The 72,089-nt window shown below is 40.2% G+C and overlaps 1 protein-coding gene and 1 long non-coding RNA gene across 2 annotated transcripts; one reads left to right on the forward strand and one right to left on the reverse strand.

The window, feature by feature from the left end:
- Positions 1–36,158: 36,158 nt before the first annotated feature.
- Positions 36,159–56,577, reverse strand: LOC309828769. Its single transcript, XR_014297354.1, has 3 exons — positions 56,480–56,577; positions 38,558–38,612; positions 36,159–36,217 (listed from the first exon to the last, which is right to left on the reverse strand). It is a non-coding gene; the product is annotated as an uncharacterized lncRNA (long non-coding RNA).
- Positions 55,303–58,624, forward strand: ID4 (inhibitor of DNA binding 4). The gene is made up of 3 exons (XM_082664314.1): positions 55,303–56,118; positions 56,509–56,567; positions 57,134–58,624. The coding sequence occupies exons 1-2, from the start codon at positions 55,678–55,680 to the stop codon at positions 56,551–56,553; spliced, it is 486 nt and encodes a 161-aa protein (XP_082520440.1). The 5' UTR covers positions 55,303–55,677; the 3' UTR covers positions 56,554–56,567; positions 57,134–58,624.
- The last annotated feature ends 13,465 nt before the right edge of the window (positions 58,625–72,089 follow it).

The raw sequence follows: 72,089 nt of genomic DNA on the forward strand, positions 1-72,089 counted from the left end.
TGCTCAGGTATGGAACCTTTCTCATTGTAATTGGCTTCTTCAAATGCTACATTCAGTTTGACACAAAGATAGTTCCCTGTGACAACCAGCTTATTAGCGCAGTTTTTTTTTTTTTTTTTTCTTTTCTTGCGGTTCCCGGGCCTCTCACTGTTGTGGCCTCTCCCGTTGCGGAGCACAGGCTCCGGACGCGCAGGCTCAGTGGCCGTGGCTTACGGGCCCAGCCGCTCCGCGGTATGTGGGATCTTCCCGGACCGGGGCACAAACCCGTGTCCCCTGCATCGGCAGGCGGACTCTCAACCACTGCGCCACCAGGAAAGCCCTAGCATAGTTTTAATATGAGTTAAAGCTACAAAACTATACAAGTCATTTTCTTGAAAGTAATTGCAGAATAAGACATTATCTGTTATCAAAGCATAAGAAATGTGTTGAAAAACTAAGAGGGCTTCCCTGGTGGCGCAGTGGTTGAGAGTCCGCCTGCCGATGCAGGGGACACGGGTTTGTGCCCCGGTCCGGGAAGATCCCACATACCGCGGAGCGGCTGGGCCCGTAAGCCACGGCCACTGAGCCTGCGCGTCCGGAGCCTGTGCTCCGCAACGGGAGAGGCCACAACAGTGAGAGGCCCGCGTTACTGCAAAAAAAAAAAAAAAAAAAAAAAAAAAATACTTACAAAGAAAACTGATGCTGTGGGAAATTTTAAGAACATTTCATATTTACAACTCAAAATATGAGAAAAATGCCTGGTGCATGTTTTGGGGAATGTTCATGCAAGATAACAGACTTTGAATATAAACAAGTACCTAGAAAACATTTTTGAATTACGTAAAAGGATATCTGTCTTTTGAAAATGTACGGATTTGTGAAGTAACTACCAGTAAATACCTGAGGGGGTATAGTTATTGAGCCGAGCTACAAAGCTATGCATTTCTCCCAAAATACTCTACTTTTGCTGACAAAAATACAAAATGGAAAAGGTAAAAATTTTTTGCAATTAAAAACAGCCTGTGTGAAATCAAACTCAATCACCAAACATTATACATTATATAACATTCATTTGAACCACTAACTAAAACACAAGCCATTGCTTCATCAAAGAGATAATAGCAATAATATCGAACATTTGGTGAATTCCTAGTACATACCAATAACTATCCTAAGAATTAATGTTTTGTATTCATTTAAGTACTTAGACTCAGAAACAATACTTTATATCTGACTTTACTCAGAAACATTAAATTGTATGATTGGCTTTTCTTGACCACCTCTTCCTAAATCCATTATCGAAAATATTTAAATTAAGTGACAATGTGAACACTATTTTAATGTGCCTCTTGTGGAACAAATGATCTCTTTCAGACAAAGTTACCATTAATATCAGAGGAAATACACTTACCAAATATTCCTTGGTACTATTCTAATCCTATCTGATATTTTTCGACTGATCGTTGCTCTACATTATACAGTACATTTTGTCCCATTTTTACAATTCTCTTTTATTTGCATTACTTATTCTATTTATTGTCACATATTAGTGTCTATCTAGGATGTCTATTTGCTTCATTTGAAGGTGATGGTCCCTCCAAATCTAAAAGCTCCTGGAGAATAAGGGACAGTTCTAATTTATCTTTATTTTCCTGGGGCCCAGAACAGAACACTGTAAGTGGTTCAGTTGCTTTGAGCTGAAGACCGTTAAGCACTAATGCTCAGAAAGAATTTTCCTCACCTTAGGATGCAGTCTAATAACCTTGGGAGAGTCTCAGGTGTGAGGCAATATTAAAGTGCAAGGCTGTCTGCACAGGTAATTAATAGAAGGCAAGCAGGACCGGGCTTGTTCCCTGAGAAAGTTCAATCGCGGCGTCTTTAGTGGGGCAAAACCAGTTTCCAAGTACCGTATTAAATGACCTTCCTTCCTGCCCTGGCTCAAAGCAGGTGGAATTAAGAAGCATCAGACTTCTACGTGGCATGCCCAGGCCCTGCTCTGGCTCATTACTAAGTAGATAACTTCAGGCACCTCCATTTACCTTGCCTAGTCTCATTTTCCCCTTCTGTAATTTTGCAATAACCTCAAAGGTCTTAATGAAGCAATATAAGTAAATCACTTCCTAGCCTAGGAAGCACTCAATCAATGACAACTATTATTATTACCTCTCTGTAGTCCATTGGTAGAGGAAAGCAAAGCGGATGTTTCATTTAACCGCAGACTGGTCAGCAGATGGTTCTGTTAAGGAAGAAAACAGAGGACCTCTCAAAGGCAAGTACGGCTGGATTACTTTCACCTGGTGAACCTGTAGGACACCGTAAGCCTATCAAGGGCTTCCTGTTACTGAACGCAAGTTCATGTGCCCCATGACGCACAGTGAGGCCAAACAGCAGAGAAAGGTTTACCGCAGGACCATGCAAAGGAGAAAAGCGGCTCCTGCCCAAAACACCCCAACTCTCTAAAGGATTTCAGCAAAGCATTTTTAAAGGCAAGGTGAGGGAGGGCGTGGTTAGTTGTTGCAAATTTCTTGGCGTCAGAATCCTTTGATCTTGCAGCTGTCCAAGTAGGTCAGGTCACGATGTTCCTGTAAACCTCCAACAAGACAAATGTTATTCTCTGTTGTGGTGCTTTTTATCTCTGTATGAACGGACTCTTAAAGGTCAGAGCCCTGAGAATAGGCTATCCCATATATTTCAGGCTATAGGCAACATTCTTTTACAAAAGGGGCAGAGCCAACATGCCCAAGCCTGAGCAACAAAGCACAAAGGTTAAAGGAAAAGGAATAGATCCAATATGGAGTCAGATTTGTTCTTACATTACTGTTCACAAAATAGTTTTTTTCCCTGCCCCCTGGAAGGAGAGTCACTTTTTCTGAGTTGGTGGGCGTCCTGCAGGCTCCTCTTCCAGCAGCTCCAGGTGGATGTGAGCCACACAGGCACCAGCCCAGGTTCAGCTCCAGCTGCCGTGACCTTGAGCCTTGAGCCTTCTCCCAAAAGCCCGATGGTTATAGGGTGGAGGATCCCCTCCAGGCTCCTGGTGAAGCCACATCTAGCTCAGGAGTTGGAGTTAAAGGTGGATATTTCAGGGAGAGGGGCTGATAAAGGCAAAGAGGTAAAAGTCCCAGCGTTTAAGTAGTTCTGTGCTGCGTGGGGAGTGGGATGGATGTGGCCCAAGATCTCTGGCTTCCAAGGTTGAAAATTGGTGTCTTCCAACTCTCTGAGCCTTGGTTTCTTCAGCCAGGCACATTTTCCATCACAACCTTTGCCTTGCCTACCTCAAAATACTATTTGATAATCAGAAAAACGAAAAGACGCACAAAACTGTATTTTGGAAATATAAGTGCTCATGATTTCCTCAAGTGCCTACTTGAGAAATAGTCAAGAGATGTTTCTCTCAGGCTACTTGAGGCTCTTAGACAAGTCACTGGACTCAGCTTGTCTGGAAAATGGGAAAGACAACTCCATCTCGCTAGATTTGTGGGAGATATGAAAATACAAATACTCTCACAGCCTTCTGCAAATTCCTAGATCAGCAAAAAATGCACCTTAATTAATTAAATGTTTCTCCCAAGAGAATACCTCAAGTTTATTATATCTGAGGCATACAGAAAGAGCCAGAAATGTTTCTGATGCAATATCGAAAAGCAGAATGGGCACTGCTGTCTCTCTCCCTGGTCCCTCCTGGCTGCATCTTTGGGTTTGTGTTTTCTCTACTCCCATACATTTTTTTCTTTAAATTTGGTTGGAGTGTGGAACCCAGTTTTGCCATTCCTTGCTCCCTCTTTTTTCTTTAGGCTGTTCTTTTCCTAACGGATTCTCCATACTCCATTAAACCCCATACTTTAGGATTAGAAAGACCAAACATTTCTCCAGGGGACCAAGCTTGTCTGGTCCTGATCCCTCCCAGGTCTGCTCTGGATGTGTTTGCTCAGAGGTGGCGGAGACCTCATTCAGTTCCTGGTTCCCTTAGGGATTAGGACTGAAGGTTCGCCAAGGGTGCATTCAGCTCACACATCCCTTCAATCTCCGTAAACATTAAAATGCAGCAGGTATTATGCCTGCAAACCTCTGTGCAAAAATGTTCTGCCCGTGCTGACCAAGGAAATCAAGTCCATTAGAGCCACCAGAGCTCATTCTCACTTCCAAGAAGAGAAGACTCATAAATACCAGGCAGCTGTAAACAACAAGCAAAAATTTTTTTTTAAATGTATTCTCTTTGGCTTTTGAATCTCTTTGGCTTCTGAATATGAGCAAAGTCATACGGTCTTTGACATCAGAAGAATGAAATTGAGCCACTGAGAAATGAGTAGATGAGGATTTGAATAGAACAAAATATTCCAAACCTTATCAGAAAATGCTGGACCATCCCACTCTATTTTTCCTCATATCCAACATCCCCCAAACCGTATATTCTTCCCAACAACACAAAAATGAGGGGAAAGTCATTTAAAAGATGCTTAGACATTTAGCATCACACAGAGTATGAATATTAAAGCTTTAATTTATATCTAATTAAATCCCAGTGTTTTATGGGGAGGCAGCATAGCATAGCTGTTAAGACCTTGGTCTTAGAGCCCCTCTGCTCCCCAGTATCTAGTGACCTTGAGTAAAGTATTTTAATCTTTCTGAGGTAGTGGTATATGATCAGGGACATAAAATGGCAATAATTTGAGTAATTCTTTTGCTATATCATTCCATGGACTGCCTCGTACCAATTCAGAGAACTCATCCTTAAGCTCCCGTTCTTCTGGAACCACTTCTAGTGTCAAAATCTGTATCAGTCAGTGTTCCATTAGAGAAGAAGAACCAGTGGGAGATAGATGATAGATAAGCAGATAGGTAGATTATAGATGATAGATAGATAGATAAGTTATTACAGAAAATTGATTTACATTTGTGAGGGCTAAATCAGCAAGCCAGAAATCCACAGGCCAGGCCATCAGGACAGAAGCATCATGAATGGAATGAAACTCCGTGGGCACAAGCCAACACCGTCATCCAGGAGCAGAATGTCTTCTCTCTGAAAGGGAAACCTCAGTCAGTCCTGACTTTAAGTTCTTTCAACTGATACAGTCGGGCCCAGGAGGGCCAGATTATCCACGTAATCTCCCTCACTCAAGGTCCAGCGATTACAATAACTAATTACATACACAAAATACCTTCACAGCATTGGTGTCTGACTGAATCACTAGTCCAGTGTAGGAAGGACTAGTCTAGTGGACTCTAGTCAAGTTGACACATGAAAACATTATCACAAATGTTTAAAAACTCCAATACCTTGGGCTTCCCTGGTGGCGCAACGGTGGAGAGTCCACCTACCAATGCAGGGGACACGGGTTCGTGCCCCAGTCTGGGAAGATCCCACATGCCGCAGAGTGGCTGGGCCTGTGAGCCATGGCCGCTGAGCCTGCGCGTCCAGAGCCTGTGCTCCACAACGGGAGAGGCCACGGCAGTGAGAGGCCCGCATACCCCCCCTCCAAAAAAAATCCAATACCTAGGTATAAACCTAAAAAAACACAAAATTTACAAGACCTCTGCATTGAAAACTACAGAATTACTAGGAGAACTATGTTAAAAGATGTAAATGAATGGAAAGTTATACCATGTTCGTAAATTGAAAGTCTCAATATTGTAATGCTAACAATACTCCCCAAATTTAGTGATAGGTGAACACAATCCTACTTAAATCCTTAGCAGACCCATATATATATATATATATATATATATATATATATATATATATATAAATTGACAAATGAATTTTGGCAAAGAGGCAAAAATCACGAAAACAATCCTGAACCACAACAAAAAGCTGGATAATTTACATTCTAGATATCAAGACTTATTATAAAGTTATATTAAGACAGTATAGATTGCCATAAATATCAAGAGAACAGAATAGAATTCAGAAACTGAAACATACATATGAGGTCACTTGATTTAGGACAAAGGGGCCACTCACTGCAATGCACTGGGGAAATGATAGAATTTTCTACAAATGGTTCTGGGTCAATTCGATAGCCATGGAAAAAAGTAAATCTTTATTCTTACCTCATATTATACACACACAAAAACCTGTCCCAGAGGGACTGTAGATCGTGTAAACGTGAAAGGTAAAACAATAAACCTTTTAGAAGAAAACACATGAGAATATCTTCATGACCTTGGAGTAGGACACGATAAGCACTAACTGTAAAAGTATGTATATTTTTACATTTGTATAGAGAGATATATATATTAAATTTAAGAATTTCTATTCATCAAAGGGCACCATTAAGAACAGAAGAGAATGTAGAAATAGACCCACACCTATATAGTCAATTGATTTTGGCAAATATGCCAAGAGAATTCAATGGGAAAAGGAAAATATTTTCAACAAATGGTACTGAAATTACTGACTCACCCTATGCAAAGAAAAAAAAAATCAATTCCTACCTCACGCTTTATTTAAAAAAAAAAAAAAAGAAAAAACCCTCAGGATGTATCATACACCAGATGATAATGGCCTAGTTTCTGATCTGAATGCTGATTATAGGGTTGTGTATGCTTTGTGAAAATATTTCAAGCCATACACTACAGTTCTGCGTGTATACTACACTTCTATAAAAAAATATTGTGTGTGTGTGTGTGTGGATAAATAGATGGATTGTATATACTTTACTTAAAGCCCTAACCTGTGTGCTATTATTATAAACTATCTCTAATCCACACCCTGGTTCCACAAGGAAGAAATCTCCCCTACCTTTAACTTTAGTAGTATTTATTTGTGTCGTAGACATTTGGGCTGCTATAACAAAAATGCCACAGACTGCGTGGTTTATAAACAACAGAAATTGATTTCTCACTGTTCTGGAAGCTGGAAGTCCAAGATCAGCGTGCTCGCATGGTCGGGTTCAGGGACCCAATCTTATCCATCTTTGTATGTCCCATACCAATTGCACATCTTTACTTTGGGTGTACACACAGTACTCACAAATTATATATAAACCCAGATTTTTGGTAGATAAATAAATAAACCTAACTGAATACTTTGAAATCAAAAAAGCATCATTTTAAGCCTATCCTTGCTTTGAACTCACACACTGCCAGAAAAAGTGAGAAATTTCTTCTCCTTCTTTCCTCGTTCCCACCCTTTCTACTAACAACAATAACAACAACAATAATATTGCTTAGTAAATTATAGACAATTTCTATGTTTAATCATCTTCATATCAACATACTTTCTCTACTTGTCACACACTAGATTACACATGATCATATTCCATCACAAAAGTGACATCTCTTTTGTGGAAAATTTGTTTCTTTTGACTCTTCTGTGCCCTGGTATGTTTGAACATAAATACTCATGATCATCCAGGGTTAATAGGCCCCAGGTAAGTGTCATGCCCATTATTAACCCTGCCCTTTTGCTTATGAATCTCTCTAAATATTTCAGGATTGCAAATACACTTTCTTTCACATGAACTCCAGTTGATTGATAGGGATATATTGGGGTCCTGTACTGAGAAAGATTCTAAAGTTACCTTCAGTAGCAGCAATAAAATTAGTAAAGGAGATTGGACAAGTGGTACACATACTACATATTTGCCACCCCTTTTCCACGGCCTTTAATTATTTAATCCCTAAGTGAAAATTGAAATAGTCACTCTTTTATTCATTAGTTCTTCCACTCATTCAAGATATACTTTTGAGCACTGACTACACTAGGCTCCTAAGAGCCAGTATGATTAGAGAATTAGCTAAGTGCTCTAGAACATGACCTCATAGGGCCTTATAAACAAGATATTCTTTTTATGGTTTGTACCATCATTTTAACAGTGTCGATTAATGATATTTCATAACATTTCTCTTTGTTTAAAAAAATGTATTGTGTTTTAAACATTATGATATCTCATTCACCTTATATAACATTCCTGTTAATTGCAAAGACATATTCCTATACCCATTTGACAAATAAGAAACTGAGTCATAATAGAGCATAATGTACCAAACCAGAGAGCTGAGTCTGGGTTTCTCTAACCATAGAATGTTAGATAAGAAAAATGTGCTGATGATCATTCTAGTATTTCTACAATAATGTTTTGTTTTTGTGACTTCCCAAGAGAAGTCCCTTTCATGATCTTTTTCTGCTCATTCACTGCATGCTTAGACTTTGCTAAGTATGAAAAGGCCAGCATTCAAACACAGGCAGGGAGTAAATTCAAATAAAATTGAGAAGCTGGCCCCAGAATTGTAATTTTAATTTTCTTCTAGAAATGCAGAGCTTAAATAGTTGTATTTTCTCCTTTCCTTCCCTTCAAGTTGAGTTTGCTTTTTGATATGTGTTCAACAAGCATACACACATGCTGATTACCCTTCGTACCTGCTAAGTTGGAGAAAAGGAGTATGTGAGTGAGTGTGTGTGTGTGTGTGTGTCCAATAGGAAGTAAAGAGAGAAAGAAAACTTATACAAAAATCACACAAGAACATAGCTTGGTGTTGCTGTTCTCATTTGTTTCTCTTTTTTTCTCTTTTCTTTGTGGCATGGCAGCCACAGGACACTAGGAATGGCTAGAGAGAAAAGTTTTTGGTTCCCTGTGACCCTCAGTCAGAAGGCATGTCATGTAGATGGACAAAGCCCTAAGATTTGGGTCATTTATTTTGAAAATCTGGTACATTTTACCAGCTGAGCATTGGTTACTGCTCCCTGAAACCAAATACATTTTCATTTTCTAGCTCTATTTTCCATGCAACTTCCCATGAAAAGAAATATCAGGCTCTCAGGAGTGATTATTTGGATAGGTAAAGGCTAGTCCCACATCCTTAAGACCAAATGACATCTCTACTCTAACCTAAATTAGACCAGTTTTGACTTGTGAATTGCAGGGTTCTGAATATTATTTTAGGTCCTCTCTTTAGATTCACTCCTTTCAATTAAATATCTTTCCTCCACGTTGAGAATTTTAAAATATTGCCCAAGTATTTCCTAGTAAAGCATTATCCCCTAAGTATTTCTTAAAGAATTGGCTAACTCTTAAAATTGTCACTCTACCAAACATTTGTGAATTTAATTAATTCATTTTCTTGACTTCATAGGTGTGATATCACACGTACAAATTATAATATACAGATCTACTTCCTGGCAGGGAGCACCTTGAGTTTAGCACAACAATCTCTTACACCACACACACATCATTCATTAGCATGTGCATGAGACCCCACTCATTAATTGGAAAATTAAACCCCCTTGTGTATAAATAAATCACACCCCTAGCTATAGAAAGGCACTTATTTTTATCTTTACATTTGCATTTCAGTACTGTCTAATAAATGCAATTGGACAGTTCTATAATATCTTTCATTGTAGCAAAGATTTGGCTTTGCTGGGAACAAGTTCCATATGCTGAACTCTGTCCATTTCAAGCCCAACAGAGTAGTGTTAGAACCATCATTATCCTTTACTCAGTCACTAATATTCCACGTCAAAAGACGCATGATCAAAGTGGAGGAATGTTGTGCAGGCACATAGGTCCTACTAGGAGGGAAAACTTTTGGCTGAGTCTCAGGCAAAACGGCCTCTTGAACTCCAAATGTCACCCTTACCTGCTTCTGTCTGTCTGAAATAGTGCATAAGCTATCATCAGTCTCTGTGTTCTGACTTCCTCAGCTGTAAAATGGGATAATAATAAGACTGAGCTCATTAGGCTGTTGGGGGGAGTAAATGAAATAACAGACATGAAGTATTTGTCACAAGACCTGCCAGAGCAGAACAGAAGCTAGAAAAAAAAAGCTGAGATGATCCACCAATTAACTGGAGCCACTTAAATCTTGATAATGAGGCCCTACTGTGTGTCAATCACTTTAAGGGGTGCTTTTCTTACATCATCCCAAGCAATCCCCACAATTCTGTTAGACAGTTACTATTCCCATTGTACACATAAAACAATGTTGCAGTTTATAGGAACCTGGTTCAGAGAGTTTCAGCAGTTCTCTCCAGGTTGCACAGATTCTGATGCAAGGATTCTGGGATTAAGGTCTATGCACTTTCTCTGATAAAAAAAAAAAAAGCTGAAGAACAAATGCAGGAGAACTTTTTGTGCTAGAAAAATACCAAAGCCCCATAAATGTTTTTTCCTCAGAGAATTTTTATAGATAATATTTAGTTTAATAAAACAGGAAAATTTTTTTTTTTTTTTTTTGCGGTACGTGGGCCTCTCACTGCTGTGGCCTCTCCCGTTGCGGAGCACAGGCTCCAGACGCGCAGGCTCAGCGGCCATGGCTCACGGGCCCAGCCCCTCTGCGGCATGTGGGATTCTCCCGGACCGGGGCACTAACCCATGTCCCCTGCATTGGCAGGCGGACTCTCAACCACTGCGCCACCAGGGAAGCCCAGGAAAATGTTTTTAACAATATCATCAAGTATGGAGAGATTCAATGATAGAAACTAGAATATTAGGCATCTTTAGCATTGAATAAATGAGTTTCAGAGTAACTCTGTTACCTTGCCAGCCATCTCAGCTCAAACTTGTCCTGCTTCACACGTGGGGGATAAAGATAACCAGTCAAATTTTCTATTTGTCAAAATTTCCTGGTAAAACTGCCAGAATGCCTAACTTAGTTTAAAAAAAGAGAAAGAAAGAAAAGGGTTGGTTTGGGATACAACCTACAAAAGAACAAGGATGCTTTTATCCGCATTTATACAGAGATTTTTTAAATGTTTACTTGTAATATGATTAGTGTTTGAAAAGATTTATCTAGTATAAAAATAGTTCTAAAGTTGTAAAAAATGTTTTAAATAAATAAGAGGCTCTGAGAACCATCTAGCATTTACAACATTGTTAAGTACTGATTGAAGTGTCATTTTAGTAAAGCTCCTAACATTTCTTGCATAAACTAGTGCCCTTATATGTCGACATAAACACTTTCTCCATTGCAAACAGTATGTAGTCTTGGCTCTTAACAAAGATGGATACCTCGAACAAGGGATTAGTATTAGCATTTCTTCACCAAATGGTGAAAATTCATTATGACCTTTTCCTCTAATATATCCTTGTATAATCTATATTATATTTAGACCCAAGAAACTAGTATAAGAATTTCCATGGGGAGAAAGGTGGCATTTTATTGTAAGTCAGCGAGATTTTTCCATACAGGCACTGCTACCCTTCCTGTATGTATAAATTAATAGAAGATTTTTTTAAAACTTAGTTTAAAATATATATATATATATATATATAAAACATATATAAATATATAAAACACAGAGAGGACATTAATACTATTTTGTATTTTTTCTCAAACTCAGTGCAGTCCTGTTCTTTGATTTGTATGTTTTTGTATCTATCACCACTCCGAGTACCTAAGATGCTAAAATGCTGGATTCTGAGACATAACCATTAGGATAGTTGTTACATATTTAATTTCATGCTCCACTCAGCATAAAGCAGTGGTGGGACTACAGACCAAAGCAAATTAAGTGGCTTCTTAGATAATTTCCTGCTTAATTGAAAGCAGGTAGCTTTTTAAAAGTAATAATTGGCATTGTTTCAAATGATTGTAAAGTTCTTTCTTTTTTTTTTTTCATACATGGTTATAGGGTAACATTCTACTTAGTCCAAGCACAATGGGTTGGGAGTCTCCCACTAAGTCTAAGGGACAAAAATGTGACCTAGTTCTGGTGACAAATGAATGGAACACTCCATGGAGGCGTGTGGATAAGGAGCAAGGTGGAGGAGAAAAAGAAAATACACACATATACACATATATGTACACATAGATATATCTTTTTTTCATTAACATGTACAATAAATTAGATTTCCTTTCTATCACCCTGCTTTACTCTTAGCATTGGTTTAATGTTAGCAAGTGGTCAGTTATGAGATTGGTAGCCCCAGTTCATATCTAACAGACAGGGCTTCCTCATTACAGTATAAAACTAAACTTCAGCTGTGCTATACTCTATATGACTATAGGAGATGCAGTCCTAGAGTGAGTGGGTGTGAGCATACTAATAAGGAAGACATAAAGGAATTAGTTTTGATATAAATGCCTCTATAATAAGTAGACTATGGAGTTCCGTTTTGCCAGGAGTCAGTATTCAGAACTTTTCAAATAAATTAGATCTGCTAAAAACCTTTTAAGTTACAAAAAAGAGGGAATGCTTTCTTGTTGCCTAGATGTAAGAGAAAAACAGAGAGTCAGAGAGAAAGAGAGACAGAATGAGGCAGAGAGAGGAACAGGTGTTCTTCAGAACCAAACATTTTAAAACACTACAAGGGAAATACACACACTGAATTTTTACATTCAATTGCCAAGACGACTCATGCAACTGCTAATGGTGTACATCAGCACCCTAGAGCCATGGGATAAGTGCTAGAGGTGCATTTTTGGTATTTACTAAAATTCTAACTTGTCCGAGTCTCTCTCTCTCTCTCTCTCTTTTTTAAAATTGAAGTTACAGTGGATTTACAATGTTGTGTTAGTTTCAGGTGTGCATCATAGTGATAGTGATTCATTTTTGTTTTGTTTTTTGACAGATTATATTCCATTATAGGTTATTACAAGATATTGGGTCTAATTCCCGGTGTTATACAGTAAATCCTTGCTGTATAAGGATAATAATAAGAGGATATGAAGTTCTAGAAAGAATATGAAACTGAAAATTCAAATACTGGCAATAACTGCTCTAGACACTAAGGATGGTGCTAAGAGAACTCCATCAGGTACCTCATAAGTTATAAAGATAGTCTTAGGGAATATTAGTTTTGAAACTGGTTAGGTTCTCAGTTTCTTCTCATATTTTGGCATATTTGACATATTTTGGCATTCTTCCAACATTACTCTCCTCAGTACTCAATACAATTTTTCAGAGATTCCTAAAGGAAAAATCAATAGTTGGTTGTTGCTTGAAAAGATGATGCCTGAGTTTCTGGCTTGAGTATCTGAATTAATGGAGATGCTGTTTAATGAGACAGAGAACACAGATGAGAGGGAGAATTTAGGCCTGTTGAAATTGAACAGCCAGCGACACATCTAATTGGAGATATCCAGTGATAATTAGAGACCCAATCCATGAATCTGGATTTAAGAGAGAGATCTAAAGACATACATTTGGAATCTTTTAGTTTTTTCATACCGCTTTGAATTGGACAACATTATCCAGGGTCAGTACATAAAGGAAGAAGAGTGCAGAACCTCACATCACACGAACATTTAAGGACTAGGTAGAAAGAAAGAAAGAGAGAAAGAAAGAAAGAGAGAGAAAGAGAGAGAGAGAGAGAGAGGAAGGAAGGAAGGAAGGAAGGAAGGAAGGAAGAAAGAAAAGAAAGAAAGAAAGAGAAAGAAAGAAAGGAAGAGAGAGAGAGAGGAAAAGAAAGAAAGGAAGAAGGGAGGGAGGGGGAGGTGGGAGGAAGAAAAGAAAGAAAGGAAGAAACTCTCAAAAGAAAATGAGAAAGTAAAGAGAAGTAGGAAGAATTTTACTTAATGAAATTTCCAGGCCCTTAACCTCTAACTTTCTTCCAGCCTTTCACTTACTGTTTGTGCTCTACTGCCTTCCCTATTCAATCCCATTACAATCACTTTTACCTCTCCTTTGCACTGTCAATAGTCTTTCTTATTGACTTAAACCACTACCCTACCATACTTTCTGCATTGGATCAATTTTTAAAAATCCACATTTTTATAATATATTTACAACGATATCTTCCCTATAACTACCTTTCTGGCTGTTACTGAGCCTAAGAATAAGAGACTTCCAAGGTACGCCCTCTGGCTCAAACACCCAGCCCAAGTATTTAGCTTGCATAATCACTGTATAAGTGCTATATTGAGTATGACAATGGGAAGAAATACTAATATTTAAACATATATCATTTGTTAGTCTTGCTCTCCGATACATCTTTTACGTATATTTACTCTTAAAAACCATGAATTAATTTTACTGGCTTTTAAAAAGCTAAGAACCTTACCCCAAATCTCATTAAAATACAGATATCCTGCTTCCAGAAGTCTTGTCCATGCCACCAGTGTCAGCTGCCTTCCAAAGAATAAGAAGGTATTATTCCCTCCGTCAAAGTATTTTCTCTGTTGGGAAAGATGAAAATCCACTTATACTAAAATAATTTGAAAATGGTACAAACCTAACATAAATAGATACTGAGACCCCTTCATAATCTACAATGTACCACAAAGAGGTATAGCTCAATGGTTCTCAACTCTGGCTGTACTTTTTTAGAATCACCAATGGTGGTTTTAGAAAACATTGGGTCTTTCCAGAAAGATGCACCAGAAGTACTTTTCCCTAGTCTTTCTCCTAAGTACAACTAAAAACACATTGTGAAAAATAAGCATAAAATGACTGAAGACAAGGTGAAAAGAAGTAGGCAAACCAGTAGGGAAACTACAAAATGCTAAGGAAAGGAATCAAACAAAGTCTAAATAAGTGGAGAGACATACTGTGTTCCTAGATTGGGAGACCCCATATAGTAAAGTTGTCAATTCTTCCCAAATTGATATACAGTTTAACACAATTCCTATCAAATATCCCAGCAAGGTTTATTCCAAAATGTGTATGGAAAGGGAATGGAACTAGAATAGCTTTTAAAAAACGTACAAAGCGAATGATATCGGAGGAATCAGGCTACCCAATTTCAAGGCTTATTACATAGCCACAGTTGTCAAGACAGTGTGGTGTATATGGAAAGATGGATATATAGATCAATAGAACAAAACAGGGAAGCCAGAAATAGACCCCCACGAATACTACCAACTGATTTTTCCAAAGGTACAAAAGCAAGTTAATGGAGAAAAGATAGTCTTTTTCAACAAATTGGACATTCACAGGCAAAATATGCACCTTGATTTAAATGTCACACCTTATATAATAATTAACTTAAAATGGATTATAGACTTGAATGTAAACTGTGAAACTGTAAAACTTTTAAAGGAAAACATAGGAACAAGTCTTCAAGATCTAGGACTTGGTGGAAATTTCTTAGACACGACACCAAAAGCATGACACATTTTTAAAAATCAAAATATTGGACTTCCTCAAAATTAAAAACTTTGCTCTCCAAAAGAGTCTTTTAAGAGTATAAAATGACTGGGACAAACTACTTGCAAACTGCATGTCTGATAAAAGACTCATATCTAGAATTTATGAACAACTCTCAAAACTCAGCAGAAACAAAACAATCTAATGAGAAAATGGGCAAAAAACATGAAGAGAAACTTCACTGAAAAGAATATGTGGATGGCAAATAAAGACATAAAAAGATGTTCAACATCACTAGTATTAGGAAAATGCAAATTAATAACATCATGGTGAGAAATCACTGGACACATATCAGAACAGTTAAAATAAAAAATGCTGGCAAGGATGGGAGAAACTGGCTGTCTCATGCATTACCGTTGGGACAGTAAAATAGTACCGCATTTCTGGAAAATAGTTTGGTAGTTTCTTAAAAAACTAAACATATACTTACCATATGAGCCAGCAATCACACTCCTGGGCATTTATCCCAGAGAAATGAAAACTCATATCCACAGAAAAACCTATACATGAATGTTCATAGCAGCTTTATTTAGAACAGCCCCCAAGAAAGGAAACAACCACAATGTCCTACAATAGGTGAATAATTAAACTGTGATACATTCATATGATGAAAAACATCTCAGTAACAGAAAGGAATAAACTATTGTTACATGCAACAACTTGTAGGGATCTCAAGGGCATTACGCTGAATGAAAAAAGCCAATCTCAGAAGGTCACAAGCTTGTATGAATCAATTTATATAACATTCTCAAAAGGACAAAATAATAGAGATGGAGAATAGACAAACGGTTGCCAAGGGTTAGGGATGGTGTGTGTGTATGGCAGGAGACTAAAAAGGGACTACACCAGGAAGATCTTTGTTGTGTTGGAATAGTTCCATGTCTTGACTGTGCTAGTGGTTATAAGAATCTGCAAGCGATGAGAAGACACAGAATTATAGGAACACTTTATACCAATGTCAATTTCCTGATTTTATAACTGTTCTATAGTTATGTGAAATGTAAACAATGGTGGAAACAAAGTAAAGGATATATGGAACCTCTTTGTACTATCTTTGCAAATTCCTGTTAATCTATAATTCGAAATAAAGTTAAAAAAAAAAAATAGATGTCCAGGCCATACTGCAGGACAAGTAAACAAAAATCTCTAGGTAAGGAACCTAGCCAGCTGTATTTTTTAAAAGTTCATGGGGTAATTCTAAAGTATGGCTAAGGTTTGGAACCACTGGCAGCTCATGCTATTACTGAAACTACAGGGACTGAAACACCTGTGATTAAGTCTAGTTGAAGATAGGAAGGAAGAAAATAAATATGCAAATCTATTTTAGGTCTCTTGAGGGTCTCCCCCCACAATGTTGAAACCTGGCATTTAAGAGAATCCAAATAATGTGGATGGGATAATCAGTCATCTATTATGTTATAGACCATTTTATACAAAAATGCCAACCCCAATAGACTGTTCTTTTGATTCTAAAGCATTTGGTATCGATGTTACAATTTTCAAACGCTAAGGAGCAATTACAATCACATTTAAATATGCAGCAATTTTAGAAAATTAATGTTTCACTAACTCCTCGTTTTTGATGGGTAACAAAATGAGTTCGAGGGTTTAAAAAAAATAATTTAACAAACTGCTGACTGCTACCAGCAGTTTCCTGGGAAACGTGAAAAGTAAATATTCCAATCTTGAACGTGAATTCTAATATATTAGTTATTTTTACTAACGATCATTAACTACCACGTAGTAGTCTCAGAACTGTGCCTAGTGTGGTTAGTAATCATTCCTTAGCACCATCATGAAAAGATACTCACCGTGTATCTATTCAATTGGGTCAGGAGATTGAAAGTTTAGGAAAGAGTCCTTCTCTGCCTTCGAAGGGTTTAAAATCCGTTTGAAGACAGAACCAAATATATAAACAATAAATAAAGCAAAGATGGATATGCTGAAATCTGGACTCATAAAGGGGCCAAAGTGCTTGTTTTTACTGGAGGTATTTTTGCAAGAGCTAGAAAGGGAATTTGTATCCTCTGGGCTCAAGAATCCCGCAGATGAGCAGCTTCGGCAATGCAAATTTATGCTATCCGTGGGAGGGTTTCGCTTAGTTCTCAGCTGTGGACTTACTTCCAAAAATGCAGCTGTTCTGAAGCAAGAGGTTTGTCCAAAAAAAGTGAAATACAGCATAAGGTATTACCTTCCATCCAACCCTGGTCAATAGCTAACTACTTCCCTCCCTTCCGCCCTCCCACACCCACCTCCGCCACCTTCAGGGCTTAAAGATTTTTGTATGGGGGGGGGAGGGTGGAAGTGGGTTGCATACTGAACTATTTGCCTTACTTCGAAAACCACCGGCCTCTTCCATCTCTCCTCCTCTCTCTCTCTCTCTCCCTCCCTCTCTCCTTTTCTCCTAACCTCGCTCCCTCCAAATACGACCCTCACGCACCCTCCATTCTAATTTACAGCACTACAACTTCCCAGATCTGTTTTCTCTTCTGGAAGGATTTATCCTTTTGGAAGCGTTCAGTTCCTAACTGTCGTGAAGTCTGATTTAAAAGCAAAATAAGAAGCACTACGTTTTAAGAGGGGATAGTGCAAATTCTTATTAAAAAGTTGTTTTGTGATTGTGGGAGATAATCAACACCTACCCCGGCATTCTCTAAGACAGCTGAGGTTTACCATTTTCGCTATTCCGGCAATAAATATTTCCTCCTTTTGCTCTACGCCTTTTGGCAGGAGTCTTGACTCTGCAGGTGTTAGCGCTGCAAGGGTTGAACCCAACCGCCAATAGGGCTGCCGAGCCTAGCATGGGATGCTGCCCAGCAAAACAGAGCCCAGGGAGACCGCGACGGAGAAGGGAGGCTGCGAGCACGCTTCAGAAGAGATTGGGACTAGAGCCCTAGAAAACTAGAGAGAGTGCATTTCCCGGCAGGGGGAACCCGCAGGAGCCTGGAAAAAGAGAAAGAGACAGAGAGAGAGAGAGAAAGAATGAAAGAAACCCACCCCCGCCCTCTTGGGCTCAGCGCGAGCGAGAGAGCGCGCGGGCTGCCGGGGCTGCTCCAGCTGGAAGTCATTGCGCCGGGTGGCGTCGGCGTTGTCACGGCGACCGCCCTGCCGGCGCCAGCGGAGGGGGGGAGGCGGGCTCGGTGAATGGGTGACGTCACGCGGCCGGCGCCAGGCAGTCTGGGCGGCCGAGCCAATGAATCAGCTGTCGGGGGAGAGAGCGCGGCGCGCGGGAGGAGGGTGCTGGAATGCGCCGGGAGCCGCGCGGCCCGGGCGCAGGGAGGCGCTCCGCTCCGTCCCGCCCCGCCGGTCCCGGGGCGATTGGCGCGTTCCTGGCGAAGCTGGGCTGGCGCTCCCTTTTCCTCGCGCCGGGGCTGCCGCTGGGACCCCTAACTTTGTGCCAGTTCCCCCACCAGCGCGCGCTCTGCAGGGAGGCCCGGGAGCTGGGCCTGGTACGGTTAGAGAGGACTTGTTTTCCAGCTATTGTGACTATGCCATTTACTCATTAAAAAAGGGAAAACAAAATAAAACTTGTCCTCGTAGATAAAGTGGACTTTGAAAGTGTTGAATTGCTTCACTGTGGCCTTACTGTGTGCTCTGCATTGTGCTGGAATCACACACACACAAAAAAAGAAAAAATCAGGGCTCACAAGAGTTTAAGATTGTACAGGGAAGAACGAAATGTAACAAATTCATGATTCAGGCCTGGAGCCGACTGCGTTTTCTTCCATTATTGCATTGTGCTGTACTATACAGTGTCTTTAAGCGTCTGGAAGGTGAAGGCTCCAATTTTTCAGTGCTTTTGTTTTGTTTTTCCTCTGCCCTGTCTTGCTGTCCATTAGACAGTGACCTCCAGAAAGCCAAGTACTGGGTCATGGCTATTTTAGCAGCCCCAGCGTTTAGCACTCTCTCAGACAGGGTAAGCAATCTAAATTGTGATGGATAATCTACAATGCAAGAGCAAATAATCTTTGAGTAAAGGCTTGCGTCAAATGAATACCCCTGAATTCCTAAACATCTATTTTGGGTGCTTACTTGTTGGCTTTTGGTGGTGTCAAGAGTGGTGATGCATCGTTACTGAAACTGGAAAACTAAAGAGTATGGCCTGAACGTTAGAGAAGATGTCCAATCTGCTGCAGTCATTCCCCTCTCTGGGTTTCTTCATCTGTAAAAGGAGTAGACGTGGTGAGATGTTCTCTTAAGACCCCTAAAGTTCTATAAGCCCATCATTGTATTTATCAACCATTAAAACTAAATTTGAGTTTACTATTCCTATTCCATTGTGGTAAACACAATGATCATTCATTCAAACACAATGATCATTCATTCAACGAACAGTTCAGGGTGCCTGAACTCAGTATGTGAGTACTAGAAGTTTTGGTTGAATTTTTTTTTAAGTTAGAAGGTAGGATCTCTGACCTGAACATCTTTAAAGATATGCAAGTAAGAAATAAACTAGAGGACTTCCCTGGTGGCGCAGTGGTTGAGAGTCCGCCTGCCGATGCAGGGGACGCGGGTTCGTGCCCCGGTCCGGGAAGATCCCACATACCACGGAGTGGCTGGGCCCGTGAGCCATGGCTGCTGAGCCTGCGCGTCCAGAGCCTGTGCTCCGCAACGGGAGAGGCCACAGCAGTGAGAGGCCCGCGTACTGCAAAACAAACAAACAAAAAAAACAAAACAAAACAAAGAAATAAACTAGAAACCAAAAGAAGACGCTAATAAGCTGTTACAGACCAGTGCATCTCAAAGTTTGATGTGCATTCAAGTCACCTGGCATCTGGTTGAAATGCAGACTCAGGTGCAGGTTGCAATTCCAGATGTATTACAGGCGTCCAAGTGTTGCTGGCCCATGCACCACAATTTGAGTAAAGAGCATCTACACTACAAAGTAGTAATCATGTCTTAAGTAAGTATATGATGGGTGTAAGGTGGTGTTATTTCCTGAAAGCCTCTGGAGGAGGTGAGTTTGAGCCAAGTGTCTGAGGATGTGACAGGCTGAGGGGAATGAAAACACTTTCAGGAGAAGAAACAGCATAAATAACGACAGACACTAGAGGGAAAGGAGCAAGAAATTAGTAGGGCAGTGGAGAGGATTTTGTTTGACTTCAATTAAGAAATATTTTGGAGAGCTACAAAAGATGAGATTGGATATTTGCTGCTGGGGGATGGGTAGTATGATAATGAAATAGGGAATTTACAATTTTAGAGCTGAAAAGAACCTTAGACATTATTAGCCCCAACTAATTTGCTACAGATGAGGAAACTGAGTAGCAAAATGATTCCATTAGGTAATGGCAGAGCTCGGTGTGGAAGCCAACCTGAAAATTGTAGATTGCATACATTCTGTAGATAGCAGAGCTCTTGATGGAAGGAAAACCATTTGTTATTGTTGGGCAAAGTGGAAATATGAAGGAAGAATGAAAGCAAGAGAGACAGACCTATAGGAAATAATTTAATAGTCGAAGCATGGAGTTTCAGATAAGGTCTGGGAGATGAGGAAATAAAGGGAAAGATTTAATCTGAAAAATTTTGGTTTTATGTAAGTTATAATGCCTGAAACCAGCTGATTAAGTCATCTTTTTTCCTGTAAGAGAATTCCCTCCATCCTTCTCATATTCCAATCCAATGTTTTTCAAACCTGACTCACATAGGCATCACCCCAGTAACTTAAAAAAAAAAAAAAAAAAGAATGCCTGGGCTCCACCCCACATGAATTTAATCAGACTCTCTGGGAGTAGAGTCCCGGCATCAGAATTTTTAAAAGCTCCCCAGGTGATTATAATGTCCAGCCAGTGTTGAGAATCCCTAATCCTAATATATAGTCAGCAGCTCATTTCAGAGACTTCATTTCTGCTCCTGAACATTTCCCCTAGTGCTAACTATTATACGGTAGCTACAATATCATTTTTAATACTTGGTAGATTTTGTGGTGGATTTTGATGGTTTATAGCACATTCTCTATGCTCAATGTCTTCTATCCCTCATTACTGTCATGGCTTAGTTGTGAACATATCCTGATATCTCTCATTGGCAAGAAAAGGAAAAGTGATTTGGCACATTATTGGATGGAAATGATAAACCCGGTCTATGAAACTATATGGTACCATAGTGTGGCAGTGTGTTGCCTTATAGTTATTTTATCTTAGCTTTAACAATCTACATTAATAGCCTCTTTAGGATTACAGCTGATGAAAGAGGTAAGTACGTAAAATACCTACTTGGGGGGCTTCCCTGGTGGCGCAGTGGTTGAGAGTCCGCCTGCCGATGCGGGGTACACGGGTTCGTGCCCCGGTCCGGGAGGCTCCCACATGCTTCCCGGACCGGGAGCGGTTGGGCCCGTGAGCCATGGACGCTGAGCCTGCGCGTCGGGAGCCTGCGCGTCGGGAGCCTGCGCGTCGGGAGCCTGTGCTCCGCAACGGGAGAGGCCGCAGCAGTGAGAGGCCCGCGTACCGTAAAGGAAAAAAAAAAAAAAAAAAACCTACTGGGACCCGTGGAACTTTTATTTTCAGTCTTCTCTCGAAAAAGTTTTAGTTTTTGCTGAAAAAATAATCCAGAAAGTGAAAAGTCCTTGTGGCTTTTTCTTTGGTGACTAACTTAACTTTTAAACTTGCATGGATTCATTCATTTCCCTAAAAATAATTGAGTACCTACTATGTGCAGGTATTTTTTCAGGTATGAGGATGCCAAGAAAAGAAAAGCAATTTTTCTGTCTTCAAAGAGGAAAGGATAAGCACAATTAATTTAAGGTATTTTATTTATTCAGTCTGGACATTTAAAAGGTACTTGACTTTTCCACACCATCTTACAGCTGCATTCTGTATTTTTAAAAATTCAATTCATTCAGTTAAAAAAAAAATCTAATGCATCTATGTGTTCAAAAACCAGATGAAAGAGAATTTTCCCGTTCATTCTTGTCCTACATCTGCCTAATTTCCCACTCACACCCCACAGAAGTTGCTATTGTTAATTTCTTGTGTACCGTTCCAGAGTATTTCTATGAATATACAAGCAAAGAGAAATAGATTCTTATTTTCCACATTTTTACATTGTTTTGTAACTTTAATTTTAAAATATTACAAGGTTTTTTTTCTATATCGGCCACATTCTTTTTCATTTTGTTATACCTCCATAATATTCTATTGTCTAGAAGTACCATAACTTATTTATCTTACTCCTATTGATGGTGACCTACGTTGTTTACAATCTTTTATTACAAAGCTGCATAAATAACCCTGTATCTGTGACATTTTACACGTGTGAGTTTATTTGTAGGAGAAACTCCTGCAAGTGAAATTACTTGGTCTCTAAAGAGTGTATTTAACATTCCTGACTCTTTCTTTAAGCTAAATTCCTGGGCTCGGGATTGCTGAATTGAAAGGCGTAAATATTTTTAAGGTTTTGATATTTACTGACAAATTGCCATCTGAAAAGTTTGTGTTGATTCATATTCTCACTTGCATAGTAAGTAAGTACCCATTTCTCTGAAACCTTGCCAGCACTGGAAGTGAATTTTTTTCTTTTTTTATAAATCTTTGTTCATTTACTAGGTAAAGAATGGTTATATATATATATTTTTTTTTTTTAACAGGCATTTCTATAACTCTTAGATAGTTAAAATTTGATTCCATTCGCCACTGCATGATCAGGGACTTGTTTGTTCATTTCACTTGTCCAGTTTTGAAGAATTTTTATTTTTCTTACTGATTTTCAATAAATGGCTTATATTTATTAATATAACTAATAATAAGGGCACATATTTATTAAACCTCTACCTTGTTCCAGGTGTTGTGCTGTGCATCTTTAATTGGTCCTGTATATTGTAAATATTTTATCTGAGTTTGGTATGTGTCTTTAATCCTTATTCCAACAGTATTTCCACCTAAAAACTTACAGAGGCTTTAAAAATTATGTGATAAAATAAATTAATATTTTATGTTTTTTGTCACTTTCCTTTAACACATAAAAAGTCTATGCCATTCGAAAATCAGATTAGCCTTCATCTTTATTTTTTCAAATTCCTGAAGAATTTTGAATAATTTTTTTAAACCCAGATCATATATATACACATAAACATGAGTATTTTCAGTTATCTACCTACAATGTAACTATCTTTTCTGTTTTAATAAAACATTTATATCCTTTTTTTAAAAATTATTTAAAAAAATACAGATAACTAAAAAAGGGGGGGGGACTCAGATTATCCACAATCTCACCAACCTGAGACAGTCCTTATTAACATTCAGAGTAAATCCAGATGGTTTTCTATACACAAATATCTATGTATAAATATATGTATATAAATACATATATATACACACATATATATTTTACAAAAATGGCAGTACACTCTGCATATATTTTGTAACTCACTTCCCCCACTCCCCTTAGCTACACACAGGTGAATATCTTCCTATGTCAATAGCTCTACATCCTCATCATTAGTCATCCATTGTATGGAGGAGAGCTCTCTAATGAGATAATTTGGAAGGCAACCTAGGCAGAAGCATTCCAGGAGAAACCTCACAGGCCTGTTCGTTGTTCATCTGATCAGAATTTCCTAAGGCAATTTAATTCTATTGTTTCTCAAAGACTTTCAGTTTCACTGAGGGCCTAACTGCCAGCAAAAATGGCTAACATAGCGGTCAATCATTAACCTACCCCAACAAGAGACAGCTCAGAAAGAAAAGGAAAATCCTTTCTTAGCAAGGCATGGCTCAAAATAGTCCTCTAGACTTGTTTTCTTCAGTTTGCTTTCTCTCCTCTTTCCCACACTTCCTTCTCTTTCCCCTACCCACTTGACATGCATGTCTCCTTTTAGATAATTTTAAACTTATGCCCCTTATTCATTTCGTAACAAAAGTAATGACAGGATTTGCTCTCCCAGAGATCTGACCTTAGGTTTGTTCTAACTGCAGCAGTAGCATAGACCCTTCCATCAATTATGAATGTATTCATGTGTTCAGAGGCTACAGTAGGCCAAAGGTAATGTTACCTTATTCTGGAGACTTACCCTTATAAATAAATAATGAAATGTTTCTGTGAAATGCCTTTAGCAAAGGCAGGAGAAAGCATTACTTCTCAAAAGACTAAACATTTTAAAGATTAAAAACTTTAAAACACCCAGAGTTCCTCAAGAGAATATAAACCATTTATATGAAAAGAAAGAAAGAAAAAGAAAGACATGAACTGGAAACTCTATAATGCTCAACTGAGTAGCCAAAGTTCTCTAGATGGCAAGTGTAGAATCTAAGTGAACAATCAGGAATTCCCTGGCGGTCCAGTGGTTAGGACTCAGTGCTCTCACTGCCAGGCCCCTGGTAGGGGAACTAAGATCCCACAAGCCACTGGCGGGGCCAAAAGAAAAAAAAAAGGGGGGAGTATAAGTGAACAGTCAGAGAACCTAAAATAGATTCTTGGATATGCAAGGACACATCTCTGTACCTCCAAACATTTTCTTACATTGTACATTTAAAAGAATAAAATCTCTACACTTAAAAATCTTCACTCCCTAAAAAGTAATTCAGATAGAAGGCAGAGACTGAAAAAAAAAAAATCTTCACTCCTATCTATTAAGCATAATATTAGAACATGGCAATAAATAATTTCAATGACAGTGATATAACCTAGTGGTATGTATGATAGATTTTTATTATTAAACATCTTTTTTCTCTGTTTCAACTAATTCATGTTAGGCTTGTGTATTAAGCTAGATATTCAAGTCTAGGTAGTAATTCAGAGAGCTTCACGAAGCACAGTTAAGCAGTAGCTTCCAAATGATCTGTTCTGTACTGTGTATTCTAGTCCTCTTTCTAGCAAAGTAGAAAATACTTTGTGGTTGCCACTAGAGGGCAAATAGCCTCCTGGACTCCTCTTTGACCAAAGAGTTTCTCAGTCCAGGCAGTCAAAGTTTTCAGTTTCTCATATAACCTAGTCTTAAATCTTACATTGCCAACTCTTAGCCAACCCACAGGCTCCACAAGCTAAGAAGTTTAAAAGTCGAGATTTAAATGTGCTCTTTTACCATTTTACCAAATGGTCCCCTTTGGGATGATAGATCTCTTCCCTGATCACTTCCCTTCCAACCTTCTTATCCTAACCCTTTCCCATCTAGATCTTAAACCACACTGCTCTGCCAATAAGGTAACCTAACCTCACAGCACTCAACAGCAATCTTAGACCTTAGAGTGGCAAAAAATGCACTCTCCAGTCTGATTGATTTCTGCTTACCTTTCCCATCTCATATCCTACCACTCGCACTGCACCAGTTCAGAATTGCTCACAGTTCCTTAAACATGCCCTTGTTCATGCCCTTGTGTCTTTGCTTGGGCTTCTATCTGAGATGCTGGCACTGCCCACCACACATTATTGAAGACTCAGCTCAGACGTTACCTATGAGAAGCTTTATAGTCTCTGCTGATCCCCTGCTCACCCCTCTTCCTTTTTCTAAGCAGTGGATTTCGTTTCTCCCTCCCGTTAGCTCCTCCGTGTGTACAGAGACATCTTGTACGCACCTCTGTTAACAATGCTAACTCTGCTACTGTGATTATGTCTAGTAGAATATGAATGTTCAATCTACTTTGAAATGTAAACTCACCTGTTTTGTCTTTTCTTCGCTGCATTAGAAGTTGTTAGGAGTTCTGGAAGAAAGATGGAATGCAAACAACCCCCCTCCACTCCAGGAAGCAGACACCAGGCAATTGTGGTTTTTGAAGACTGGGTTCTCTCTGCCCTTGAGTAAGGAGGTACAAGATTTCTGCTGATAAAAATTTGGATTCTGTTGCTAGTTAAAAGAAGCAATTAGGACTTTAAGCATAAAGAAATATTTGGAATCTGGAGAGGCTGAGGTAGACCGGAAAAGGTTCAAAGAGGCCGAACATCATTGCCCAGAGTTAGGAAAATGATCTGAAATACAGCTGCTGCCTGGAGGTGCCCAGTGAGTGAGCTTAGCAAAGAGCCCCATGACAGGCAATGATGAAGTACTCAGGAGTGGTGCTGAATAAACCCTGCACAGCCCTCACCAAAGGACTGTCTAGTTGAGTGGGAGTTCTACTTCAACTAGAAAAATAATCACAAGATGTGATTCTCAGCCTATGATCAAGTATTTTTGTCTTTTTATTTTTCAGACCAAAACAAACTACTCCTAAAAACTATCAAAGATCACTTGTCATGGTGATCATTTTGTAATGTATATCAAGTCACTATGTCGTACACCTGAAACTAGTAATATTGTAAGTCAATTATACTTCAATTAAAAACACAAAAACCTTTTAACAATCATTAAAAACAAAGGAGTGTCTGAGAAATCATCACAGCCAAGAGGAATCTTAAGGAGACATAGCAACTAAATAAAAAGTGGTGTTCTGGATGGGATCGTGGAACAGAAGAAGGACATTAAATGAAAACTAAAGAAATGTGATCAAGTGTAGACTTTAGTTAATCACAATGTATCAGGATTGGTTTGGAAATTACATTTATATATATAATATCAAGGTAAAATGTTAATAATAGGGGAAGCTAGTGTGGGGTATATGGAATCTCTCTGTTCTACCTTTCCAATGACTTTGTAAATCTAAAACTGTTCTAAAGACTAAAGTTTATTTTCAAAAGAAGGAATAGGAGGAAGAGGAAGAGAAGAAAAACACAAACAAACTAACCTGTGAGAATGTCTCCTCCAAAACCTTTGGAAAGCTGGACATGCCCAGGGCACCTGGACCCATGAGTGCCTTGAGTGCAGGGACTGGTCAGGTCATGCTAATTGATATCCCCAGTGCCTGGTTTTAATAAGCGATCAATGCATAACATAATTATTAAATTAATATTTCTTTCCAATAAGAGAGTAGCAAGAGAGAATGTTTTTCTTGTGATGATAAATAAAACTGCAAAATGTATTGTTTGCTTAAGTTGAAAAAAAAATTTTGTAGGACTATCCAGTTCAACAATGTTTGTCCTGACAGTTAGAAAGAGTATTGTAAGACTATCTAGTATCTTAGCACAGAAAATAAAACAAATTCCATTCTTTAAGAATATTGCCATTTTTCTGATGTTAACCTGGAAGAAAACCATACTTTTCATAGTGAGATGTTAAAATTGAGGCAGAAAATACATAAACAGAGATCAGGTACAAAACATCCAAGTAGTTTTAAGTAAAGAACAAAGGTTAAATTTGTTTTTCATATGAAAGGAAGCAAACATGTTACAATTCTCCTAAGTACTAATATTTGAAGTACATAGACTGAAAATAGAATGTGCTCATATATTTTTATATAAAAATTGTTGTCTAATATGTTTTTTTAGTTTAGTGCAGGTCTCTTGGCAAATGATACTTATCAAATAGCATTTTATCCAGAGGGGTATTTCAAAATAATTTGGAATAGAAACTGAAAACAATTTTTTTGCATAGCTCATGATATTTGTCAATATCAATATGGTAAGGTATAGTAGAAATGTACACTCAAAGGAAGAAGGTGTGGAAGAAAAGATGGCCAAAAAATAAAGGTTTCAGATAATGAATTCAAAAGCTTTTCCTCTGCCAGCATTCTGTGCAGTGACTGAAGCAACTGGGGGTCTTGCTGATGACTCAGGACCCTGCTAAGCTGTCTTGCTTATCACAAGGGAGGCTATCAACCACACAAACATAAGGCTGTAACCCTCTCTCCTTGGCAAGGAGGAAAAAAGCCTAATAGATTTTTAGTTTGAACAGGCAACTCCCACTCATATTTTATTCTGGACATATTGTGAGAAAGGTAAAAAGGTCAATTTTTTTTGTACTTTCAGAATATATTTAAATCAGTGATGTTTTAAAATACACTCACTTCCAGATATATATTAAAATATATTCAAGATAATATATTAACTCCAGATGATGATTAATTACATGAAGTAGATTCTATTTCTCTCCCAAAATAAAATAAGAGGAATGAAGAAGAGGAGAGAATGAAGAAATACATGTGATGGGAGGCAACAGGGTGGAAAGGGCTCTAGGTGGTTTAGAGAGGAAAGGAGATTGGGTGGAGATATCTCTGTGCCAATAACTCTATGGTTCTACTGTGCTTGGGAATTTCACATTCATTTTCTAATTTTCTTAACAATTTCAATAGATCAATTCTTATCCATAGTTTAGACATGAGACATTCAGAGAGTTTAGTAACTGGTCCAAGGTCATTCACCCAGTAAGAAGCAGACCCAGGTATCAAACCTAGATCTACTTGATTCTATAGACTATGGAACCTACCATACTATCTCTCAGCATTTTCCTGTCAAAACTTTTCAGGTATGATTTGGGGTTGGAGGTTTTGATAGGTTAATTCCCATGTATCAAAGCTACTGGAGGTCCAAGTCATTGTTGAAGCTAATGGAACTTCATCAGTTCTCTCAACTTTTTTTGATATCTATAATCTTTGCTATGCTTTGTGGTCTACAAAGAAAGATTTCATTACTTCTGCCAAATGCTTTATGCTATACTATAAATCAGGACAATCTTCAATTTATTGCACTGGTACCATTCATGCTACATCTGCACTCACAATGTTTAGAGCAGTGCTCAAAATCTAATATTCTGGTTGTTTTTTATGGCTCAGATAGTGTTTTAATTCTGTACATTTCTTTTGGTTCATTGTTATTGTTTCTAGTTCTCTGAAGACACTTTTCATCTTGTCTTTTAATTTCTTAAAATAGGAATGGTGGTCTGTATCTGAAAAGTCCGTTATCTGGATCCCATGTGGTTCTGTTTGTCTTGTCCATTTTTCTTTTGGATTTTGGTCACATCCTGTCTCCTTGTTTACCTGGTTATTATTGATCATCAGACGCTGTATATGATAATCATCAAGAGATTTTGTATGACGCTATATGCCTCCAGAGAGAAGGTGCATATGCTATAGGCAGACAGCTAGGTTAGCGGCACTAATAACCCCTAAGCTCCTTAATCTAATCAGCAAATGGAGGCCATCTGAAGTTGGGTTTCAGTGAGAATCGGTCTATTTCTAGTTCACTGTTATTCCTGGGTATAGCCCTTCTGGGTCCAAACTGACTGCCTGAGACATTTACCAAGATCTCTACTCCTTGGCTAACACTACATCCAATTCTGGGGCCCCTACCTCCATGTGTCTGTGTCCAAAGCTCTCAGTCCTCACCGTCTCAGCCAGAGCTTTCAGAATCAGCAATCACATTTGAGAGAAAAGTGGACCCAAATACCAGGTTCACCTCTATGGACTTCCAATCCTCTCCCAGATCTTGACTTCACAATTCTTCACAGTCTTGCTGGCTTTGCACTGATTTTATACTTTTTTTTTTTTTTTTTAATATTTAGTCCAGCTTCTCTAGCTGCTCTCAGTGGAAAGGTTGGTCCAAAACAATCTATGCTGTGGTTGCTGGAAGAGAATTCACCCATACAGTATCAATCATTTTAAAATTTATTGTCAGTGTAAAAATACAGTTTCTATGAAAAAGTTGAGATATTTGGCTTCTCAAAAAAAAAAAAAAAAAAGAGAAACCTACAGCAAACTGACCCTAAGTTCCTGCATGTCAGCTATCTGCTGAATCAGAGTAAGGGCTGTCACTTTGAGATGGGTCAGGCATGATTCTAGTCCACAAGTGTTTCCAACATTCTACTTTATTGCACCAGCTGCCTTTGTTCGTTTCTGCTACTTACCTGGCCCCTCTAGGCATTTGCTTTTGTGACCCCCGGTTCAAGTGACTATTTATAAGTTAGGCAACAGAGACCCAAATAGGCTAAATCGAGTTCTTTTCCCAGAAAATTAGCACCCAGCAGCAACAGAGATTTTGCTTACCCCCACTAATAACCCTCAGAACTAAAGATATTTCTGTCCACATAATACAGTTGAGGTAGATCACACAACTTCTTTTTTTTTTTTTTTTTTTTGCGGTACGCGGGCCTCTCACTGTTGTGGCCTCTCCCGTTGCGGAGCACAGGCTCCGGACGCGCAGGCCCAGCGGCCATGGCCCACGGGCCCAGCCGCTCCGCGGCATGTGGGATCCTCCCGGACCGGGGCACGAACCCGTGTCCCCTGCATCGGCAGGCGGACTCTCAACCACTGCGCCACCAGGGAAGCCCACACAACTTCATTTTTATAATATATTCCATAATGAGTTTGCATCCATAAACATTTCTCTTTTTTACTTGCTAACTCACAAATTTTGATTATCTAATCATGACCAAGCAATTCTAATCTATATCAATTGCTTAAAGACTTACAGTTTCTTCTTTGAGTCTCATTTCCTTGTTTCCTCAGTTGGACTAATTAAATGATCGTGCATGGCATTTTGCAAAAATTAATTTGGGTAATAGTGAATATTCAGTTTGGGGGGAAATATCAACTTTCTCATGCATTCTATCCATGATTGGCAAATGTTCATTGTCTCTCACTCATCAAATATTTGAGCAGACACCCTGTGCAAGGCACTGTCCTAAATGCTAAAGATGCCAAGATGAATAAGACAGGGGCCCTGACCTATAAAACTCACTGTAGTAGGGAGATAGACACGACAAGCAATCATACAACACTCAGTGATAAATACTATAATTAAATTATGAGCAAAGAGCTATAGGAGTGAGTGACTATGTATGTCCTGAGGAGTAGGGAAAAAAGGCTTCTCAGAGGAAGTAGCATTTCAACCTATTCCTATATGGATGATTTAGATGTTGGTCAAGCAAAGAAGAGAAAGGAGGGCTTTGTAGTTTCTTGCATAAACCACATGGCCCCATAAGTTCCCTCTGCTTTCCCTGCTTCAAATTCTTTCCTCCAGCAATCCATTCTCTACACTGATCTTTCCAAAGCAAAATTTGATTGTTGGTTCCCCATCCTCTGCACGATTAATTCAGACCCCTCAGTTGGCATCCAAGGTCTTTGTCATCCCAAGCCCCCAACCACACATCCAGTTCCAGTCCCTGCCATGTTTCCCAGGCAAGGCATGAACACTCAAAAGGCCATGCTACCTCATGCTTCCATGTCTTTTGCATGAGTTTCCTCTTCTCCGTGCATGTCTTCTATGCTTCTTTCCCCAGCACTCTGGGAATACCTCTATTAGCACTTATCCACTGTACAATAAAGCCTGGCTATCCTGTCTGGGTTCATGCAAAAGACTAATGGGTCCACAGAGCTCAGCTCAGGGCTTAGCACAAAGTAGTTCTCAATACCTGTTTTGGGTGAATGAACAAACTAAAGAAACATTGTGATGCTTACTGTAGCTACAGGTCAAGGGATAAGGGATAAACTGGAAGGAGATAAGATACATAAGATAGTAACTAGGTATGAAGATAACTATATCTCAGAAGATTATATACACATTTTCATGTAGATGATACTGCTAAATCTCTGATACTGCCCTTTGCTTAAGTCCAGGAGTGTATCACAGTTAATAGAGTTTTCAATGTTTTGACTTAAAAGAGCCCTTGCTAAATTCTGACAATAAAGGGGAATACCAGATGACCTGAGATTTCCATCAGATATATAAATTGCCTGAAGTAAAACATAATGATGGCTAAATCTTTGAAGTTAAGGTTTTTCCAAGGCTTATATCTGTACTATTTCTATTTATTCTTCCTGATTCCAAACCTAAGTCTCTATCCATTAGATCTGAGGTCTTTATAGCTCTAACACTGGTCCTAATTTTCCTCAAAGGTTGGAGCTCTAGATGCAGTTTGGTATCCTGGATTGGCTCCTGGAAAAGAAATAGAACGTTAGTGGAAAAATGGGTTAAATTCAAGTCAAGTCTGTAATTTAGTTAATAGTAATATAACAAGGTTAAGTTCTTAATCATCACAAATGTACCATAGTTATGAAAGATGTTAACATCTGGGGAAACTGAGTAAAAGGTACATGGGAACTCTCTGTTCTATTTTTGCAACTTTTCTGTACATCTAATATTATTCCAAATGAAAGTTTATTTTTTAAAAAAGTTGGAGCGGTAAGAATTATGTTCATATATATCACCTACAGAGAAATCAGATTCACTTAAAGATTGCCTCATGATGTAACACTACAACCTGATATGACTCAGGCACCCCAAAATGCAGGATATTTATGGCTTCCTTCATAAATATATTTCTGTGCTGCTTTTTGCCTTCCAGACCAGTTGGATTTTATATTTGTATTCTAGGGGAAAGGCATATGTATCCTGTTTTTTATGCTTATTGTCTTCACCCAGAACTGATATTCCCAGGATCCCTCATTAAGCTAGAAAAGTCACTAGGAATTAATCCATAATCCTTTAGTAATAACACTAAACAAAGAACAGCAAAAAAAAATTTTACAGTAGAAATTCTTTGGTGGTGTATTTCTTTTTCTTTTTATTCGTTGTTCCAATAATTCATGTCTGTTGTAGAACATTTAGGAAATAAAGACAGAAAATTATTTTGTTTTTATTGGTATAAATAATACTTTATTGTGGTAAATAAGGGGAAAAGGAAACATTCAATGTACTGCCATTACATGGCATTTAAGGTGACTGTGGAAACAATAAAATGCTAAATTATGTGATGATAAGCAGATGCTTCTAGGTAATGTCAAGTAAACAGTGCACAACTTAACATAGCAGGCAGCATGTTTCACTGGGTAACTCCCATGGTGCGTACCTATACAAATACAACCTGAATAATTGAAAACCAAAACCTTTAAACATCCATTGACTTGAAATACCAGATAATTAGGAAAACTAGCGAATCTACACTGTAGAGAATGTAAGTTTAATGGTGATGTTATTGAGTCACTCTTCTCCAAGACCACAGGCCAGGAAAGGGGCCTCTTCTCCCCAAAGCCACTAAGAAGAGCATTCTCTCTGAGCATGTGAGGAAATATTATCCTCATAAATGTGATCATGAAAGCCACAGGCAAAAAGGATCAAATAGAGGAGGGGCTAGTGGGAATGATGTAATCATGAAAAATTGTATTTGATTCCTACAAAGCAACTGGACAAGTGAGGAGATTAGACTCATAACCAGAGTTTCTGGGTAGCTGTCAGAGCTGTTTCCTGCCCACAGTTGAGGAAGTGAAAACATACGGTGCCCTCACAGACCACCTGGAAAACACCTGATCTGGGGTAGTCAGAGCTGAAAGGAGGGTAGCAAATAAGAGGTGTTCTAAATGACAGATCTTAGTGTCAAAGGTGCTGGCTGAAGGGACTGCTCAGAAAGCTATGGGCAAAGCACTGTGAGAAACTGAGCCTAGAATGTGTCCCTTAATCAATAGACATTTTGTTAGAGCTCATTCATTCATTTCATGTATCTTATTTACAAGGAAATCCAGGAATACATTCATATGATGAGTACAAAAAAAGAAGGAAAACATTTTTTTTCACTTAGAGATTTTTGAAAAAATCCTTTGACAGTGCATTCTTCCCATTGGAAAGTAGGCTCTTGGGATAGTTTGCATCATTGAAAACACAGAAAAATAAAATTTCTTCTTGGAAGAAATCACTACATGATGCCCTAGCAGACTGAATTTGGAAACAGGTGATTATACATATATATATATATATATATATATATATACACACACACACATATATATATATATATTTTAAACCCAGATTGATATGTTCCTATCCACATTTTAAATATACCTAATTAAAAAGTCTTCCTTCTTTCCTATGCTTGCTGTGCCAAGGTACAAAGAATTACCTGGAAGATGAGGCCGATAAGGTAGTTTCCATTGCTATTGGATTTTTCCCTTGCAGGCAAGGCTTCTTCCAGCCTGTACCATATTAAGAGCGTTTGACCTGTCTAAGGCACTCCCTGCTCTTTGAAACTATTTCTTCCCTTCACTTCCCCTTTTCACTGGTCTCTCTTCTCACATTCTTTTCTGTTTCTTCCTCATCTCCCCAACCTCTGAACATTGAAGTGACACAGAACTTGATCCTTGGACCTCCTTCTCTAGCTATCCTTTCTCCCTGGAATGCATTATCCAGTCTTGTGGTTTTACATACCATTCACGTGGAGACAATCACTCCCGAACTTATAGTTCGAGTGCAAACATCTCCCCCGAACTCTAGATTCAGATATCCAATTTGGGTCCAATTTGGGTCCAGTTTGTATCCTTAGTAGGCATTTCAATTTAATATGGGCAGAACTAAACTGTCATTCCCCCAGCCCGACCATCAGTAAATGCCAACTCTGTCCTTTCCGTTGTTTAAGACCAAAAACTACAGAAAATTTTGACTCCTCTTTCCTCTAACAACCCACAGGCCATAGTTCCAAAATATATCCATTTACTTCTCACCACGTCTGCTGAGTCAGCCCAGTCAAAGCCTGGATTATTACAGTAACCTCCTGCGTACCTCTGTCCTTGTGTACAGAATGGTGTGAACACAGCAGCCAGCGGCTCTCCCCCTGTCTCTCAGTATCCCATTGACCCTTGCTTAAAATAGCTTGAGGGCATTGCTATTATTCTTGGAGAAGGTAAATCACGGCGGCTTACAACATAACTCTTTTTGAAAACAAGACCCCAAATGAACTAATTAATTATACACAAGCATACACTATTGGAGTTGGGCAGAACCCTGTAGATCAAGCAGTTCTAGCCTCTTATTGCATTGACAGATGGGGGGAAGCTATAGGGGAGAAGATTACCTGAGTCTCACCCAGTCAGTGGTAGAGTTAGGACTGCAGCCAGATTAGGCTGCAAGTCTGAGCACTTCTCCAAGGCTAATTTTTATTTTTTGTTGTAAATATTTAATGTCTACAACTTCATGAGTTTGGTGATAAGTATATGTCCATGAAACTGTCACTACAATCTATGCCATAAACATATTCATCACCTTCAAAAGTTTCCTCCTGCTTTCTTTTTTACTATTATTATTGTTGTTGTTGTTGTTATTCTTGTGTGTGATAAGGACACTTAAGATCTACCCTCCTAGCAAATTCTTAAGTATGTAATACAGTATTGTTAACTACAGGCAACATGCTGTCTTCTCTCTGTAAATCTCTAGAATTTATTCACCTTGCATAACTGAAACTGTACCTTTCGATTTATCTTCAGATAACGTTACAGAAGTTACATAGTTCAGCTTCATAAAAAGATACATTAGGGCTTCCCTTGTGGCGCAGTGGTTGGGAGCCCGCCTGCCGATGCACGGGACACGCGTTCGTGCCCCGGTCCGGGAAGATCCCACATGCCACGGAGCGGCTGGGCCCGTGAGCTATGGCCGCTGAGCCTGCGCGTCCGGAGCCTGTGCTCCGCAATGGAGAGGCCACAACAGTGAGAGGCCTGCGTACCGCAAAAAAAAAAAAAAAAAAAAGAATACATTATATGTAACTTCAGTCTTAAAATAAAGTACTACAGTTAATACTATGTTTTTCATGACTTACAATTCTGTTGAATTTTGAGATCTTTTAAAGAATGAGCTCACGTTGTTCTCACTGAACTCTGGGAAGAGTTTTCATTGTCAGAAAAAGGGCTCCACCCTCCCCTGTGCTGGCTATGATAAACAGCCTTGCCAAAGCTGCCAAAGCTGGTGGTTACACTGTATTGGGAGTTCTCCTCCAAAGTGAAACTTGGCTGGGGAAACTCCACTCCTCCTTTCACTCCTAAGAGTCTATATTTGGAAAACTAGTTTACCCTGCTCTGGTTCTTTTTGTATTTACTTTTTGACAATTTCTTCCCTTAACCATCCCTGGCTTAATTCTAAGCTTTAAATATAGCATGCACATGAATGATTAGTGATTAGACTTCTGAAAGTGAGTATATATGTATATTTATAGATATTTATATAGTTAGAGATAGAGATTATTAATCTCTTTGCCTCTGATTGACTTTTTGCTTTTTTAACTTTCTTATTTTACATTTACTCTGTTGATTGCAACTGCTAAATAATTTCACTCAGTCCTTCATTTTGAGGTGCTACCTCTCAGGATCGTAAGAATTAAATGACATACCTATAAGTGAAGCCATTTCATAGTGCATAGAATATAGTCACAATTCAATAAATGGTAGGTATTATATGCTATCACATCATCATCACCAACATGCATCTCCACTTTATTCCCTCCGCAGTTCATTTCCATTCATAGTGTGTCACCTCCTGTGATGTCTGCACAAATAGCACTCAAAAAATCATGTCTTGAATTATCTACCTTTACCTATAGACTTGATGAAATTTCATATATACAGTGTTTGCTTTTTTAAATTTATTATTATACTTACTATTGAGGACACCAGTATTTTTCAAAATGTGGTCCTTAAATCACTGCATTCGAATCACCTGAAGCAGAAAAACTAGGGGTGGTTCCCAGATATCTGTATTTTAGGCAAGTACACAGAAGATTGTTTTGCACACCAACATTTGGGAACCTGTGTTAGTCTACTTTCAATCCCTAGCATTTTATCAATCCCCTCACTTTGCCAGTGATTTTTAAGATGGTAAAAGAGATTTATCTTATGACATCCTTAAAGTAACCCATATTTGCAGAGTATAATTCTCTAGAACCTATTGATCAGAATAAATATACATACAATAACTATTATACTACTACTATTATTATTATTATAAAAGTTTAAATCTCCAGGGGACATACAGAAGGACCAAGTACAAAGTGATAGATAACGAATGAATGATAATACAATAGCTTCAAGCCTCCTCAGGTTTAGGTACCTTAGGTATTTGAAGAGATAAGAGAGTGAATGCATGCACCTCCCTAAATTGTGAACTCCAAGTCATATAGTCATAGGGGAATGGCTATTGATTTCCCTGCTTTAAGTAGAAGGCTGAGTTTGACAATGCACTGTTGTATATGTTGCAAATCCTTTTTAGAATTACATAGACTCTACTTCCTAGAAAAAAGTCAACAAAAATGTGGAAGATAACCAGAATTCATCTTTGTGATAGGATAGACGAGTTTTCTTGGATGACGTACGGAAATCAGAATTGATAATACAAAGCCATACTGTGTATTTCAAAAACAGCCACTACGTGAATATAAATATCTTCCAAGTTGTAGGTGAGACTATTGTGCTAGATGGTAACGTACAAGGCAGAGGCGCAAAGCAAACGGCATGCTTTAAAACAAGTGCTGAATCTCTTGCAAGATGAAATATTAGTATTATTGATATAGGCCAAGTACCTTTATCACCAAGGTACCTGTTTATCTCTTTGTTGCCTGTAGTAAAGTGGTATTAGGCATTTAGAAGTGAAGACCAGTGAAGCATTTTACTAAAACTATAATTGCAAAGCTAATTGGAGATTGCAAATTAAGTGGGAATAGCACGCACAGTGATGTAAGAATGCCATGGAATCATAGAAATTTACATTTGGAAGGGACCTAGATAATTTCCAGTCCAACCTCCCACCCAGATCATTATATTCTGCTTTCAGTACGTGAATACAGGAGAAATTCTACGTGTTTATCTAGTAAATATTTATATCACGTTCCAGAGACTCTCGTTAAAATAGATAATTGGTTCAAAATACCTTCTCTCATATGTTTTGCCTCCTTGTATTTACTTTCCTAGATGTCAGACCTGGATTCCTGCCCCCAACCTTTGTATTTTCTTTTCTGTGTTGTCACTGAAACATTGGTTCAGAGATATTTATTTGTTCTGTTAATACCCACAGACTTCCCAATCACTAATCCAAATTCTGCTGGCTACAAAATAGCCTTTATTCAGCGTGTATTCCAACCATGGTAGAATTATAAGAATGAAATGGCCTAGAGAAGAAGCCATACTGTCCTAGACACGTGATTTTTACTCATGACAAGGGAACAAGAACTAACAGGGAGATCTTCAGCCAATTTACCTCCTCTGCCATGTACCATCCCACTAGCAAGGTGATGGACTATTGAGTCTTTGGAGCTGGCTACCACACTGCAGGCTGCACCTGTCTACTCACCCCGAAAGTCTGGAATTGTCTAGGTATTTAGTAACGAGAACAGAGATAGAACTGTGACTACTACTTCTTCCCATTTTTGGAAACAATTCTAAACTTGATTATCAAGGCATAAGACAGATGACGCATTTTTAGGTTATCCAAGACCAAAGGAAGGAAGAAGCCCTTTACAACACCTGCCATAAATATCTTAGAACCACCATTTCAATAAGATGCTAACCACTCTTCTTCATTTCAGCAGGGCAGATATAAAGGTGCCCCAGGAGCCTGATGGCTCAGCAAACATGTTACGGCAGGATGATGGAAGAGTTCTCCACTCTTGTTCTTTCCTGTCCCTTCAGAAATTAAATAACGGATTTCTGACCTCCTGGGTTACAAAAGTGTTGTCTCATCAACAACAAGTTAAAACACTTATCATATTCCAATTGAGAAAATGAAGAATCATTTTTATACTAAGGACGTTTGTATTCCAAGATGGATTTTGCCAAAATAAAAAAGTTATAATGTATAATGTTATACATTATTATAACAACCCTTTCTAAACTCTTATTGTTGAATGGGACCTTATACCTACTTAAGTTACATAGTTATGTGTTTGGTTGTTCAATAAAATGAATGAGCACCTGAATGTCCAAAAAAAAAACCTTCATTTTAAAAATGCCTTTTCTATTTACTTATTCCAGCTTTACATTTTTATCAATAGAATGGGTGGTTTACCTTTTGCCATTGGAGTACATTATGGTGGTCACTACAGAAGGCTGGTAGTGTAGCCCTAGGGGAATAAAAAGGTTTGGGTCAATGTGGGTGAATACAGTGATTAGTTGCTGTGCAGAGGAGACATAAACTTCATTGTCAAAGTTGTTTGTAATTGTACTTAAATTCTGGCTGTAGGATATAATTGAGCAAGAAAATAAAGAGTTGAAAGAAAGGAATGAGAGGTTTTTCTACCCCTAGGACCTCTCTTTCCCACCACTTCCGTCACTTGAGAAATCCCCAGCAAATGCGTAAGTTTTAGCAGCCTGCCTAAAGCTTTTTGCTAAGTAGACAAGAACCTTCCTGGATGTCAGCCGACCTGGTGGATCTACCACTACTCTGCTCCAACCCTTCCTCTCTCTCATTCCAACAGGCTAGCCACACTCTCAATATGTGCAATATCTGAAGGTCACCTCTGACCAGCCCTCCACCAGGATGCCATCTGAGATTTTGCCAGTGCCCCTGAGCCGCCCTGTGAGCACTTACTATGTGAATAACTCTTTACCACCTATGAAAAGTAGCAAAAGAGAAGGAAGAACTGGCCTTTCCTCTAAGATGCTTTTGACAGTTGAAAATCTAAAACACACAATCCTGGGAATTCTCTGGCAGTCCAGTGGTTAGGACTTGGGGCTTTCACTGCCAGGGCCCCAGGTTCAGTCCCTGGTTGGGGAACTAAGATCCCACAAGCCATGAGGCGTGGCAAAAAATAAAATAAATAATAAAATAAAATGAAACACACAATCCTGACATAGCTTAAGGAGAATTGCACAGTAGCGTGCCAACAAAGGCAAACTGTCGTGTACTATTGATGTGATAAGAGGACACAGCAAAAAATTGGAAATAATAAAATATCTATAATAGTTTGTTAAATAAGTCATGGCATGTCCACATAATAGAACACTATGCAACCATAAAAATTATGACAAAGACAAGTAACTACTGACATGGAAATATATCCATGCCGTATGAAGTGAAAAATTAGATTTCCAAGAAGTATGCATTGCACACTAAAGTCTCTGTTCAAGAAATAATATTTATATTCATGGGAAATATGTACAATAAAATATAAACAGTGGTTATTTCTAGGTGTGGGTTTGTGCATGACCTTTTTCATCTTTATGTTTGGAATTTCTTTGCAATTTGTATATACATTTATTATAAAATGGAAAATGAATAAAGTTACTCTAAAAAAATTATAGTGAGGGAATGAATAACAGATGGCTTCCCAGATGAAGAAATCATGTTGCACTAAGACCTACAGTGGTTTTTGAAAGAGTTGGTGGCTACGGATTGGAAGAAAGAAGAGTGGAAATTGGTTTAGATGGGAAGACCATCATGAGATGAGGAAGAAAAGTACTAGCTGACTGTAAGGAAATGAAAGTTGAGTGTTTGGACTGAAGCAGAGAGAACAAGGGACACTCTTGGAGCTTCACTCCTCCAAGCTTCTGCACTAGTCTTCCCACTGCCTGAAAAGCCTTCTTCCACTGACGAAGTCATTTTTCAAGCTTGAGTAACTTGGGTAACTCTTGATCCAGCTTGAGTAACTCTTCCTCTTTGAAGTTTCCTTTTTGACTCAGGCTTTGGTTTTTGCTCCCACTGTGCCCCATCCATGCCTGTACTATTGCACAGAATGCACTGTATTGCACTAATTAATTTTTAATTTGTTTAAACCGTTTCCATTAAATAGCAAGCTCCATGAGGTACATAAGGGGCTTATTTTTCTTGAACACAGCCTTGTCATACGATAGCTGTACAAGACATATGTGTGCAGGATTGACTTGAACAGAACTGAATTGAATCGAAACAGTTTTGGAGAAGGATAAGTTAACAGAGAGCCTTAAAAGGAAGGCTGGGCTTCCCTGGTGGCGCAGTGGTTGAGAGTCCGCCTGACGATGCAGGGGACACGGGTTTGTGCCCCGGTCCGGGAAGATCCCACATGCCGCGGAGCGGCTGGGCCTGTGAGCCGTGGCCGCTGAGCCTGCGCGTCCGGAGCCTGTGCTCCGCGCAACGGGGAGAGGCCACAACAGTGAGAGGCCCGCGTACCGCAAAAAAAAAAAAAAAAAAGTAAGGCTGAGAGTTGGGTTTGATATAATTCTAATATAGAGGTTTTAATCATATATCTCTTTGGTACATGAGGATGCTTCTAGCAGATGGATAAAAAGAAAGCATTACCGTTCTTCCAACCATGTTCACCAGAAGTTAGAGTTGGCAGTTCTGGGAAGTCTGTTGATGGACAATGGCCATTTAATAATCCACCAAGGGGCAAAAGCATTTTATGTAGTACAGGTTGTAGATTCCTGATAAAGACAGAACAATGGGTGGATGACCAATGTTAAAGTATTTTCAAGAAGTTTCTTTGATCTCATATAACTCCAGTCTTATGCCCAGAAGCCTCAATGACAATATATGTAGCATTTTTACAATGCTGTCACAGTAATTGTCTTATTTTTCCTGATAATATGTGTTTTACTCATTTTTTAGATCATAATGCAAAGAGAATTATACCTTAATGTTGACCTAATGAACAAGATGTTTTTAAAATGGTAAATATGGTTCAATCAGACCAAGTATTATCTAGGGCTTTATCAAATTTTTAGATTATTTGGTCAAACAGTTGTCTTAAGAAAAAATATTTCAGATTCTTTATCCCCCACTATGCCACCCTTGATATCTGATCATCCTGGCCTGCCTTTAGCAAGAATCCAGGAAGCCAGAGAGCAGCGAGTCTGGTTCCTTGCTGTGATATAGAAACTGTCTGGGTCCTGGAACCAAGATGGCAGAGTAGAAGGACATGCTCTCACTCCCTCCTGTGAAAACACCAGAATCACAACTAGCTGCTGGACAATCATTGACAGGAAGACACTGGAACTCACCAAAAAAGACACCCCACATCCAAAGACAAAGGATAAGCCACAATGAGATGGTAGAAGGGGTGCAATCACAGTAAAATCAATTTCCATAACTGCTGGGTGGGTGACTCACAGACTGGAGAACACTTATACCACAGAAGTACACCCACTGGAGTGAAGGTTCTGAGCCCCACGTCAGGTTCCCAACCTGGGGGTCCAGCAACAGGAGGAGGAATTCCTAGAGAATCAGACTTTGAAGGCTAGTGGGATTTGATCACAGGATTTTGACAGGATTGGGGGAAATAGAGACTCCACTCCTGGAGGGCACACACAAAGTAGTGTGTGCATCAAGACCCAGGGGAAGGAGCAGTGACCCCATAAGAGACTGAACCAGACCTACCTGCTAGTGTTGGAGGGTCTCCTGCAGAGGCGGGGGTGGCTGTGGCTCACTGTGGGGACAAGGACACTGGAAGCAGAAGTTCTGGGAAGTACTCCTTTGGCCCTCCCTGAGTCTGCCATTAGCCCCACCAAAGAGCCCAGGTAGGCTCCAGTGTTGGTTTGCCTCAGGCCAAACCAACAGGGAGGGAACCCAGCCCCAACCATCAGCAGTCAAGCGGATTAAAGTTTTACTGAGCTCTGCCCACCAGAGCAACAGCCAGCTCTACCCACCACCAGTCCCTCCCATCAGGAAACCTGCACAAGCCTCTTAGATAGCCTCATCCACCAGAGGGCACACAGCAGAAGCAAGAAGAACTACAATCCTGCAGCCTGTGGAGCAAAAACCACATTCACAGAAAGACAGACAAGATGAAAAGGCAGAGGGCTATGTACCAGATGAAGAAACAAGATAAAACCCCAGAAAAACAACTAAATGAAGTGAAGATAGGCAACCTTCCAGAAAAAGAATTCAGAATAATGATAGTGAAGATGATCCAGGACCTCGGAAAAAGAGTGGAGGCAAAGATCGAGAAAATGCAAGAAGTGTTTAACAAAGACCTAGAAGAATTAAAGAACAAACAAACAGAGATGAACAATACAATAACTGAAATGAAAACTACAGTAGAAGGAATCGATAGCAGAATAACTGAGGCAGAAGAACGGATGAGTGCCCTGGAAGACAGAATGGTGGAATTCACTGCTGTGGAACAGAATAAAGAAAAAAGAATGAAAAGAAATGAGACCTAAGAGACCTCTGGGACAACATTAAACACAACAACATTTGCATTATAGGGGTCCCAGAAGGAGAAGAGAGAGAGAACGGACCCGAGAAAATATTTGAAGAGATTATAGTCGAAAAATTCCCTCACGTGGGAAAGGAAATAGCCACCCGAGTCCAGGAAGCGCAGAGAGTCCCATACAGGATAAACGCAAGGAGCAACACGCCAAGACACATAGTAATCAAACTGGCAAAAATTAAGGAGAAAGAAAAATTATTGAAAGCAGCAAGGGAAAAACAACAAATAACATACAAGGGAACTCCCATAAGGTTAACAGCTGATTTCTCATCAGAAACTTTACAAACCAGAAGGGAGTGGCATGATATACTTAAAGTGATGAAAGGGAAGAACATACAACCAAGATTACTCTGATTACTCTACCCGGCAAGGATCTCATTCAGATTCGATGGAGAAATCAAAAGCTTTACAGACAAGCAAAAGCTAAGAGAATTCAGCACCACCAAACCAGCTCTACAACAAATGCTAAAGGCACTTCTCTAAGTGGAAAACACAAGAGAAAAGGACCTACAAAAACAAACCCAAAACAATTAAGAAAATGGTCATAGGAACATACATATCGATAGTTACCTTAAACGTGAAAGGATTAAATGCTCCAACCAAAAGACAGAGGCTTGCTGCATGGATACAAAAACAAGACCTATATATATGCTGTCTACAAGAGACCCACTTCAGACCTAGGGACACATACAGACTGAAAGTGAGGGGATGGAAAAAGATATTCCATGCAAAAAGAAATCAAAAGAAAGCTGGAGTAGCAACACTCAGATAAAATAGACTTTAAAATAAAGTTACAAGAGACAAGGAAGGACACTACATAATGATCAAGGGATCAATCCAAGAAGAAGATATAACAATTATAAATATATATGCACCCAGCACAGGAGCACCTCAATACATAAGGCAACTGCTAACAGCTATAAAAGAGGAAATCGACAGTAACACAATAATAGTGGGGGACTTTAACACCTCACTTACACCAATGGACAGATAATCCAAAATGAAAGAAATAAAGAAACAGAAGCTTTAAATGACACAATAGACCAGATAGATTTAATTGATATTTATAGGACATTCCATCCAAAAACAGCAGATTACACTTTCTTCTCAAGTGTGCACAAAACATTCTCCAGGATAGATCACATTTGGGTCACAAATCAAGCCACAGTAAATTTAAGAAAATTGAAATCATATCAAGCATCTTTTTTTGACCACAATGCTATGAGATTAGAAATGAATTACAGGGAAGAAAATGTAAAAAACACAAACACATGGAGGCTAAACAATATGTTACTAAATAACCAAGAGATCACTGAAGAAATCAAAGAGGAAATCAAAAAATACCTAGAGACAAATGACAATGAAAACACGATGATCCAAAACCTATGGGATGCAGCAAAAGCAGTTCTAAGAGGGAAGTTTATAGCTATACAAGCCTACCTCAAGAAACAAGAAAAATCTCAAATAAACAATCTAACCTTACACCTAAAGGAACTGGAGAAAGAAGAACAAACAAAACCCAAAGTTAGCAGTAGGAAAGAAATCATAAAGATCAGAGCAGAAATAAATGAAATAGAAACAAAGAAAAGAATAGCAAAGATCAATAAAACTAAAAGCTGGTTCTTTGAGAAGATAAACAAAATTGATAAACCATTAGCCATACTCATCAAGAAAAAGAGGGAGAGGACTCAAATCAATAAAACTAGAAATGAAAAAGGAGAAGTTACAACAGACACCACAGAAATACAAAGCATCCTAAGAGACTACTACAAGCAACTATGCCAATAAAATGGACAACCTGGAAGAAATGAACAAATTCTTAGAAAGGTATAACCTTCCAAGACTGAACCAGGAAGAAATAGAAATATGAACAGACCAATCACAAGTAATGAAATTGAAACTGTGATTAAAAATCTTCCAACAGGGCTTCCCTGGTGGCGCAGTGGTTGAGAGTCCACCTGCCGATGCAGGGGACACAGGTTCGTGCCCTGGTCCGGGAAGATCCCACATGCCCCACAGCGGCTGAGCCTGTGAGCCCTGGCCGCTGAGCCTGTGTGTCCGGAGTCTGTGCTCTGCAACGGGAGAAGGCCACAACAGTGAGAGGCCAGCGTACCACACACACAAAAAAAAGTCTTCCAACAAACAAAAGTCCAGGACCAGATGGCTTCACATGTGAATTCTATCAAACATTTAGAGAAGAGCTAACACCCATCCTTCTCAAACTCTTCCAAAAAATTGCAGAGGAAGGAACACTCCCAAACTCATTCTATGAGGCCACCGTCTCCCTGATACCAAAACTAGACAAAGATTTCACAGAAAAAGCAAACTACAGGCCAATTCACGGATGAACATAGATGCAAAAATCCTCAACAAAATACCAGCAAACAGAATCCAACAACACATTAAAAGGATCATACACCATGATCAAGTGGGATTTATACCAGGGATGCAATGATTCTTCAATATATGCAAATCAATCAATGTGATACACCATATTAACAAATTGAAGGAGAAAAACCATATGATCATCTCAATAGATGCAGAAAAAGCTTTTGACAAAATTCAACACCCATTTATGATAAAAACTCTCCAGAAGGTGGGCATAGAGCGAACCTACCTCAACATAATAAAGGCCATATATGACAAACCCACAGCAAACATCATTCTCAATGCTGAATAACTGAAAGCATTTCCTCTAAGATCAGGAAAAAGACAAGGATATCCACCCTCACCACTATTATTCAACATAGTTTTGGAAGTCCTGGCCATGACAATCAGAGAAGAAAAAGAAATAAAAGGAATACAAATTGGAAAAGAAGAAGTAAAACTGTCACTGTTGCCAGATGACATTATACTATACATAGAGAATCCTAAAGATGCTACCAGAGAACGACTAGAGCTAATCAATGAATTTGGTAAAGTTGCAGGATACAAAATTATTGCACAGAAACCTCTTGCATTCCTATACACTAATGATGAAAAATCTGAAAGAGTAATTAAGGGAGCACTCCCATTTACCATTGCAACAAAAAGAATAAAATACCTAGGAATAAACCTACCTAGGGAGACAAAAGACCTGTATGCAGAAAACTTCAAGACACTGATGAAAGAAATTAAAGATGATACCAATAGATGGAGAGATATACCATGTTCTTGGATTGGAAGAATCAATATTGTGAAAATGACTATACTGCCCAAAGCAATCTACAGATTCAATGTAATTGCTATCAAATTACCAATGGCATTTTTTACAGAACTAGAACAAAAAATCTTAAAATTTGTATGGAGACACAAAAGACCCCGAATAGCCAAAGCAGTCTTGAGGGAAAGAAACGGAGCTGGAGGAATCAGACTCCCTGACTTCAGACTATACTACAAAGCTACAGTAATCAAGACAATATTTTACTGACACAAAAACAGAAACATAGATCAATGGAACAAGATAGAAAGCCCAGAGATAAACCCACGCACCTATGGTCAACTAATCTATGACAAAGGAGGCAAGGATATACAACGGAGAAAAGAAAGTCTCTTCAATAAGTGGTGCTGGGAAAACTGGACAGCTACACGTAAAAGAACGAAATTAGAACACTCCCTAACACCATACACAGAAATAAACTCAAAATGGATTCGAGACCTAAATGTAAGATCGGACACTGTAAAACTCTTAGAGGAAAACATAGGAAGAACACTCTTTGACATAAAACACAGCAAGATCTTTTTTGATCCACCTCCTAGAGTAATGGAAATAAAAACAAAAATAAACAAATGGGACCTAATGAAACTTCAAGGCTTTTGCACAGCAAAGGAAACCACAAACAAGACGAAAAGACAACCCTCAGAATGGGAGAAAATATTTGCAAACGAATCAACAGACACAGGATTAATCTCCAAAATATATAAACAGCTCATGCAGCTCAATATTAAAAAAACAAACAACCCAATCCAAAAATGGGCAGAAGACCTAAATAGACATTTCTCCAAAGAAGACATACACATGGCCAAGAAGCACATGAAAAGATGCTCAACATCACTAATTATTTGAGAAATGCAAATCAAAACTACAATGAGGTATCACCTCATACCAGTTAGAATGGGCATCATCAGAAAATCTACAAACAACAAATGCTAGAGAGGGTGTGGAGAAAAGGGAACCCTCTTGCACTGTTGGTGGGAATGTAAATTGATACAGCCACTATGGAGAACAGTATGGAGGTTCCTTAAAAAACTAAAAATAGAATTACCATATGACCCAGGAATCCCACTACTGGGCATATACCCAGAGAAAACCGTAATTCAAAAAGACACATGCACCCCAATGTTCATTGCAGCACTATTTACAATAGCCAGGACATGGAAGCAACCTAAATGCCCATCGACAGACGAATGGATGAAGAAGATGTGGTACATATATACAATGGAATATTACTCAGCCATAAAAAGGACCGAAATTGGGTCATTTGTAGAGACGTGGATGGATCTAGAGACTGTCATACAGAGTGAAGTAAGTCAGAAAGAGAAAAACAAATATCGTATATTAACGCATATATGTGGAACCTAGAAAAATGGTACAGATGAACCGGTTTGTAGGGGAGAAATTGAGACACAGATGTAGAGAACAAACGTATGGACACCAAGGGGGCAAAGCAGCGGGGAGGTGGTGGTGGTGGTGTGATGAATTGGGCGATTGGGATTGACATGTACACACTGATGTGTATAAAATTGATGACTAATAAGAACCTGCTATATAAAAAAATAAATAAAATTAAATTTAAAAATTTTTTTAAAAAGAAAAAATATTTCATTTAAGATTATAATATCATTTAATTTTATTCAAGAGAAAATAGTTCTACCTGTAATCCCTCCCAAAGGGATGGTTTGTTCAAACTGAACTATTTTTATATATAATTACCAACGTTGATAAAGTTCAAAGTTAACTCAGTCTCTTTCCTTTAATTCTGCATCTTTAATTCCTTTGGTGCTTTGTTGCACTAGGAGAAAAATGTACTCGTTTAATTATTCTACATACAAGTGAGTTTTCATGCTGTTCATCTACTTTCCACACACTCATTTTCCACCGCAGGTACACAGTTCGCTGACACTGTGAGCCATCCAATAACCAATGACAACTGCGTGAGTTCTACAAAAATGTCTCCAAAAGTCCTCTTCAGGGTAAAAATAATGCAACTGTTTCTTTTTATAAATTTATTTATTTATATTTATTTTTTGCTGCGTTGGGTCTTCATTGCTGCACGCAGGCTTTTTCTAGTTGCAGCAAGCAGGGGCTACTCTTCGTTGCAGTGCACAGGCTTCTCATTGAAGTGGCTTCTCCTGATGCAGAGCACGGGCTCTAGGCGTACAGGCTTCAGTAGTTGTGGTACATGGGCTCAGTAGTTGTGGCTTGCAGGCTCTAGAGCTCAGAGACAGTAGTTGTGGCACACGGACTTAGTTACTCCGCGGCATGTGGGAATCTTCGCAGACCAGGGCTCGAACCCATGTCCCTTGCATTGGCAGGCGGATTCTTAACCACTGCGCCACCATGGAAGCCCCAATTCAACTGTTTCTTGAACATTGTATCTGTTCTTAGGAACCTTGACCTAGATATCAAGAAAATGGGAAGGTTTTTTCTCAGCGAAGGCAGATTTGCTGTGATGGATTCCTATTCAACATTCAGTTCCAAGATGTGAAGCAAATTACTGTTTATTTGGTATCTTTCCTCTAAGTAGTTAAAACACATTTAATTGTGCTCTTTCTATATTCTGAGATTATTTTGTGTTCACTTTAAAAGAAAGGGAAATATAACGAAACCCCTCCATCACTTAAGTCTAGCAATGATTTGTGCTGTGAGCAGAACATTTCTTGGCAAAGTCTCACATTATTACCTGCTCCAAGAAAGAATGCAGCAGAGGAATATATATATCAATATTTAGGGCTTCCCTGGTGGTGCAGTTGTTGAGAGTCCGCCTGCCGATGCAGGAGATGCGGGTTCATGCCCCGGTCCGGTAAGGTCCCACGTGCCGCGGAGCAGCTGGGCCCGTGAGCCATGGCCGCTGAGCATGCACGTCCGGAGCCTGTGCTTTGCAACGGGAGAGGCCACAACAGTGAGAGGCCCGCGTACCGCAAAAAATAAATAAATAAATTTATTGGCACGAATTTTTAAGTAATAAATAATTAAGCAAACAAACGAATAAATAAATTTTGTTTTGAATTTCTCAAAAGGCTAAAGCATAACGATAAGCTAAAGCAGGAACTTGGTCTCTTTGGCATCTTCATAACCATTTTACCTATTACAAGCCCCTTTCAATAATGGCACAGACATTAATGGACATTGAGTATCTATTATGCGCAAGTATACTGCCCCCTATTGTTTACTTACGGCCTTTCCTCTGGGGCTTTCGAAGCAGCTAATCCTCACTCCATCCCTGTAAATCCCTTCTCTTGCCAGATGGAGAAGCTGAGGCTACAGATTGAGCCATAGGATTTTAAAGGCAAAAATATGGTGCCTATTGGGAATTTTTGCTCCCTGCTCTGGAAATGAATGCATTTAATCCTGTTAGATTGTTTATTTTCTTGGGAAGGAAATGGTGAAGAGGAAAAAATCCTAGGCCATCCTGGAAACAGAATGATGAGGCTGCTTATCTTCTCCACTCAGTGTGCGTTTGTCCCACGGCAGCTGCTAATTTGGGGTAATTGAGACAGAAGAGGTCACAACCGGGGTGAAGCATGGAGATGAGAATCCAGAACATAGCTTTAGTTTTTGCAAAAGGGAAAAGTATTTCAAATAATCAGGCTGAGTCCTCCTCAGAACCTCAAATCCCTGTCACATCAGAACAATACAAAACAGGGAGGAGTGGATGTGGTTTTAGCAGAATCCACTTCTGGCAAGTGACTGAATATGTTCATGCATAACCGTGACAGCTGATACACTGAAGCAGTATATGTCTCATGCCTGCTTTGGAGGGCATCTCACCAGAATGCAGTTAATCCTAAAATGCCTGCTTGAGAGCAATTTGATACAGAGTTTAAAAGAGAGAGAAAGACTGAGACTATAAAATGCCCAGTTATGGAAGATAGAAAACAAACCCTGGTGGATTCATGGAAGGGACTCTTCTGAGATCCTAACGTTAATTTTTAAAATTAATACTTTTAAATAGTTCTATGGAGATACAATTGGCATACAATAGGTATAGATATAGATATGATGTACAACTTGATAAGTTTCAACGTATTGTATATCAGTGAAACCATTACCACAATCAAGATAATAAACACATCCATCATTCTCATGTCCCTTCGTGGCCCCTGGATATATGATTTTATCTCTCTTGGATAAATGCCTAGCAGTGGAATGGATGGGTCATATGATATGCGTACGTTTAACTTTTTAATAAACTGCTAAACTGTTTTCCAAAGTGATTTTTCTCCGTTTACATTCCCACGAGCAGTGTAGAGAGTTCCAGTTGTTCCACATCTTCACCCGTATTTAGTATGGTCAGCCTTTTTAATTTTAGCAGTCCTGACAAGTGTGTAAGTGGTATCTCATTGTAGTTTTGAAGCGCGACCCAAATGATCAGTGACGCTGAGCATCTTTTCATGTGCTCATTCGTCATTTGCATATCTTACTTAACTGGATTGTCCGATCGAGTCTTGCGTCCACTTTTTAACTGGGTTGTTTGTTTTCTTATTATTGAGTTTTAAGAGTTCTTTATATATTCTGGGTATACGTTCTTTATGTATTTTGGGTACAAGTCCTTTTTTGAAGAAATTCACAAACTGATTCTAACATTCATATGGAAATGCAGCATCTCCAGATTAGCCAAACAACTTGGAGAAAGAACAAAGCTGGAAGATCTGCCAATCAGCACTACCTGATTTCAAGACATTATAAAGCTATGTAATCAAGACAGTGTGGTCAGAGTGTAAAAACAGACAAATAGACCAACAGAACAGAATTCAGAGGCCAGAAATAGACCCATACATATATACAACCAACTTTTGACAAAGGTGCAAAGGCAGTCCAATGGAACAATTGGATATGCATATGCAAAAATATTAACTTCAGTCCATATCTTGAACCACATACCAAAGTAACCTCAAAATAGATCATAGACCTACACATAAAACCAACACTGGCTACATATCACGTGGGCCCAATGCAAAATGAAAATGCAGGTCCCCTTGTTCAGAAATTACTGAGAATTTCAAAATGCTAATAGCAGAGCATTAAACCAAGCATGGGGCCCTTCTATGAGCAGGACCCTGTGTGAGTGAATAAGTTGCAGGACTGTGAAACCAACCCTACCTAAAAATTATAAAACTTCTAGAAGAAAACATAGGAGAAAACCTTTATTACCTTGGGTTGTGAAAAGATTTCTTAGATAGATCAATACCAAAAGCATGATCCTTAAAAGAACAAATTGATTAACTGAACATCATCAAAATTAAAAACTTCTGCTCTCAAAAGATTGAGTGAATGAAAAGACAAGCCACAAACTGGGAAGAACTATTTATCAAAAATAATAATAAATGTTAACATTTTTTGCACACATTATATGCCAGACACTGCTCTAAAAACTTTATATAAGTTTGCATATATATTATAAATACCTTATGAAGTAGATAGTTTTATCTTCATTTCATATATAAAGGCACAAGAATTTAAGAATCCAGCTTAATGATATAAAACTAGTAAATCAAGGAGCCAAAACTGGAGCCCAGGCTGATTTTGAGCCCATGTTCTCGATGACTCTTAAGGTAAAAACAAATGACACCTTTGTCTTCTCATTTTCTGTCCTTAATCTGTCTAAGGAGAGGTTTTGTTTTTTGTTTTTGGTTTTTTTGGCTGTGTTGGGTCTTCGTTTCTATGTGAGGGCTTTCTCTAGTTGTGGCAAGCGGGGGCCACTCTTCATCGCGGTGCGCGGGCCTTTCACTGTCGCTTCCTCTCTTGTTGCGCAGCACAGGCTCCAGACGCACAGGCTCAGTAGTTGTGGCTCACAGGCCTAGTTGCCCCGTGGCATGTGGGACCTTCCCCGACCAGGGCTCGAACTCGTGTCCCCTGCATTGGCAGGCAGATTCTCAACCACTGCGCCACCAGGGAAGTCCGAAGAGAGCTTTTAAAAAAATCACCTACATCTTATTTCAACAGACTACCTTTCAAAACTCCTGTAGTAGGCATTTTTGATGGCCACAACTGCCCGGCTATGTTCAGTATATAAAGTCCTCTTCCTACAAGCCTTTTCCAAGACCGGGCAAACCAAGAGGTCATCAGCGTTTCCGGGACTGGTATCAGCAGTCCAAGGGTAGCACAAGTAAGTCTGTAATGCTTAGTACCAGATAAAGCAGCCTTGAGTTTGAATTGCCTCATTGCCCAATTTACTCTTTTGGAGCAAGGGACTTTCCTGCAGCAGCGTACATAGGGGTTTCTTATGCCTGGAACGAATGCATGTGCCTTGTGCAGTGACCACTTACATCCAGAGAGGGACCAAGGCATGGGAACGCTCATGTTTATCTGTGTGCCTGAGCCCACCCACTGTTTCACTGCAGGCCATGGAGAAAGAAGTATCAAGTCCTAAAAAGGCATTTGGGCTGAATAGCACAATATGCTTGGATACCCTTGCTTCATGTAAACACAGGGCGATTGTGAATTCTAAGAGCCCGGGTGTTGCAGTTCAGCGAGGGTCTGATTAGCATCTAGAAAGCAACCCCAGAAAGGGCTGCAGACCCCTTTGTCTGGAGGAGGGGTGTACACATGACTCTGGTCACCAGGACTCCCTAGCAATTCTCCTATGAATATTTCACCCCCGTTTCCCATTGAGGTACATTTTGGGAGTCTCTAGCACTTTCATGGCAAAGGGCTTTTGGCTGGTCTGCCTTACTTTTACAAGCGCGAGGGAAGCAGTTTGAAGTAAAAGGAAGAGTCGTGGGAAACTGAATTTCTTTTTCTACACGGCAGAAATAATGTCGCTTGTAAGGTTTTTCCAAAAGCTGGCAAGTGCTGAGTAACCTCTTGTTTTGAACTATCAGTGCCTGGAGTCTTTCGTGACTTTAGCTTTGACGTCATGTAAGTGACTGTGTCTAAAAATCAAAAACATAACGCTGTGTAGCTCCTAGGACTCTCGTTTCCTGGGCCAAAAAGCACAGGATGTATACCTTCTTTCCACTGTATCGTGTTTTATGTAGAACTTTGATTTTTTTTTTTTTACATATCTTCCTGCCTTCCCACCTTCACAAAGAGGGATACAATAACTGATTCTACCTCCTCTGCTGGCAGGATTTGGAGATCACATTTTTCCTGGGTGTTCTTGATCATGTGGCCAGAGTACATTCCTTTAACTTACCCCCCAGAGTCCCAAAGTCACTCAGTCTTTCTGACTTTAAGCCAGTCACACACAGAGCAACCCCCCAAAAACTTGAAACTTTGGTATCTGGCACTGGCCACACCCAGGGCATGGCTCTCTGAGGTTTCACCAAGTCCAAAAAGATGGATACGACTGTCCCTTTGTGTCACCTATTTCAAACTTAAATTTTAAGCAACCTAGGACACGTAAAGTTCTGAAGTGTGAGTATGCCCTAGGCATATTAGCATACTTACATTTTGCCAAGCAGAGAATAATCTTAGGTTTTAAATTTTGGAGCAGTTTTTAAACTCTAGGAAGGAGGAAAAAAAAATCAATGGAACAAAACATCTGTACATATATCCTTTTATTATTATCACCTATGCTGATGTGATTGGCTCCAGGGGAATAGCTTACACCCAGCAGGGCTCCCTTGCCCAGCTTTCTATCAAAATTGACAATATTCACTCTGTGTGTATTTATATCAATTTAAGCCTATATAAAACTATGCCTGTATTTAGAAGAGAGACTTCTTTTGGGTTTTCTAATTCTGCTTTTCTTGATAAGTGTGTATGTAGACCATCTAGGTATGCTCATGAGTAAATGAGACTGTCACTCGCTTCCCAACAATTATCGGAGGCCTTAATGCATAAGGATTAGGGGAGAGGAGGGTTGTTGCATCTACCTGTGAAACCAGCATTAAAAGGTCACTCCTCACTTCATCAGGAAAAAGGAATGTGCTCTGGGGAAATAGCAATGCAATAGTCATAAAGTACCCACGTGGTTAAACAAAATTCCTGCCTGATTCAGGTATTTCTGTTCTGGGAAGGAAGGGAGGGTTTCCTTACAGAGGGTAGACAAGAAGAAATGAGGTCCATATCTCTTTCTTTCAATTATCTATAAAAATGAAGGCATCAATCCATATCATGTATATAAATTAAGAAAATTCTTGAGTTAATTCATCTCCCAGCTTGTCTAAAGGTGGGAGGTTTGCAGGGTAAAGGCACACAAAATTCATGTCCCCACTGACAGAGTTTTTATGCTCATTTCTTATCTGAAGGGCTCAAGTTTTTCTTGCAGAGTACACACAAGGCCCTATCAAAGTTCATTGTGCAATTTTGTTTTGAGCCATTGAAGGACAGCTTTCCCATTAGAAATCTAACACAGAAACGTCTTTAATTAGCAGACTTTTCTGCAGGGTGGGGCCCAAGCAGGACTCCAGGGACTGGAAGTGTGAATTTTAATGCTTCGTTGCAAAAGGAGGAGATTCTGGACATTCTCAGTATCTTATTTAAAGCGGGGTACGTGAAGCAGTGCATTAATGGCCTACATTAAGTTACAGGTATGAATTTTACATAAAACAGATTAATATTATATGTCATGGTGAAATTTTAAATACTCCGTGCCCATGCATTTTTAATATTTACGTGCCCTAATTTAATGCTGAAGGCAACTGCATTTCTTGAGCCCACTTTTGCATCTAGATGGGTAAAAGAAAAACCCTACGACGTTTTGGTTTTACTTACACGTCCCTTCACCAAAAATCTGCATTTGGCCTTCTTTTTCTTTTTTCTTTTTCTTTCCCCCTAAGCTTTAACGTTTTAAAAACAGGAACGGAAAGCCTCCGCATTCCATTCCATCATTATGGTTTCGGCAATTGTGAAAAGGCGAATAAAGAAATGGAGGGGGAAAATAGAGAGAACGAACGTGCCTTCTTGAACAGCGTCCTTCTTAAGGCGCTGGAATCCCAGGGATGGAGTGACGGATGGCGGAGGGTCCCTGGGTGCCGCGCTGTTCGGAGTGACAGGAGAGCCTCGAGCAGGGCCCAGCGCTCCCTCAGCCGCCTAAGCCGGGGGTAGAGTAAATTCCAGCCGCACATTCCCGCAGTTCTTCGCAGGAACTTCTCCCTCTCTTTTCCCCTCCCTAAGGCACTCACCAGCTTGGCCCGACTCCCACCCAGCTCTCTTTTCTCAGAGCCCCCACCCACGGCGTTGACGGAATGGAGTGCCCTTCCCATTGGCCCGAGTGCCATTCCCTGAGGTGGCACCGTCCGCCTGATTGGCTGGCCACTCCAGAACCCCGCCCACCCCTCCACTCGGGTTGCCCAGCTCCCGCCCCCCAGCATCTCCCGGAGCCCCAGCCTTCGTCGCCTCCCTCCGCGCACCCGCCCGCGAGCCCAGCCCAGCTCTGCTCCCTCGCCCGGCGACACGGCCAACGCGTTGGCCCCGCCCCCGGGGCGCGCGGCTTATAAATACAGCTGCGCGGCGGGCCGTGCGAGAGCGTAGCGGAGGTGCGGTTGTGGGTCGGTTACCGGAGCGGGGAAACCTTGGGCTGGGGGAGCGGAGCGGCGGCAGTCGGGTTGGAGGTCCGAAGGGAGTGACTAGGGAACCCGGTGGGCTGCTTTCCTTCCGGTGCTTTTGATTTTTCTTGCCTTTTGGTCTCGGCCGAGTGTCGCCCATTGAGCAGAGATCCCCTCGCAAAACCCGGAGCGACCTTCCTGTCAATTGTTGGGCGCGGGATCGCCGGGAGCTTCGCGGTGCCCCAAGCGCGGACCGAGCGCGCGGGGCGCAAAGGCAAGAGGAGCGGAGCCGGTCGCGGGCGGGGGCCTGGAGCTTGCCTGCCTCCCTCGCTCGCCCCACCGGGTCCGCTCGCGCAGGGCGCGCGCGATGAAGGCGGTGAGCCCGGTGCGCCCCTCGGGCCGTAAGGCGCCGTCGGGCTGCGGCGGCGGGGAGCTGGCGCTGCGCTGCCTGGCCGAGCACGGCCACAGCCTGGGCGGCTCCGCGGCGGCAGCGGCCGCGGCGGCGGCAGCGCGCTGCAAGGCGGCCGAGGCGGCGGCCGACGAGCCGGCGCTCTGCCTGCAGTGCGATATGAACGACTGCTACAGCCGCCTGCGGAGGCTGGTGCCCACCATCCCGCCCAACAAGAAAGTGAGCAAAGTGGAGATCCTGCAGCACGTTATCGACTACATCCTGGACCTGCAGCTGGCGCTGGAGACGCACCCGGCTCTGCTGAGGCAGCCGCCGCCGCCGGCGCCGCCGCACCACCCGGCCGGGACCTGTCCGGCCGCGCCGCCGCGGACCCCGCTCACGGCGCTCAACACCGACCCGGTGAGAGGCCGGCTGCCGGCCCGGGGCGGACCCCGTGGGAGTCCAGGAGGGCGGTGGCGGGGTGGTGGGACGCGGGCGCTCCCGTTTCCTCGGGGCAGGGGCGAGAATGACAATTGCACCCTCCTGCTCCTCCGGCGCCGGGGGCCGCCAGCGGCGGGCTGGGTGCAGCGAGCACAGGCCGGGTGAATGCGCGGGGCGGGACTAGGGCTGTGCGCACCGTGGGCTGTCAGGTCCAGCCTGTGCTCGGGGAAGGGGGCGTCCCCAGGGCTGTAGGCTGGGATGGGGGCGTCGGCGGGCCAGCCTGGGTTCCGAGAACGAATCAAGGAAGACCGTGGCGAGTGCGTTGTTCGCGCCTGCTCACCTTTCCCTTGGTGTTCGTTGCTGTTCCAGGCCGGCGCGGTGAACAAGCAGGGCGACAGCATTTTGTGCCGCTGAGCCTAGCTGTCCAGGTGAGCGCGCGTTTCCCTTCTCGTGTGGCCGGTCGCCAGAGACGCCCGTCCCCGGCGCCTTCCACAGCGGCGTTCTTTGCCTCCAGCATTTCTGAGGGCAAATTCCCAAGGAGGTGGACACCCCCCCCTCTCCCTGCCACCCAGTTAGTAAGTGAAGCTTAGCTTCAGCAGCTGGGGGTTCACTCTAAATGGAGACGGATCAGCTCACGCTCCCGCCACCCCCCGTGCCGCCCCCAGCGACCGGCGGGCTCTTACTGCCCTCTCCCCGCCGAGGGAGGGTACCCTCGTGGGCGTGGTGCCCGATGCCCCCCCCCCCCCCCCGCGCACTCTGACACCCACGAAGGAGGACGCAGGGAGGGCCCGGGAGTTCGGATCCCCTCTTCGGGCTTCCCGGGGGCCCGCAGCTGCCTGCTCGGCGCCTGGCCGGGCGGCGGACTGCGAGTGTAGTCTGACCCGGTGGTTTGTTTTGGGTTGTTGATCAAGCATGTCTTGAGTTTGGTCGGTGGCGCCAGTTAGTCTGCAGCGGGAAGGTTCACACACCCCCTCTATTCATTCCTCTTCCACAGGTGTGCGGCCGCCTGAGCCCGAGCCAGGAGCACAAGAAAGGGAGGGGGAAGAGCAGAAGTTAGAGAAAAAGCCACCGGAGGAAAGGAAAAAAACATCAGCAAATCCTAGAAACGTTTCACTCGTCATTCCAAGAGAGAGAGGGAAGAAAAATAAAACTTTCATCCTTTTTTTTTTTTTTTTGCACGTTCATAAACATTCTACATACGTATTCTCTTTCGTCTCATTTATAACCGCTGTGAATTGTACATTTCTGTGTTTTTTGGAGGTGCAGTTAAACTTTTAAGCTTAAGTGTGACAGGACTGATAAAAGATCAAGAGCAAATCCGACTTTTAGAAACCTACTTTGTGACCAAGGAGCTCAATTTTTGTTTTGAAGCTTTACTAATATACAAGAGCATTGTAGATATTTTTTTTTTACATCTATTGTTTAAAATAGATGATTATAAGGGGGCAGGGAACTTTCTATTCCCTGCAGGAATGTTACATATTGTATAGATAACTGAGTGACATTTCATACCGTGTATATATAGAGATGTTCTATAAGTGTGAGAAAGTATATGCTTTAATAGACTACTGTAATTATAAGATATTTTTAATTAAATATTTTTTTGTAAATATTATGTGTGTGTTTTTTTTAATCTATGGGAATATTTCTTTTGGAAAATTATTTTCCAGCTCAGTTGAAGAGCTCTTGGTATCTTGAATGTCTTTTCTGTTTGGCCTGGCTTTTAATTTGTTTTTGTTTTGCCCAGTGTCCTGTAGACTCGGAAGTAACAGTTATAGCTAGTGGTCCTGCATGACTGCATGAGATGTTTAATCACAAAATAAACTTGTTCTGAGTCCATTCAAATGTGTTTTCTTTAACCTAGATTGAAATCTTTGTATTTGAAGCATACATGTTGATAATATGCTTTATCAGTTTTTAAGTACAGGGTTTGATAGTGTAATATATAAAGAGTAAGTGTGTGTTTTTTGTTTTTTAACTGAGGTCAAAATGGATTCTGAATGCTTTTGCTTACAGGATGGGGAAATGCTTGGATCCTTATGAGTATAGGAAATCTACTGTTTTAATCAAAGTGAAAAAATACTTATCATTCTTCATTTTACACTAAAGCTTAATGTCACTAAGTTTCATGTCTGTACAGACTATTTAAATCATAGAAATGAAAAATGTTCTCTGCTTGCTACCAAAGGACAAACTCTTGGAAATGAACACTTTCTGCTTTCCTTCCTCCAAAGAATATTAATAGGCAACAGTGGGAGAAAAAAATTCGAAAGGCATAATGGCAAATCCTTCAAGCAGGGGTAAAAGTCGATCTTCAAACATTAACTTTAAGTAGACCAAAAATTCTGATGACCGCATCTAGATTATTTTTTTATAAAAATGATTTTCACTATAGCTATGTTAGTTAACTGCTAAACTACTGTCCAATCTCTTGTGATGTGTAACTTTTACATGTGAATATTAAAGTAGATTTATCTGTCTTGTACTGTGATTTCTGGTCTCATTTCTTCAAAACCTTACACTTATTTTTAAGACTTTCTTTTCTCTTTAAGGAAGGTAGTGTTTTCTAGGTTAGATAGGACTTCCAGGGCTTGTGAGCATTATGCATTTAATGTGATCAGTACTCTACCCACCAGTTAGATGGAATTTTTAGAGTGAGAGAGAATTAAGTAGGATTTAATTGGGTGCTTTGTAAATAGTCAACTGTGTGTGTAACGTGGTCTGTTTGATTTTTAAAAGGAAAGGATTTGTTTTAGGTTATACAAGAATAAAAGTATTATAGACCCAAGGGACTTTTTATGAGGTCAAAGTCAAATATTTATATGAATATGAAATGTGGCTTCTCGTAGTCAGTTGAAGTGGCAGTATCTCAACAGAAATGAACAAAGTTAATGCTAATAGTTTCAAAAAAATTGAAAGATTTAAAAAGTCTGTCCCCTGTCTCCAGCGTGTCATCCCCTCAGCTTTGACATTTCACGGGTCTTAGGTAGTTTTAGAATTTGATGTATTTGATGTTGAGGCTTATAAAGTCAGAGGACTGCTTGTTTAAATGAGGTTTATTTTTATTTTTGATATTACTCATTCTTGTCACACATCAAGAGGAAAACACAAGAGCTGTGCTCGAATTCCAAACCTGAAGAATTCTAACGATTGCATTCGTTGTTATTAAGAAAGGGGACAATCCCTCCTTTTTATTTGGCAGTTTAATTTCAGTAGGAAGCAAGTCACATGTGCTCTGTTGGCTGGAGTTAGGCGTCTGTCAGGCCTGAGTACCATATCCCACCTAAATCTAAGCACACTTTAAACTTATGCTGGGAGACTAGGTACCTCAAAATAAGTATTTTTGATTTTTGAAGATAGGTGTTGCTCCTTAATTAATTTCATATGTGGGCCATGGAAAACCACTAAAAGGCAAGAAAAGTATTATGCATGTTACATTTGAGAGACTTGGCATTTTCCCCTTGGCCACTCACACAGCATTGGATGTCTCTAAAGAAACAAAGTCACTGTTTATTTTTTCTTAATTATATGCAGTTGTATAAGATAGTTCATTCTATTAAATTTTGGCTGTGTCCTAACCAAGTAACCAGGTAACAAAAACATTTTGAGTCATTTTGTAGGTAGTTCTAATTATTCAGATATTTGGTTTAACAGAGAAAAATATCCTGACTTACCTCATTTAATTTGTTGTCTACTTTTCATTGTATAGGCACCACCAAAGAGTAAGAATCATTTAAAACCTACAAAGGAAAAAAAAAATCTCGCCGTGGATTGTTGTTTCTCGTGTGGTTTTAAAATCCTGAACATCTCAGACATTTTGTGTTAAAGGAGGGAAAAGAAAAAACTTTTCATTTTGAAGAACTAATATACTTTGATATTGTGTAAATCTTAAGTTTATTGTCAAGATTTAACTGACTTTTTAGAACTTAAAAAAATTTTGACCCCATAATCGATTGTATTAAATGCCTCTATAATAATAAATCTTCACTGAGCAAAGGGTTGTGAAGTTCGTGGTTTTTAATTGACTTCTACTGAGTTATGCAATTTTTCATTATCAAGAATGGGTCTCTTGATGGATCACCTCAATTATTTACAGTGTTTCTTACCAGGTGATGAAAAACGTGTCTTGAAAATGGTGATATGAACGGAAAGAAAATCTAGTTTGAATGCTAGGGAAATCTTGTCTACTCTTTGGTGTCTGCTAGGAGAGGAAGCACGAATCCCAAGAAGGCAGCGGAATGATATTAAGGGAAACTAGACTCCCCTCCGCCACACACACACACACACACACACACACACACACACACACACGGTAAATAATGTAGACAGAAAAATTATTTCACAGTAGTTCGGAGCCAAATAGAACTGGCTCTGCCTTTCTAGCTGATGCACTTTAATTATATGTATGGTAATCAGCCCAGATAGTCCTTGGGCCTCAACAGGGCCAAAGACCAACCCCTCCAGGTTTCTGAAGAGGGAAAAGCTTCCCTTTGCTGCTTTGCAAGTCCAGGAAATTAATTTACCCACCTCAGAATTAATCTTAATAGGGCTGCCCTCAGTAGGTACTCTTCAGACCCAGATGATTTCTTTCAATTACAGCCCATGACATTTTGCTAAAATATTAATTATATTAATTGGAATCATTGCCCAAAAGGTTTTAAAATTGTAATTTTACTTAGAGTTCTACCTTGAGCACTGACACAATAGATACTTGAAAAGATAAAACTTAAAAAGGGAACTAATTTGTTCAAGAGAGATGAACTTCGGTCGTAGAAACTTAATTGAAAATAATTTTTAATGAATTTTTAAAAATGTGTTTTTGCGTTCAGGTGCCTCCTTCATATTGATTTATATCCTGGCCAGTTCTAAAAAGTTTCGCTTAAGTGCTAAACTCGGGTCCGAACCACATTGCCAAAGGTTTTCTATACTCACCCAAGCAAAGCAATTCGATAGTCAGCTGCTGAAGGTGGTTCCATCATTCATAAGTCTGCACAGTAAATTCACACATGGGATATGAAAAAGGGGCCATAAAAATTGAAGTTAATTTGAAAAGCCCCTTTGAGTCCATAAAAGAGTAAACACATCAGTTTCTGGGGGAAGAACAAAATGTGTTACGTGTATGCCACAGGCTAAAATGTGATTAAAGAGGAATTAAAATGTTTAAATAAAGAGACCAAAGACAAATTTTCTATATGAATCCACTGTATCTGAATTTTTTTCAATAAGAAATCTCATACTTTAGAAAGAGATTTTCTAAGATATTACAAAAGTATTGGCAAAATATACAAATTTCTGGTGAAACAAGATACCATTACTTGCTTTAAATTACCGTTTCTCAATTTGTGATGCTATAAAGTGCATATCAGCACTTTTAGCATGCCTATTAAATTCAAATTCTAAAATTTTATCTTTTATTCCAAAGTTTAATTTCTAAAGGAGAGTACAGCAGTCCTGCAGTTGTCCTTCATGCAAATTCATATATTTTAGAATATTCCTTAAATATTTACTTAAATGTTTAAATATTTTCTTAAATATTTTAAGCATTTTCTTAAATATTTACTGCACATTTCATAAGCTTTAGCAGTCAATTGAGAGACTGTAGCTGCGTGTGTGTCTCTGTGTGTGTGTGTTTACCTAAAAATAGTTAACCAACATACAGGAAAATATCTTTTTAAAAGGTGTTTTGCTCTAAAAAGTAAGTCAACTGTGTTAACCTTCCTCCATTCTCTCTCCACTTTAATTCCTGAGATTGGAGATTTTCGTAAAGATGCACCCTTCATTTTTTGCACAGCTATGATTTAGCCATGTTATGTTTAAGCATAAAGTAAGATAGAAAATAAAGAGCAAGTAAATCAATTCTCATGTTTATCATATCCTAGAATTTGGTTTAATCTCATAAGTAATCCGAAGAAAAAAAAAGAATGAAAACAAAAGGGGTACGTACTTATATGTCAAACCTCAGAGAAAGCCAGGGAAACAGACCTAAACTTGTAGACATTAATTTTACACCTTACTTCAGCAATACTTCTTAGAAATACTTTTTGTACACATTGGACCTGAGTCCATGGCCATAATTAAAACAAAGTAGGCTCCTTAAGATAGAAGCCTATGCAGAATTCATCTTTGCATGCCCTACAGTGCTTAACCAGGGCATGGTAAAATATTTGTTGCTCTGCATTAAGAATATCCCCTTAACAGCGTATCTATCTTCCCAGAGCGCTCAGTGACTCATTTGCCCCTTCATCTACACTGACTCACAGCTGAGCTTCAGCCCAATATATCCAACTGCCTTCTTGTCCTCTCTGCCTCTCAAGTGCAGTAGATTTGAAACAGCATTTTATGGTTTCTGCAAACACGTCACTCTTTCCGAATTCCTTATTGTCTTAGTGAATTGGGGCTGCCATAGCAAAGTACCATAGACTGGGTGGCTTAAATGACAAACACTGATTTCTCCCAGTTCTGGAGGCTGGGAAATCCAAGATCAGGGTGCCAGCCATTCGGTTCCTAAAAGTCACTGCCATCGCTGGATGAGCGCAGCAATCCACGTGCTTCCTTCAGATCCCCCCAGCACACGGGGTGCGTGGCTTCCTCCTTGGAGCTGCGCTGTAAGATAGAAGAAGAACCCAGGGCTAGGCAAGGTCCTTTTCCTGCCCCCATGACCTGGGTGGAAGGATCCTTCAACTTTCATTTCCCACCAGTCCTTTCTCTCCCTTACTTCTGGCTGCCCTTAAGCACAGTCTATGCTTCAGCTGCACTGAAGGTCTCGTCCTGCTGGTGCTAGACGGCAAAGCATGCTTATCTCTCTAGTCTTGACAGAGTATGATTGATTTCCTGAGTGTTAAGAAGAGAGCAGGCTCAGGAAGGACATACGTGGAACATGGTGGTGGTGGGGGGAGGGGCACCTGCCCAGCCAGCCAAACCAGCTAAGTCAACTTGCCCATTTGTGGGTAGGGCTGATCTGTCCACATCCAAAATGGCACGCTTTTTTATGCTTCCCTTCCTCTGTACCTGGTGCTACCCCTGCCTGGATCCCTTCGCCCCCACTCCCAGTCTAGGCCTGTTGTTGACCTCCTCACCATCCTGTGAGACCCAACTGTCCCCTCTTCTGCAAGAAGTATATGATGCCTCTCCCCCTCATTCCCCAAAGAGCCAACACACCCCTTGCTATAGTATAATTATTTTCACATGTCTGTGTTTCCTGTAGCTTCCTGACCCTCCAGGGATTCCAGACCACAAAGTACTAGAAGAACATTCCTGTAACTCTCTGTGCCAGCAAATCTAGCAAATTCTTTGCAACTCAACAGTGCAGTTGAGAGATTTTCATTATCTTTTAAAGCCTTTGGCTGCCTTAAACATGGAAAATAGATAAGCTGTGTGTTCTTGAGAGTGAGGGAGTGTGGTCAGCCTTGGGCAGAGGGAGTTGGAAGGAGAGATTGAGAAGGAGAGAAGAGAGGCTGAACGGATCCTGTATCTCCAAGAAAGAAAGAAACATTCCTGATCGCAGCTGGGATAAGTAAACAAAGACACCTCAGTGTCAGAAATGAAAACATGGGGCTAGGAGGGATGGCTACACAGGCTCAGGATGTGATGGGTCTGGGACGTAAGCCGCAGGCAGGGGGTATTCAGGAAGATTGCATGATCAGGTCTCTGCATGTGTCTTAGGCCTCTGCTCTCTGGGACTGGTGAAGTGACGTGGGTATCATAGATCAGCCGCAAGAAATGCAGTGAATCCTCATGAGTCAGTTCTGAAAGAACAAGCTTGCTGCCAGAATGGGAAACCCTTTTCCAGATGGAAGTTTCACTACCCTTATTATGATCTGGGGCCCTCGAAGCAGAATCCTATGATGAGTAACCTTATTAGTAATTACCTTACTAATCATATGATAAGTAAGCATATGTCTTGTAATATCCCCCCAGTTTTCCAGTGAAGGAGACAAGCCCAAAATGTGAATGGTGGAGTCAGGTCTAGAACCTGGTTTTTCTATCTCTAATCCAGGGCCACAAACCTCAGTATGGATGGATTCTGTTCCAATTCACTCTTAGGGGGTTTAGGTCATATTCTCATCTACAACTTACCTCATGTTCCTTCCTAAAAGGATGGGGTCCTAATCCTAAACAAATAGTCATTACATTTAGGACTGACCTGGCTGCCTTTTTTTGCGGTACGCGGGCCTCTCACCGTTGTGGCCTCTCCCGTTGCGGAGCACAGGCTCCGGACGCACAGGCTCAGCGGCCATGGCTCACGGGCCCAGCCACTCCGCGGCATGTAGGGATTTTTCCGGACCGGGGCATGAACCCGCATCCCCCGGCGGACGCTCAACCACTGCGCCACCAGGGAAGCCCCTGGCTGCCTTTTAAAAAGGAGAATAGAAGTAAAGTACTTTTACAACAAGGATCAAAGCTCTTTGACAAAGGAGCAAAGGCAATTCTGTGAAGAAGGGATAGTCTTTTCCACAGATGACACTGAGACAATTGGATGTCCATGTACCAAAAAATGAACTTGGACTCAGAGCTTACACTTTTCACAAAGATTAATTCAAAATGGATCATAGACCTAAATGTAACATGGAAAACTGTAAAACTTCTGGAAGAAAACATAGGAGGCAATCTATGTGACTTCAGGTTTGGTGATGAATTTTTAAGTCCAAAACCAAAAGCATGAAAGAATTTGAACCCTGTATTATCCTCCACTGTTATATCCTCTGTTAAATCCATTCAACAGAGGCCTCATGGTGTGGGGAGGGGTCACAGACTATGTGGCCAAGGCAAAAGACTTGGGTGCTACTCAGAGCTCTACAGCTAATTAGCTGTGTCTCCTCAGGCAAGTAACTTTTGCACGTTCCAATCACCTCAACTGTAAAATGGGTATATATTAATATTGACCTAGCACAGAGGGCTCTTGAACGATACAAAACAGTAACATATATGAAAATATTTTATAAGACAATGGTTATAATTTTGGTATATATTAAAAAATCATCGGAAGAGAGTTTTAAGTTTTAGATTCCTGAGTTCCACCCATCCCTCCCTCCCCTCCACTGAGATTCTGATTCATCAGGTATAGGGGGGGAACAAGGAATCTGCATTTTAGCTTTTCCCTGGGAATCTAAGACAAGTCCCCCAGGAACCCCATTTTGAGAAACAGTATTTTGTAAGCTGTAAAATGTTATGTAGGTTTCGGCTATTGTTGTCATGAAACGCGTGGTGTGTTTCTCCTTCTTTTTCACTACTTTCCAATTTTCCAGGAGCTCTGATCAAGTAAAGAGGACAGGGTAATACAATATCAACAAAAGGTCATGGGAATACTATCTAGTGGGAGAAGGGAAGTTCTTACTAGCAGGGGATGCATAGGAGAGAGGGCTTCAAAAGTGAGACTGGATTGCGGCTGCTGGGACAAGACTACAGGCAAGATGCTGAGTCCTCCTTCACCTTGGTTCTCATTCCAGTCTGTCCATGACTCAAGGCACTCATAATAACCTACTTTGCTTTACCCATTCCATTAACTCTTAAAATTTCTAAGGAAAGACATAAAAGAAAGAGGTCAGTTTCTACCCTCTTATACATCATTCTAAATCATTACATTCTGTCATTATATCTATGTGATGACCCAAAAAATGTTTGGAGAAGGTGTGCCTGCACAGGCAACAATGAGCAGTATTACTTTAATGGTAAAGAGATTCTTCTGGATAAACAAATTTAGAAAAAAATATTTCGTTTCTCCTAGTATATTACATCATCCTAAGGGACTGCCTTTAACATGATGCAGAAAAACAGTCTAATTGGGCTTGCCTCAATCTGTTGTTTTTGCCTTGGAACTGTCCTAATTCATAGCTAGCAAATGTTAAAATACCATATGCGTGTAAAATTGGGATACGATACAATTGTACCTTCATTTCATGTAATAGATTTCTTCTTGCTAAAATTATACACAATTTTTATGAATTTAAAAGCGTAGAGACACTAGCTTCCTTTTTTCAAAATTGTGAATAAGAACTTTATAAAAGGAAACACTAGCAAGTCTGTGGAATTAGATTCTGAACTCTAGCACTTACTGTGTGGCCTTAGGCAAGATACTTAACCTCTCTGAGCCTTATTAAAGCTTTCTTTTATAATGGGGTTACAATAGTTAGCAGTAAGAGTTTTTATGAGGATCATGTGTGCAAAGCCCCTAACATAGTGTCAGCCATATAAACTCTTCAGTATATGTTAGTTCCTTTCTTCTAATCATTCTTGCCCCTATTCATATTCTAAGGCCTAAAAATGTACTTGCCCTCTTCCAGTATGAAAATGGGGTTATCAAGCATGCAGGAGCAAGGGAGGTGTGCGCACTTGGGTCCTCAGTAGGGAGGACAAAGATTTCAACAACGCACAAACCTTTCAGGGAGACCAAGATTTTAAACCTTTTAAGTGCAGAAACTGCTTTCTTTGTCATTTCGTTTTCTCCAGAATAACCCGGGGGTACTCTGCATATAGAAGACATAAATGTGGTTGGATGAAGAAGGATTTGAGAAAAAGTGGGAGTCTGAAAAGCAAGAAGGAGCTGCAGTGGTGAGAAGACACTGCAGATAGTGAAAAAGATAGATGATGGTTTACAGGAAATTAAAATGGTGGCCTCATAGCTGTTGATTTTGCTGTTAGCATGGTCAGGCGGAAGGCTTGTTTGCTTTTTGATCTATTTTCTGATAGATAGCTAAGTGCTACAGGACTGAGAGAGATGCTGAGGATGGGGGCAGAGGGAGGAACTCCACACATAAACTCCCATGCTCAGGGCTCAATAATCTGGCACCCTAATAATATTCTCCTGGTAGAGAAACAACTTTGAAAACCAAAGACATAACACTGGAGTGGTACACGGGATTCCAGGTGGTATTTAAGAGTTAAAAGCAGCATTAAACTTTGTCTATTTCTTCATAGCTTAGAAAAGTCTATCTTTATAATGTATGCTTAACATGATTTCTGGTAGCTATGCTTTGTCATAAACTAAAGCCAAGATTAATTCAACAAGGGAAAGAAATCAGGGTCAACTGCAATACTTCAGTGAATCATAAGATAAGAATTTTTAAGTAAATTCAAATGTCCTTACTTTACCAAAAAGGAAACCGAGGCTCTGAAATGTAAAAATGTGCCTTTTGTAAGATGACCTAGTGGAAGGTCAGAGCTGCCAGCAAAATTCAGGACTTCCAAACTGCAGTCTCCTTAACTTTATTAAGTTCAATAGATTTATGGTTATTTATATTATCAGGTTCTTATTTGTTGTGATACGTGTATTTCTTTTTTCTTGTGGATCATTTTCTTCCTATGAAAATTTTGTAAATACAGCCATTTTCTTTTTGCATTTTTTGTTAATTAATTTTTACTGGAGTATAGTTGCTTTACAATGTTGTGTTAGCTTCTACTGAACAGCAAAATGAATCAGCCATACATATGCATATACCCCTCCCTTTTGGATTTCCCTCCCATTTAGGACAGCACAGTGCATTAAGTAGAGTTCCCTGTGCTATACAGTATGTTCCCATCAGTTGTTGTTGTTGGGTCTCTTTTGCATTTATAATTTGGGGATTGACTGGAGTCATTCCTGAGAGAGCTATGTTCAGGAGAACAAAACTATTTTTCTGAAATTCTAGAGATGACTTCTCTGGAAAAGAGAAATGTATCATTTTGCCTAGAGTTATTTTGAGGTGAAAGATCTCATGATTACTCTGGATTATATTATTCTACAAGTAGACTCCAAGGATACCTACAAAAGCCCCAGAAGTCCTTAATGACCCTATGGGGCACTAGAGACCCTATCAATTTGTTTATCAATTTGCAGCTCTAATTCCATGACATGTGAAACACTAGTAAAAAATAATCTCCTGCCTCAATATTTTAAAGAATACAAAGAAATACACAATCACTGTAGACCAGTTAGCACTTGCCAAGTCTGGTTTTTATTATAATACAGATGAAGAGAATCCTCTGTTTGCCAACATCTGTAAAGGGGCTGATTTCCTCAGCTCCATAGTAATCGTTTAATATTAAATCAGTCCACAATTTTAGGGCATGTGTTTCAGAAACCCTTTGTCTAGCATCAGTTGTGTACCTAGACAGTATAGCAGCTGTTAATTTTAGGTTATGGACAAAAAAATAATGTGCATTTTCCCAAGTCTCAATGGACATTCTTCACAGTGTAATCTAACTTGCTGATGGAGTAAAAAACCTTTAATGCTTTCTAGAAATCAAAAATGTGCTCAAAATAAAGAAGGTTCAACTTTTAAAAGGCAACATCTTCTAAATTCTTTACGTATTTGATGCTTTCTTGGTAGATAACATGATTTTAAAATGTTTTTCGTAAAAAAAAAAGATCAAGAATGAAAATAATTACTTAAAGCCAGGTCAAATGTTTTTAAAAGACTATTATGAGCCTTGCAATATCATTTCACGGTTGATTTTAAAAAGAAGATTCCTTTCTGTTCACTGTTTGTCCCTGCCAAATGACACAGAAGAATTTCTCTGGGAGGCTGTGTTTGGAATCAACACCTGATTATCACTCTTTTTAGGAAACAGGATCACAAAGAAATGATCCTAGGGATGAAATCCTAACACTTTAACTCTGCAGGATTGGGTTGAGGACTGTGCTTTGCTTTTAATCCAAGTGCTTCCAGCCTCTTCCCCTTCCTCAATGTTTTCTCCTTCTCCACCGCACCTGCCCCCAGCCTCCCTGAAACCCCAATCTCCCGGGAGCTGGGGCCTGTCCTTCCCATCATACACTTTCTTCTGGAAGCACTGGAAAATCTCAAAGAGAATAAGAGAATCACTTTCTTCCATACTCTGGGAATCTCAGTCCCCGTGGAATTTACCAGGTAGGGAGAGACTGTGTACACTCCGTCCTGCTCATTTCAGAATATCAGCAAAAGTACTTACAAGGCAGCAAAAGCATACAGGCAGTCTCTCCACCTCACCCTCATGGCCATTTCTCCTGTACTTCGGCATTGACTCTGCTGACATCGGCATCACAGGTTTTAAACCACTAAATAACGTGGTATGAGGCTGCCGTGCTGGGCAATAGGCCCACACTTGCCCTCAACATCACCAAAGCTCATTAGATCCCATGAATCAAATATTTGCTTCGACGTTAAACACACAGTTCCAGAAACACAAATTTCTGGCTCAGCTAACCCTTGCAGGACGTGAGTTTTGATAAACCAGCAGATTTTCCTGCTGACATTCCTCAGGTTACACACTTTCCTGGTCCTACAGGCAGTGTCAGTTATCTGCTGCCCTCTTTTGAATTTTAAGGCACACTACACTCATAAATAGGGCCTATCGCCTGCAGGAACCTCTTCTGCCTGCCTAGGGGAAGGTGCAACCTTCTGGCTTAGTTTTCTGATGACCAGCGAGGGCTGTTCCAGTGCGGCTAGAATAGTACTTTAACCACTTTGGCTGGTTTTCTTCTGTGGCGACAGCAAAAACCATTTTCTACAACAAAAGCAGCAAATGAATAAGATATGCTATTGCTCTGTTTGGTTTTCTTTTCTTATCTTAACTGAATTTATCACCTGGACCAGTGTCCCTCGGGGCTGATCTATTTATTCCCCGATAGTACTCACATACAATTCTGGCTATAAGGATACTGAAAGGAAGACATATGCCTGAATACATTCCATATGCCTGTCCAGCTGAACACGTCTGTCCTTCTAGGACAATAGCCAGGTTGACGTCCTCACAAAGGTGACGGGGTCACAGAGAAATCAGAAGGTCTTGAAGGAAGGTAGACCTGCTGGGCTGGGTACAGCTCATTAATACCACCTTCATCCTGTCCCCCTCCTACCTGTCCACCAGCTGCTCTCCGCTGTGATTACATCATTCCCTCAAGCCATTTGTATAATGGTTTCTTCCCCCAGTCCTCTCTGTTAGCATGTCACCACTCTGTCCTCATGTCTCTTGGTCATCTCTCCTGCTTCCTTGTGCCAAACTAAATATGAAGGGATAGGTGAGAATATGCTCACTGAAAATAAAACAAAAGAAATGATTGCCATCTTTTCCTTCAAAATCACAGGAGTTCTTTGGAGAGCAAGGAGATGGCAACAATGTAGTGCTCAGAAAAATCATGAGAAACTATGTCTAAGGATAAATGTTCTATCAGGAAGTTTATTTCTGTCTACTCTTCTATGGCAATCCCTCTGTCTCTCTGTCTCTGTCTTTCTCTGTCTCTCTCATGCTTTTCTGAGCTCCCACCCCCACCCCCATAGCCTTTTCAGATTTGATCATAAAACATCTTTCCCCTTCAACCTCTTTGCCATGGCAGTCTCATATTGAGAATGGCTGCCCTCTGACCATGGAGATAGGAGAAGTGACCCTACTGTAGCTCCAGGTGGGAAAAGGAATGGATAATAGTATATTCCCCCAGCCAGAAGAAATCCTCAATTTGTCTGATGGCCCAATCAGGCCACTAGAACAGTAAAGTGCACCAAACATTCAGAAGCCCTCACAAAACATTGAGCAAACGTCCCTCTGCACCAGGGCTGGCTTCCTGGGTGTGCAGCCTGTGGGGTTGTTCAGGGTTCTGCCCTTAGAAGAGCCTACACTTAGTTTAATGCTTTGCTATCACTGTCTTGAAATTCTTCAGAATTTTTGAGCATGGGGCCGACATTTTCTTTTGGCCCTACCAATTGCATATCTGGTCCTGCACAGCCTAGTTCTGAGGCATCCTATTTCCTCCTGAAATGGTGGGTTGAGAAACATTTTGGTTTATTTGGGGCGTGGAATGACATGAGCTTTGCCTTGTACCTGCATCAGTTCTCTTAGCTAGAACGCCCACTTGGAAGGGTAATGCTGCGAGGCTGACTGGTAGTTCCACTCCCAGGGCCAGCAGGCTTGGTCAGTTGTGGAAAGAGAAAGTTTCCATGGAGAACTGTGTGATGCACCTGGAAGGAATCATCATGGCAGGGAGAAAGATGCTGAGAAATTCTGCATCAGGGAGATAGTTCAGTAAAAAGAGAGTTCACAAACTCCCAGGGGTCATCCTATTGTGCCTAGAAGGGAGAGACAAGAAAAACCGTCTCTTCCAGATTCTTCCTTTTCAACTGAAGCCACAAGGCCCCTGGCAAATACTCAGCGATGCTTTTTATGTCTCCTACTGTTTACTCTGAATTCTTCCTGAGCTGTTGCCGAAAAGCACTATATCAACAATTTATTCCATTACGATGCCATGTCATATCGTATATCTTCTGTTCACAGTAGGTTGACATGGCACTGCTTTTGTGTAGGAGCATATATGGATACATATTATCACAATTGCTGGGGAATAGTATTTATTGAGTGCCCACTACCTCATTAGAGGCTACAAACAGAACTGTGAGGACACATATAACAATTTAATAACAGGCAGAAAAAAAAAGATACTTTCTATTTAATTCAGCAGGCAGAAAAACAAAACAAAACAAAAATACTTGATATTTCCTCTCCATGCCTGCTGGAAGGTGGCAAGAAAGACCTCTACAGCACATAGAGCTCTTATCTTTGTTCATTCCCCGAAGAATAATAGATCAGTCAGAGCTCTGATGCTGTTTTAATAATGTACAATTTACAATTCATTGGTTACCAAGCACTCACAGTATAATTAATTTTACAGACCTGTTCAGCAAATCCACGTGGTTTTGTACAATATGCGGGGAGGGGGAGCAGTATCACCAGGAGGAGGGGGGCTGGGGGGAGGAGGCTGCAAGGAGAAAGCCATCTTCCTTCCTCTTTCAAAGTAGCTGAGTCCTGCACCAGCTGCGCAGATGGGCAGGCAACTGTAGTCTGCAGGAGAGATTGCGTTTGATGCACAAATATCTCCCCACCAAAAAGTTTTGGACCAGCAAAAAATACAGCTCTCGTGGGTACCGTGTTCAGTCCTCTGGGAAGATCTCACTAAAGAAGCCTGGTGACTAAACCACAGAGCTACACAAAGCATCACACTTAGGAGG

Source organism: Grampus griseus (assembly GCF_964374135.1).
Source record: "Grampus griseus genome assembly, chromosome: 10".
Taxonomy (NCBI): domain Eukaryota; kingdom Metazoa; phylum Chordata; class Mammalia; order Artiodactyla; family Delphinidae; genus Grampus; species Grampus griseus.

Coding starts and splice junctions, on each gene's coding strand:
- ID4 (XM_082664314.1), top strand. CDS start 55,678: ATGAAGGCGGTGAGCCCGGTGCGCCCCTCGGGCCGTAAGGCGCCGTCG. Junction 56,119..56,508: donor CGGCGCTCAACACCGACCCG/GTGAGAGGCCGG, acceptor TTGCTGTTCCAG/GCCGGCGCGGTGAACAAGCA.